Source organism: Colias philodice, chromosome 10 (assembly GCF_061535455.1).
Source record: "Colias philodice isolate Cphi_HAF_F1 chromosome 10, ilColPhil1 Martin Lab GWU primary, whole genome shotgun sequence".
Taxonomy (NCBI): domain Eukaryota; kingdom Metazoa; phylum Arthropoda; class Insecta; order Lepidoptera; family Pieridae; genus Colias; species Colias philodice.
Window position 1 is genome coordinate 64,450 of NC_143095.1, and position 72,089 is coordinate 136,538.

The 72,089-nt window shown below is 35.4% G+C and overlaps 3 protein-coding genes across 3 annotated transcripts; 2 read left to right on the top strand and 1 right to left on the bottom strand.

Moving 5' to 3' along the window:
• Positions 1–2,004: 2,004 nt before the first annotated feature.
• Positions 2,005–9,716, top strand: Cow (Proteoglycan Cow). The gene is made up of 11 exons (XM_089699690.1): positions 2,005–2,159; positions 3,143–3,191; positions 5,450–5,552; positions 5,821–5,952; positions 6,382–6,637; positions 6,871–6,946; positions 7,174–7,272; positions 8,057–8,155; positions 8,346–8,654; positions 8,963–9,069; positions 9,346–9,716. Exons 1-10 carry the CDS (start codon positions 2,070–2,072, stop codon positions 9,043–9,045), a joined length of 1,296 nt encoding a protein of 431 aa, XP_089555816.1. The 5' UTR covers positions 2,005–2,069; the 3' UTR covers positions 9,046–9,069; positions 9,346–9,716.
• A 7,009-nt stretch (positions 9,717–16,725) lies between these two features.
• LOC149484976 (cytochrome b-c1 complex subunit 10-like) lies at positions 16,726–17,089 on the bottom strand. The gene has a single exon (XM_089699576.1). The coding sequence runs from the start codon at positions 16,962–16,964 to the stop codon at positions 16,791–16,793; it is 174 nt and encodes a 57-aa protein (XP_089555702.1). The 5' UTR covers positions 16,965–17,089; the 3' UTR covers positions 16,726–16,790.
• Positions 17,090–27,723: 10,634 nt separating this feature from the next.
• On the top strand, positions 27,724–35,657 carry LOC149484977 (protein ST7 homolog). The gene is made up of 6 exons (XM_089699707.1): positions 27,724–28,080; positions 28,815–28,988; positions 29,659–29,844; positions 29,971–30,267; positions 34,062–34,169; positions 34,331–35,657. Exons 1-6 carry the CDS (start codon positions 27,937–27,939, stop codon positions 34,760–34,762), a joined length of 1,341 nt encoding a protein of 446 aa, XP_089555833.1. The 5' UTR covers positions 27,724–27,936; the 3' UTR covers positions 34,763–35,657.
• The last annotated feature ends 36,432 nt before the right edge of the window (positions 35,658–72,089 follow it).

Here is a 72,089-nt window from a genome sequence, read left to right on the forward strand (position 1 = left end):
TACTTTTTGATTTTAATTGTAGTTAAATAAGGTAACAACCTGTGGTAACAACATAATTATTTCAAATCAAATAAATTACATCGTATTTGGGACATAGAAAGTAAGCTTTCACCAGATTTCATGAAAAAACTGTTTGTAAAAGATAAAATTAAAAAACCAAAATCTTGTTTTTTTTTTTCATTTTTGAAAGAAGTGTCATCTCATCAAGTCATATAGATCTTTTCATCTGATCTACAACTTTGCCATTCGACTTTTTCATAGGACTTTTAGTTTTTCGGCGGATAATCTATTTTTTTACCGTTAATAACGTAAGGAGTAAACTGTACACTGCGGCTTAGATCATTAAGTAACACTGCGGTAATTAAATATTGGTGTCATTATTTTGTTTCAATAGTTAAGCATTTTAAATTAAAACTTAGGGTATCATTACATATTATGAACAAAGCGTTAATGCATCAGGTGTATAACATTTTACAGTACAACCCGCAGAATGAGGCATCGATCGCGAGCGGCCTGCGGGCGCCGGCGGGGCGCGCCGCCGCGTCTCCCGGCCACGACCCCGCGCCCCGCGACCCCGCACCCCGCACCTCTGCGCCCGTAAACACTAGTGATGGGCTGCTTGCAACAAATGTGTATATGTACACAATATATTCTACTATTACCAACCAAAAAAAAAACAGCATACATAACTAATTGAAAAATTGACATTTTTAATCTGACAAAAAAAAGACGTGTGGCACTCGGGGACTGCCGCGGTAAAGCTATTGCATGCTATGCCTTCAAACCACACCTACGTGCCTGTCGGAGTGGGGAGCGTGAGGTATTTTCATTACGGAATTTCTGGATTCTGTCCCCGCGCTCAAGGACCGTGATAGAAGCTATGCAATAGCTTAAAAAAATTCTCAAGTTGTTCGTTCATATTATGAATTATATTCAAACAATTGCGCTTTTATTAAAATTACATTCAAGATAAAAATAATATGATTCAGCTTTTAAGTGTACACTGTACATATTTTGAAATTTGATTGTATGTATGTATGTATAAACAAAAGCTGGTTCGTCGTAGAACGTCCCTAGTGAGGTCGGTGGCGGAGGTTCGCCGCGCGACTATTGCGACTCGCGAGAGGCTGGCGGGCCGGCGCGGGGATGCAGGATTGGGAGTGTGGATACGGGACATACCGGTCGAGCCTTCGCGACAAAGATTAATGATTCAGACGCGGCAAGTTTCAAGTGTCTAAAATGTGAACAACGAGTTTAAATTTTATTTTTGTTTATTTTCTAATTGTACACTAACTAGTTAGATGATGAAATTGATTCGTATTTTGTACACCTTTTAATTTACATGATTCTAATAATGTAGGCCATACACGCTACTGTCTACCGTACAGGTATTATATTATACATATTATATTAGTATATTCCTGCGCAGGTTGCCTGACGTGTTTGAGGACGTTCAGCAGGTATACGGTACGATGACATTCTAAATAATTGATTTTCGATCTTGCTACCTACTACCTAGGTACATTTGAAAATGAAAAGTAATAATAATTAATCGAGTCTATAATTCGTTAATAAAGTTTATAATTCATACCTATATTTTTTTGACGGTTTTGTTGGCAGGCATTTAATTACCTATTCACGCCATATTTATATATATGTACCAGGTACCTGTCTAATAGATCTTAATTAGTATAGCGCCCGGCAAACTTCTTGGCCAAAAAGTAGCGTGCTAGGAAGCTTGCGCATATAACAATGTACTAAAACTGGATGCGCAAACTTCCCCCACCACGCTACTTTTTGGCCAAGTAGTTTGCCGGGCGCTTTATCTAATTATGGTCCAAACAGTTTAGATAAAACTCCTTTTTTTGAAGTCGGTTAATAATCATATGTAACGGTAGGGTAGGTAGTAGGTACAATCGACTCGCCTCAGAGAGGTTGATTAGAAACGGGCATGAAGGTTGTGTAAATTGCGTATAGTTGAGTGGTAGAGGCTGGGGCGGCGGGCGCGGGCGGCGCGGCGGCGCGGCAGTGGCGCGGACACTGCGGCGCGAAGAACACCGCTAGACACGATGCGCGCTCCCGCCGTGCTGGCCCTGCTGGCGCTCGCCGCCGCGGCCGCCGCCAGGCCCGAACACGACTTCGAGTTCGATGATGCGCCGGTACTTTCTCATCCCTACCAGACTTGATAGGATTCAGAAGAAAACGCGTATCCCTTGAGTGTTTTAAGTATAATGATATCTGTCACCAAAAACTCATCGAGTCCCCAAATTAAATTCACAACATTTATTATTGAGATTCTATGGTCATTAAAATCTGAAATGAGAGCGGTGAAAGCCTTTCGACGAAAACCTTAACGATTCTCGTTCGTGCCCTGAGGGCCTATATGACTGCATTATTTCAGTTCCTTAACCTAGTCTCTCGAGTACTAAGTCGGTATATATTACGAATACAAAAGGAGAGTGACTCAAAGTTTTCAAAGCATTCGGTGCCTGCAGTGGTACTATAGATCAAAAGAAACGGCATAACCTTGACCCTTTTAAAAGTCTAGCTGCAAATGTATGAATTTGCAATTACGTAATTACTTTTTTGTATGTACCTAGTCTCTTCAGTTGATAAAGATAGTGTAAGTACTTCCCTTTTTTATATTTCAGATAGACTAGTGTAAAGAAATGCTTGCATTAAAAATGTATTGTGTTACAATAAAACGATGACTCAGATTTCTTATTATGACTTATTCTTTGAGTACACAATATACCTACGGCCGATCAATATACCTACATAAAATTACCAACTTCTCCGATCCTATAAACGGGCTTTGAGAATCATGTCATACCTGTAGTAGGTATTGTTTATAATTATGATGACATTCTAATGCAAGGACTCGAGATTTCTATTGTTCATATCCTGTTCCTGTATTCAACCTCCTCGAAGTGGGTTGAAAAATAAGGAAAATTAGCAGACCGCGTGGTTAATTCCTACCATCTAATTATAGAATTATCGCCCTTATTATTTGTAGATATGTTTAATGAATAGAAAAAAAAATCGATCCCCATACGGGATTTTTTAAAACGTTTCATTTCATTTGTAATGCATTCGATTGCAATAAAATTATACAATGTAATGTTTGTGATGCATATTCCAGGAGGCGCAGACGACGCGGCGCTCCCGCCGATACATCTACGATCCGCAAAGTGAGTATACTACAATATTATACAAGCACATAGGGTAATTGCGCTGGTTTGCCGTCCAGTTTCGGTTTTCGTCCATTTGACTGACCTGCTACAATCACGTGCGTAAAACTTGAATACAAACCTACCTTCCCGCGCAAGTTTGCACTTTTTACGGTCCTTAATGTGTAAGCAACAGTACTATCAACATCAAAATTTGATTTGACAAGAAGAGAGTTCAAAAAATTAACGTAAAAGTGGCCGCTTCCCATCCGTGCCTTGCAGATGTCATCGCGCGAGAGAAAAATTTGCCGGCGAGAAAAGTTCATGGTAAGTTAAATCACTGTTTTAGCTAGTTAACGTAATGTTTTTGGTACGTATGTTTAGTTAAATATAAGCCTATTAAACGCAATTAGAAGTGTTTATCATACTTTTTTTATAATACTCTTCGAAAAATTAAGTGGACGGATACTAGGTTACCAAATTCTCAAAATATTTGGTTTTCGTCCAAGTGGACGAAAACTCAAACAGCTACGTGAATATTTGTTAGGTTCTTTTTACTGTATCGGACCTTTAAAATACTGAATAGTTTCTCCCGAAGTGATCTTTATTGCTATTAGTTTAGATTTTTTGGTTTCCGTCCACTGCTTTGTCAGTGCTGCCAAAATAAAAAAATATTTAAAGAAGTGGACGAAAACTAAATTTAGCTTTAAACGTTTTAGTTTTCGTCCATGAATCAGTATTGGAGTGGACAAAAATTAAAAATGGCTATTCTTTTGCAGTACTTTTCGTCTTTTTTATGTATTGAAAAGTTTTCTATTCAGTATCTTCCTTATAAATAATTGGTGAGGGCCAGAGTGTTGTAGGTACCTAATATTGTCTTTCATTCAGTCATGTATCATTCTCCTTATGTGAAGTAGAGTCAATTATTCGTGGCATAAATGGGGGTAAGTCAGACATAATACACTGTATTTTTCTTGATTATCATTCACTTGAGTATCATCTTTTATTCTAGATCTGTTTTGCCAATGCAATATTTTTTTATTCTACTTACTCAACGTATCCTAAGAAAGATCTTATTGTTTTTAGATGGCCTCGAAGGAGTCTAAGAAAGCTAGAAAAAAAAAACGCTACGTACACTGAAGAATCTTTAATAAAGGCATCAGTAAGACAATAATGCATAGTTCAGTAAGGTATAGTATAGTTTATTTTAGTAGCTAAAACGTATTATTATGGCTGTGTTTAATATAGTACGTTTCATTTGATAAACAAAGTATTAGAATGAATATTTCTGTTTTTTGATGTAATTTCTCAGTCCTATAATTATTACTTTATTCATTTACATTGTAAGTAACGCATTCCTTTCTTTATTACGAATGATTAATCAGTCATCACTAACGCATATAAAGACTGCCAAGTGCTACATAGATCTCAGTGTTGACTAGTTATATTGATTATTATTAGTAAAACTAAACCTGTAAGGTAGTGAGAAATTGTGATGTTGATTAAATAAAAGTATATATTTACCTTTAATTGGTTTTTAACTTAATAGTTGACCTACCCTCCTTTTTCTACACGGTGGTCGAAAACTAGCTTACACTAGGACGAAAACCAGTTTTTTTGGACGAAAACTAGCATTTACCCTACTTTTGCAGAAAATAATTTAAATAAAAAGATACGTCAAAATGATTTATTTTCACTTAATATTATCTTAAAGAAGACTATATAAGGACTAAATAAAAATATTATATGTTTAAGGAAGGGTGCTCCAAAATATTTATTTCGCATCACAAAGTTGGCAACTCCCATAACTGGACGAAAACCAGCGCAATGACCCTACCAATAAAAAAGTGATTTATTAGTCTGTGCATGCAGTATGTTTAGCCAAGTACCTACCAGATATTTTCCTTATCATCCATTTGAATACTTTAATATTTTTGCGAAAAATTCCATTTCAGCATTTGAATTGAATTTCTTCATTTAATATGTGCCCGGCTTGGTCCAGGTTTTATCTTTTTTCTATTCATTAAATTTATAAGATGATTATTCTTTTAATAAAAAATTAAACAGCCTTCCGATTGTTAACTTAATTTATCCGGACAAAATTTAAGTTGTCTCCTCCAGAAGACAGAAGCATTCCAATAATAATTATCAAAATCGAAATATCGATCGATTTATCTCTATATTTTATTACCTAAACGGCATTTTTTTAAGTCGGTTAACGAGAAGTCGGGCGGAGGAGGGATTCGCTCTGAGTTAACATGATCAATTAATGATTGCAGATGAACTTTGCCACGCGCTTGTGTGCAAAAAGCGCGAGGTGTGTTTACTGCGGGATTCCTTCACCGCACTTTGCGCCAACAAAAAGGACGTTCTGCGACGAGGGTGGGTATAACTCATGTATTATGTGTAACTTTATGTTATATAGTTACCTATGATATCTATGTAATATATTATTTGGTCTTTATATTTCTTGAAAACCTTGGGAAGATTTTATTTGATCAAGGAAGAATGAAAAGTAACGTAAAGGTTGCGCAGAACTTCTTTAATTGAAACCTCCTTATGGGAAATTGATGATACGATATTGTTGTTTCATGTATAAATATGTCAAAAGAGCATAAGTAGTGTTCTAATGAGTGGGTGTACGCTTCAGGGACATAATAGTGACGGTAGCGAGCAGCCCGTGGGAGCGCGGCGCGGACGACGAGGACGTGTTCTACGAGTCGCCCGCACCCCCCGCGCCCCCCGTACCCCCTGCACACGCCTCCTCCCTTGATACTGACAGGTAAGGAAGATAAAGCTTTATAAAACCTACATAATTTATAATATAGTGTATATGCTGTAAATTGGATACGGACATACGATCACGATGCCGTATCGTATGTATAAATTGATAGTTGTAAAACTGTTTGAACAAAAAATTTTTCAACATCAGGTGGTTTTAGCATATTTATATGAAGATTTCTCTTTTCACCATGCATGGTTCTTGGGCTATTAGGAACCATGTCATAAATCATAATAAAAATAATGCGCAACGAAACTTATAATTTTGGGTCGCCGCGATACGATCGAGCGATGGGGCGCCGAAAGATAGCGCCGTTAGTGACGATTTATTTAAACGCACGGGTGGCAGCTAGTCATTCTACAGAATAATTTATTGATATTAGTTTATCACGTGTCACATTCTCCACGAGAACAACGTATCGTTCGGCAGGTGCGTGGGATGCGCGGGCGCGTCGCGCGCCATGTTCCTGTGCGGGTCGGACAACCGCACGTACTCGTCGCTGTGCCGCCTCGACCTGCACAACTGCGTGCACCGGCCGCGGCCGCCCGTGCGCCTCGCCTGCGCCGGCTTCTGCCCGTGCGAGCGGGCCGCCCCCGCCCCCGCGCCCCCCTCCCCGCCCGCCCCGCACCCGCACCGCGCGCTGCGCCTCTACAGGCCGCACCGAGCAAGGGCACGCTTCGATGAGGTATCACTGGACGTGCCCTACATGATAATATTATGTAACATACTTTTATAGAAGTTCGCAATACCTAGTAATTCATCCATTATTTTGCTGAACTAATGTCTATACCTGCAGGGTATAAAATTTTTAAAACGTGTTTAAATTTCGCTAGTAATACAGTGAGTGACTACCTACATAATATTATCATTTTATTTACTTTTTCGTAACCGTTATAACGCTACGTATTGTTTTTCCAGGATGGAAGGCGTCGAAGACTGGAGACGCACACCAACGAGGTATTGCCGGAGAGATCCTACCGTCGGCCTGACCAAGGTGAACCGTGAATATTTACTTAACTTCGCTTATTCAATAGCAGAAAGAAAAATTTTTCATAATATAATTTACAAACAAATAATATAAATCGACCAATAAAAAAAATTGAGAACCTTCTCCTTTTTTAATCGATTAAAAGTATCCTAGTTTAAAACTGGACGAAATATTTATCTTTGCTGCGTTACTGGCATTAAACTTAATATGAATTGTGATGTGTGTGGTTACAGAGGCGGAGGGGTGCGCGCTGGACAAGATGGCGAACCGCTTGCTGGACTGGTTCTCCGTGCTCATGGAGGACGCGGGCGGAGTGCCGCCGCCGGCGCACGGTGCGACTTCATTAGTGGTTCATGTTATATCACACGAGCGTGCAGAATATGTTGCTACTTTAATAAGTATTAGTACTACAAAATGAAAATGAAAAAAATGAAAAACGTTTATTTATACACACATTATAAAATAGTTACACAATAAATTAAAGACACGACGATGGACTAAACTAGGTACTAGACCTGTGCTATAGTCGATCGACGCTTTCCTCTCTTTAAGACATAGTGCCAGCATTATAACGTGTGTTAAAGTTTGTGTGTGTGTGTGTTTATGTGTGTGGTTGAGTTTATAGGTATAAGATTGTGCGTGAGTTTAAATGGATAAGTATGCGTGAAATGAGGGCTTTATATAGATTATCTTTTCAATACATTAGTCTCATTAAATTTCAATTCTTACACAATAATATAATCACCTGTTCATTTTATAAATTCTTCAGTTTCCACATATGATAAGGTGAGTAGCATGTTTGTGATTTTATATTTAAGGCTAAAAGACGTCAAGTTGTGGATATTCAAAATTTTATTAACTTTGACCCATACAGGCTTTACCCAAAGGACCCATATAGGCTTTACAACGTTTTGCTGCTACAGTATGAACTAAAGGGAAGATGTACATTTAAAAATCTGTTTAGGTATCTATTGTAAAGCAATGGTGGTATACCTAAAACTCAATTCCTGTAGTAGGAATAATTATCCGTCTTGTTTGGTATGGAATTGTGCGTTTATCAATTAATCGATTGATAAACGAGTTATTTTGTCAAATTATAATTTGCGTCACGTGTAGGCTTCGGGGCGGACTGCAAGCCGGAGGTGAGGTGGATGTTCGAGCACCTGGACACGGCGCGCGACGGCCTCCTGCAGCCCGCCGACCTCTACGCGCTCAGTGAGTTCCTTCAACGCTTATCGTTTCTGCGGTCGTAACGCTATCCGGCCTCTATTAAAAAAGAGCGACGCCGTCTCGAATACTATTCGACGACTTTAATTAAATATAAGAACGGACTGGGTCTCGATGTAGGTACTCATTTTAAATGCAGTACAAACATATCAGTCATCTATGTATAAACTCGTCCCAGGTCACGACGAGCGCGAGCGCTGCCTGCGGCCGTTCCTGCGGTCGTGCGGCGCGGCGGAGGGCGGCGCGGGGGGCGCGGGGGGCGTGTCGCGCGGCGCGTGGTGCGCGTGCCTCGGGCGCGCGGCGCGGCCGTGCGCGGCGCTGGCGCGCGCCAGCCGCGGGGCGCGCGGCGCCTACGTGCCGGCGTGCGACGCGCGCGGCTTCTACCGCCCGCGCCAGTGCCACGCCGCGCTGGCCGTGTGCTGGTGCGTGGACCCGCACGGCGTCGAGCGGCCCGGCTCCCGGACCAAGGGCGCGCCGCCCTGCCCCGGTATTTGACGCTTTGGCTATTGAGCGCACTGATGTCGCTCGATATCTACCTTTAAAATAATTTCGATACAGTAGTCGTAGTATCACAGTTGTCTATAGTGAAGATCTTAGCCCACGTCTTAGCCTAACATCAGGCGAGGTTGTGTTCCAGCGCTTCCCTATTCACAAAAACAAAGTATAGATCGTAAAAAAATATTTGCATTCGAATGGGATTTCGATCGACAATCTGTGTAATTTGTTTTAAAAAAATCAATATAATGACTTTTTAATTAATAGAAAGGAGGCTTAGATTCGTATAATGGCATGCAGGTGAGACGGAAGACGAAGGCGTGCCGGCGGACGACGAGGACGCGGGCGGCAGCGGCGACCGCGACCTCGACCTGCGGTTCTAATTTGTCGCACCGCGCTCGCCTAGAGTACGTCAAACCAATTTAAGTTTTTATTAATACGATGAAAAAAAAATATTTACATTAAGATGCGATGTACCTTATCATGATGACCTATAAACAACGCCTGAATTTCAACCTCTGGTTCTTCTGCGCCAATAATATTTAGGCAAAAGTTAATAATCTAATTAATTTAAGCAAAAAGAAACTATAAATTGAACTTAATGAGTATTCCTAGGAATTAAACAAACATTAGAATTTCATTGTCTGTGTGTTTTATTCATAAAAATATTATTTTGTTTTCAGATAATTTACAAACAAGCGGCCGCCCGTAATGAGTTGCGTCCTTAGTGTCTTCTGAACAACCCCATACCTACTCGTTCCAATATGACAAGTTATTAATTCATGTTATTTTAATGTTGGTAGTTGATAGAAATTATAGCATAATTTAATTTAGACTTGTAGTCCTTGAATTTGAAGTTATACTTTCATACCATCTGCCGTTATTATTCGTATAGTTTTAGGCCTAATACATATTTAGTAAATAATAAATATACATTTTAAAAAGCTAGAGTTTTAAAGAATTTCGTTTTTCCATAAATACTCCACTTCGTTTTTCCACTCAACTCTCCCGAATTATATATTATTCATTTAATAATTCTGTTGTTTGATAGCTGTGTTTTACCTGAAAATAAAACACATATTAAATACTTACCTATATTTGAAGCTTACTTCATTGAGAAGGCACGTAGCTTTTTCCGCCTATTTTGCCCTCTCTTTCCGTTGTATATATGCTATCTCTCTCGCACACCTCTCCACCAGGTGGCGGGGCGCACGATAATGTGCGGGCGCTGGATGTTTTTTCATTGAGTCGAAATCCACAACAGGTGGACGTTAAGTGTAAGCTTCAAATATAGGTAAGTATTTAATATGTGTTTTATTTTCAGGTAAAACACAGCTATTAAACACTTGACCGTAATTTGAAGCTTACTTCATTGAGACCTGTTTGTTACCCACCTGGTGTACAATGTGACGCCAATGTGAATTTGAATACATAAGTAATTACTTATTTCTTTATTTGAAAGAGTAAGGTGTGCAGATAGTATACCTACTAATAAATCACACAAATTTTTATATTATATAATATATTAACAATCCCAGATGAAAAGTTAATCAAATAAGAACCAAAAAGTTAATCATAATGATTAAAAGTATTAGAACTTATGAGATTGGTTCAAGCGTACCTTAGTTAACCTTTTGGGCTTGAAAAGTAAAGTTACTACAATTTCCACTATCTTTAGCGTAAATCTGCGAAAGCGCCAGTAACGACTTTCAATTACGCATTTAGATGTTACTTACAAAATGAAGCAACAGCTGATCCCGACGAGGCAAAAATACCTCAAACTGAAACCTTTATTTATTCAATTAGAACTCTGCAGAAGCATCATTGAATCATCTTAACATAGAATTACCAAATGTCTCAACTCACACAGTTTTAACCCAACCTGCTACAAGCGGACAAGAAGAGACCTTGGTCCTTAGTCCTTACTTTTGGGGTCAGAAGTAAATTTAAAAGGTCACCCCTTGAATAAGGCGATAAAATAACAAAACAGGTAAATGGTTTAAATAATAATACAGATTTTTAACATCCTACTAAACCGTGCGGTATCTTTTAATGTTTAGAGCCAACGTCGCAATCATAATCTAAACATGGCTGGTACTTTCAGTACAATGCATGAATTATTTATTTAAAACTGATAGGTCATAAACTCTGTACTGGAAACAAATATACTGAACTCAAGAGACTAAAATGATAAAGAGCTTATCTGTGTCCCAAAACTGCAATTACTACAGCTAAGTACGTTACTTTTAATCAATTCAGTTTTAAGATATAATTATGATTTACATCAGAACTTATATACCGAAAGTCTCGGGACTACATAACGTGACTTATTTATAATAGTGTTTGTGCATAACACTAGGCAGTCAACAGCTATATGAACGTCAGATAGGAAAAGAGCCAAATTTATCCAGTCAGTAATAAAGGATTTTAACTATACTTATTATAATTCAACCAACTACTACTAGCTACTCCGTACGTCTTTTGGGTGGACGGAGGCAAATAGGATTTTTATTCCAACTATATCATTTGATATTTTGAAAATGTACTCCACATTTTCATACCGTCAGAGTCATTTTGCAGATTATAGTGGTGCAGCACTGAACACTGTCTATTAGGTGGCTGGTGCTGCTGACCGGGCCTTCAGTTCCGCTTTCCAGAATACCTTCACCCTTCTAGGTGCTACTACTACTGAAATAGCGGTACTCTATCGCGTCGTTCAGGTCTCTAACTGACAGGATTTCTCATATTATCGTAACAACCTCGCTCGTTCTAATGCTGGGGCCACACTAACGGGAAATGCCATTAATTAACGCTATAATGGACGTTAACTTTAGGTGTAGCCAGTATTATTTAACAACGGCATTAACATTGCCGTTTGGCGAGGCGATAGCTTTATCGCGAGAATTAACGCAATGAAGCGGTCACACTACGTCCATCTTGCTAGAATTTTAGTAAAATTAACGCCGTTTTTATCGCCAACAATCGGCATTCACGTTGACCGTTCAAGTGTAGCCACCCACTTAACGCCTTAAAAATTATCGGAATAATTATCGCGATAAAGGGCATTAGACGTTAGACGTTAGTGTGGCCCCAGCATCAAATTATCGCCAAGGAATTCTGCTGCAGGATAATGGCAAGAGAGATTATAAGCTTAACTATGCATTATTATGCTCAGGAATATGGTGGATTTTGAATACTATCGTCGTCTGAAAGTATCTCCTTTCGATTAACTTCATTAAGGATGCAGATCTGATCCCATCTTTGTTCCGTAGGAATGCTACGACAGTCTAAACGTTACACTGGACAAAGAAAATTGCCCTAAATATAGTCGGTTGTTCCAACATCCGTAATATGGCTAGCCTACCTTGCTAGCCCTTGATTGTAACTGCTACCAATGCAGGCATTGCTCTCGTGTTGTCCACAGTTGTGCGAGTGCAAAAATGAAGAACAGAGCTCGTGGGGAGCTATGTCCAATGAATCTGTGTTAAGATTATGACAGTATAGGACAGTTAGCTGTGGATGCGAAGACAGGACATTACTTTATTCATCCGTAAACACGCGAGGCAGCCACGGACAGCGATATAGCAAGAACTAAACTAGCAAAGTTTAGTTCGCTTACCAGACTTATATTTTAAAAGCCGTATAGTCTGTACCTACTGCATTTCATTTATTGCCCCCCCCCCCTCAAAGCCAAGAAATGAACAGTCATTTGGCAGAGCTTTCTCGTTAGGGTAGGGGTTCCAAGTAATATCTAATAATAAGAGGCTTTTGTTTGGATAGATTGACTTTCCGTTATATTTTATCCTCTATCCTATGTAACTCAACAGTCAGTATTCTCAGTATTCGTTGAGTACTTAAACGTTTTACGTAAATAGTTGTATATAACTTTATTATACAATATAATAATCCTGGTGGGATGACAAGAAACTTGTCTAACAAACGATTATCCTAATCCCTCAGCGATTTATTGTTTGAGCCCTGAAGAAAAATCTCATGGGTGCAATAATGAGGTCAAATGGGTTGAAAAACGAGTCAAATTGCCTACAAGACCGGGCAACTAAAATAGGCCTATGAGAGGTCAAATATACGTAATCAATCGTTTGAAATTTGAAATTTGATTTTGAATCAATCGTCATTTGTTACATTCAATCGCTTTGCGATTAAAAAATCTCTTCCGATGTTTTTATATGAAAATTGGTCGGCTAGTGCCATTGAATGACGATACCAAACATACCGTTGACACAAGGCTTGGTGACAATCCTCGAAACCACCGCCACAAATCATCTGCGAGATGATATTTGATCCGACTCGCCTTCCTTTGTTGTGAATAGGCTTTACATTGGTAAATACGATTTGTTCAATTCCAATTTCCATAATTGGTAAACCAATGGTGGTTTCCTGATTCCTGAAGCGTAAACTTTTAGGATACGAAGTATCAATTTCATGCGCCCATTATTTGACGTCTCTAACCTTTATTGTATTTATTAGGTCATATTACTATACTGCCCACTGTGAAGAAGATTTCAAAACCTTTTTCTACCTACCTTTAGAAGAGTGAAGATCCGATACGGTCATATCCAAAACTTCTTTCGTGGGTCCTCGTTGACGAAAGCAAATATCTATGATCATTTTAATGATCAATCCTTTGTATATTTGCAGCAATCGCCATCAAAGCCCCGCGAGGGCTGATATATATTTGCACCATGTCTCCGTGAGGTACTGTTGTAGTCAAAGCCCCGCGAGGGCTGATATATATTTGCACCATTTCTCCGTGAGGGACGGTTGTAATCAAAGCCCCGCGAGGGCTGATATATATTTGCACCATCTTTTCCGTGAGGGACGGTTGTAATCAAAGCCCCGCGAGGGCCGATATATATTTGCACCATTTCCCTGCGAGCGACAGCTGCGCGAGGGATGTTTGTAACTAGAAATAAGTAGGGCCTGCCAAAAAATGCTTAAGAGACACCCTGCGAGGGTGGATTTGACCTGGCTAACCCCTGCGAGGAGTAGTGGCCACATTTATGTATTCTGCTTCGAGCAAGGATACACCTTAGTGCTAATATAAAATTAGCAGTAAATAATCATTTAAATAATATAGCAATTAACAAGGTCCTTTAACTTATTTTCCAATGTTAGCGACAACTGTCCAGGATGAATTAATAAGAATTGATTTGACAATGGTAATTAATTATTATGTTTATATAAAAAAGAACTAACTATTTAATAAATTCATAATTCAAATCAATTCACTAAATTTTAAAATGAACTTCGATTCATATTTATTTTTGTTCATGCAATCGATGTAACATTTAGTTGCTTTATATCCGTTAACATTCCTTACGAACGCAACCATACCGTCGTAGGACGTTATATTTAATTGAACAAAATAATCTCCACTCACCCGCAATTTTTTACTTTTTGTCAAGGTGTACAAGTTTATAATATTATTCTAAAACGTTAGAAGTGAATTGTAAATCCTTTGAAATAAATGTATCTAAATCTAATTTATATTAAGGCATCTCGATAATTATTATACGATAACCCTTTCAGCACAAGTTCAGTAAACCAAAGAATTTAATTGTAAAATTTTGGTACTTACTCGTTTAAACAAAAAAGTTGCATCATTTGAAACATAGGAAACGTAATTTTCAATCAAATTAGCCGTGTGTAATATGTCTATTTTCACATAAAAACGGATCAGAATAATACTCATAAAAGGACACGTATAGACTTCGGATAGTTTTGAATGTGTGGTACATTCATGGTACGTATCTACTATACATGAGCGAATTCCATCATTATTCAGTTGAGCGGTAACTCCCGTACGATGTATAAAATAATATCACAACATGTTCTGACATGTCGTGACTTCTTGGAGCTGACTCATCTCGTTCGATAATTTTTAGTAATAAACTATTATAGGAATTCCGAACCGTTCCTAGCGATAACGACAATGTAATAAAGTCGTAGCAATGGATTGTATGCCTGTAAAGCTTTGAGTTGGCTCATATCCATACTAAGTAGGTATTAATTGTAATTTTTCCAAGAAAAATTCACTTGTAACCTTGTAATAAAAACACGTTATTAAAAATGAAATAAATAATTAAAAATATCTATATACAAGAGAGGGTATTTGATATATCTAGTAATATCAAATAATCACAAAAGTAATATTAACGATTCGAGTAAAGCCGAACGGTAACACCGTTAAAATAGCTTTACTCACAGTATTAAAAATTCAAATATTAATTAGTACATATTGCATAATGAAATATTTCAAAAGAAAAGTTACTATTTCAAGTAAAATGTAACGGTTGTATCGTTAATTTTAAATATCTTTATTCATGCTATTAAGTATTTAAGCATATTGAAAAATAAACTATTGCTGAAGGATTCATTAAAAACCTCAGCATTTTAAATAAAGTCCAACGATTATACCGTTGACTTTAAAGATTTTTACTCATTTTTAAGTAAAATATTATTAGAATAGATGTAAAAATAACTCACTGTACCGATCCGACGGGATACACTTTTTAACACTTTTAGCACTTGCTTTAAGCAATACTTAATAGCACCAAGGTTGTAGTCTTGTAGACAACCTTCTCGCGGCGGAAGCTAGACGCCAATGAAAAAACATCCAGCGCCCGCACATTATCGTGCGCCCCGCCACCTGGTGGAGAGGTGTGCGAGAGAGATAGCATATATACAACGGAAAGAGAGGGCAAAATAGGCGGAAAAAGCTACGTGCCTTCTCAATGAAGTAAGCTTCAAATTACGGTCAAGTGTTTAATTTTTGCTTTTTTGAAAGAAAAAAATTTCTACGTTTGAAATTCACAATATTTTCAATCATACAGTTACATGTTATAGCCCAAACAAGGGGATTCAAGTCCAAACATAAAATTAATTAATTACAAAATATAAAGGAACAAATATACAAAGTACTTAATAAAATTTGATATTATTAGATGTTAAATGAATTAGGATTAGTATTTAGTATGGTGATTAGTTGAACTTACATGAGCACTTATTATAAGAATATAAATTGAAATGATTTTAAATAGAAGAATATTGATAATTGTATCCATAATATTATAATAATATGTATTTAACATTTGATAATAGCCTGTATTTTGTAAGAATCCATTCAAGTGACCACTGTAAATTAAACAGTTATTTGCACTTTTTTAATTCTCCACAGTGTATTTGAAATAAATAAGTAAAAAAAATGGTTATTATTGTTTCCTTCATACCCTTCTTTTGCTCGCATAATATTAATACATATAAAGATTGTATGGTGCAATAAGCCTATGGTATTATAAATTATTGGTAATCAAAATACATTTGAAAACTTGTCCCATAAGAATGCTTTCAATACAGAGATAAATAATAAAAGCAATGTTCACCGTAGTACTTAGTAGACCTTAGAAAACTACAAATAAATAATATAGATAATGATAAATAAAAATATGGATGGTTTTGGTAATCAAACTAAATTAGGCAATAGGCTTCTGACTTTTGCAGTTCATCTGGCAGAGGTCACTGTTAATATCATAAAGTTTAGAATATAATAAATGTAGGCGCTCCTAGTGTTTTATTGTTCCATTTCATCAAATTATTTTCTTATCAATGTTGAGTCAAATAAAGATAGAAGCAAAGAAAATCATAACATATTGATTCATCTATAGTCTGAACTGATTTGGCTGAAAATTGATGGGTGGATGAGTTTTCAATGACACTTTTTTACCTAAAATGTTGAACAGCTTATTTATATGATAAATAATATTGTGTTCTATTTACTACTAGTCTAGAGAGTAGAGGTGTTAATAGATAAAATATAATATTTGAAAGCTAGTTTTATTTACATAACCATTAGAAAACTTCAGTCAATGAGTCTCTAAAATAGGTCACAAATTTGAAGGCGGATTTATTTATAAAACAGTAGGTAAGTACATTTATATATAAGTATTTGTTCATCAGTGCATAAAATATAATGTACTAGGTAACTAAGCTATGACATAGCCAAGGGTAAAGTACGGAGAAAAGGTTAAATTAAACACAGCCAATTTGTTTGAACTTATAATAATTACATGGTGACTAAGACATTAAATACAACTATAACACAAACACTTTATTCTTCCGTCTTCTGGCCTTCGTATTTGCCGTTGTAGAAGGGGATGTAGGCAGTGAATACCTTCCAGTCTGTAGCATACAGCAATCCCGTGAACGCGGCTCCTCCAAAAGCCACCATTGAAGGTACAAAGCTGGCCAACACTTGAGCCTGTTTTCTGCCCAAGGGGATCATTTTTACTTTAAAGTAAGGACTCTTTTCGTGTTAAACTTTACACAAATCGCTCCGTCTAGCTAGGTACGCAATTTTAAATTACGTAAAGGCTAATGACAGATTCACAAATTCACTCCGCTGTGAGTCAATGTGACGTAAATAGTGATGTCCTATGTAGGGATGTAATAAATAATCGATTATTATTTTTATCGATTATTTTTTTTCCATTGTCGATTTTTTATAATCGATTTTATTAATGGTAAAAATCGATTTTTAATAAATCGATTATAAGAATTACACAATTTAAATAGATTTTTGTAAATAGTGCTATCTGTGCGATGGATGACAAATTATGACACTAAAGTTGACAGACTAAAAATATTCATGATATTTGATGGCAATTAAATTATTATAAAAAAAATGTATGCATGTACACACGTAAGAAGTGAAACTTCTTTATGACCTTATTTTTCAAAAAATAATTTACTATATGCAACTTTACAGAAATACATCGAATCACGCGTGGTAGGGATAAGAAAAAGATGGCGCGTAACGGAAAAATATCATGCGTAACGAAAAAATGTTACACTACATTTTTTTCCAACCCCGATAAAGAAGTTTCACTTCAAAAAAAATGTGTGCGTGTACTAGTGTACACACGTAAGAAGTGAAACTTCTTTATGACCTTATTTTTCAAAAAATAATTTACTATATGCAACTTTACAGAAATACATCGAATCACGCGTGGTAGGGATAAGAAAAAGATGGCGCGTAACGGAAAAATGTCATGCGTAACGAAAAAATGTTACACTACTTTTTTTTCCAACCCCGATAAAGAAGTTTCACTTCAAAAAAAATGTGTGCGTGTACTAGTGTACACACGTAAGAAGTGAAACTTCTTTATGACCTTATTTTTCAAAAAATAATTTACTATATGCAACTTTACAGAAATACGTCAAATCACGCGTGGTAGGGATAAGAAAAATATGGCGCGTAACGGAAAAATGTCACGCGTAACGAAAAAATGTTACACTAAATTTTTTTTCCAACCCCGATAAAGAAGATTCACTTCAAAAAATTAATTCAAAAATTTCACGTGAAAATTAATAAAAATTACAAATGAAAATTTTTAGAAGTATTTTTTTACTGTAATTAATTTGTGATAAATTTTAAAATTTACACCTGACAGCTAACTTCAGTATTATGAAAAAATTGATAAGTTAGTTTACTGAACAAGTCGATAAAAAAATCAGCGCCATCTGTACTCCATGTATTTGTATATCTATATTCACAAATATATAGGTATATATATAAATGCATGGAGTGTTCTGGTACTGGTACATGGTCCGGTATTGGGGCTTTTACCTTACATCGAATAGGTTTTTTCGCATAAAAAGTCGAGGTGAAAACAAAAATCGATTATTTTAAAAAAAAAATCGATTTTTCACAAATAGATTTATTTCTAAACAAAAAAAATCGATTATTGAGTAATCGATTTTTCTGAATCGAGGTCACATCCCTAGTCCTATGTTCATAAAATCATTATTGTGATTATTCATATTATCTAAATGATTGTGATTTGATAATACATATGTAATTTTATTATATGATGAAAAATAGACCTAAACAAAAAAGGTAAGTATCGTTTTTTTTATAAGAATTTTTTAATTTAGTATGTTATATTAAATTCAGTTATAGTACGACATAAAAGAGATGAAATTAATTATTTTGGAACTAATTCGTTTTTCATTACCTGGCAACCCTGAATTGGCAATGTAGCTGTCAAGTTGAATAAAAATTTGTTGTTTTTTTCGTGAAGAGGAGAATTATTGAGATAAAATTGTTATTTAGAACAAGAAATTTAAATAAAAAAGGAGACATCATGAAAAAGGTTAAACGTAGCGGTGTCCGTGATGTGGTGTATAAAGTTTTTATTCGGTGTTTGTCCGAATTTCAAGCTGGAAATTTATTGACTGATTTGGAAAACGTTTACAAACGTACAGCAGAATATACCGGTGAGATTCCATTAATTTTTGCTCAGTACTACGTAAAATAGAATATTCCATTAGTAACGAGTGTTTAATGTATGTATGTATGGCGATTATTACGTTTTCGCAATTTAATTTGAGGTTATTTGTTTGTAAACAAAAACTAGTTTTTATAGTGCGACCAGCACAATTTGAGTCAAGAAGTTATATCCAATCCAACCAGCCTCAAATAAAGTACCTAGTTTAGATTTTACTACATAGTATAGTGATAACTGTTTTCATACAGCTATCTATCTATTAATCAATCAAACCATGAGAAAAAAAATCATATTTACTGTATCATATTTACAGATACTGAAGATGCCCCGTACCCTCTTGCCAGTACTTCGAAACAGAGTGATGATCAGTCCTTTGAAGGAGTAGAATATTTAGATTTTGATGAATTATATTAATGTACAAAATTTATCTACAAAAAAAATAAAAATATGTGGTTTTCAAATCGCCTTGTTTTTTTCTACCCGACGGACCCAGAAAGAGGGTAATGTGTTTGAGCTGCATGTATGCTTGTTTGTTTGTATGTTTGATTCTATGTGCGCCTCTGCAGTCTAAACACTTGACCGATTTTTATAAAATAACTAATTCCAAATACATTTAAGTAAAATTTGACCTAGGTAGGTCAATTAAAATACTAATGTATTTTTGTCTTAAATTACACTATTGCTACAATGAAAGAATTATAACGGTTTAAATCGCGGTATTTATTTTAGATTATATTATATAGATTTTTGGATTTTTATTCTATAGTATCAAGATCGCTTGCGTCGCAGTATCAGTGTTGCTATATGAGCGACGGTGGCGCCCTCATTTATTTTCATCTCTTTTGTGTCGCACTGTATGAACTATACTTTTAGGCGCTTCAAAAAAGGCAGTGTATTCATGTACCTGATAGTGTACAATCTGAGTCTACAAGTACAATTATTCATTCATTTATTAATAATTATTATCCAGGATAGGCCAGGGTCCAGTTGCAGTGTAACGCGGGTCTACTGTACCCTTAGATCATTAAGTAATGGATGGAGCACGCTGGCAAATGTTCTAACTAAACTTTCTGCCGGTTTTGGTGCGGGGAGGGTAACTCACACTTTGAAACACTATCACACATTCACAAAAATAATTTGTGTCTTTACAAACTCAAACTATTACAAAATGGACAGACTAGCATGTTTTTGCACACATACATCGATTACACAGAAAAATCTCTATACATATACGTAATAATACAATCGCTCTAAAGGGATGTAACCATATCGATATTACAAAAATAATAATTTTGTTGAAATTAGAAATAACATTAATATTATATTCATAAAAAATACTACACAGGTCATTTGTAACGTTTTCATCATTATTATATGCATACGAAAAAACAATAAAACGCCATTTTATTTGTATTTGAATATGTATTTATTCAACACATCACATATTATATTCCATAAAATAAATATCGGTCCAGAAATTTTTATTATTTCTGTACCGAGGTGTCCATTCTGATTTTCTCCCACAGCATTCAATCCACCTTAGCCTTAAAGCAGGATTTTTTGTAAATCTGAAATATACGCAATATTCGTACATACATGTGGGATTGAAATAAATAAATGGTTGTTTGCTTGTAAATACGTCTTTTAATAATTTAAATAATTCAACTATATTCCGCACACGCACTTCGTCTTCCATCCGCCGCCATAAGCCTTCCTTCCCTCTCGCACACCTCATACCTCTCTTTCATCCGTCACCGTTCCGTTTCCCACATTCGGCCGTCCTGCAACAATGTCTGTCCTCAGACATCCATCCTCATTCATTATGTTTCCTCATTCAAAATAATACGTCATCAGTCACACACCATACTTTTCCAATCACACTTAACAAACTTAAATCTTAAAACTATTACACATCTTAAAACATCTTAAAGTAAGTATCTATTACATAGCTAGGTTTCAATTAAACATCATGTTAAAAACATCAAAACAAAAGAAAAAGTTAATTTTATTCTTTGAGTTTACCAAAACAAAAGTTTATCCTCAGACATTCATCCTCGCTCATTATATTTCTTCATTCAAAACAATACATCATCTGTCATAACACATTTCTTAACACATTTTACAATCTGAAATCTTAAGTTAATACACATTACACACTGCTAAATAACCTTAATATTTAATAACCATAAACAAAAATAGGTATTTCTTATTAAATACTGCACTTCAAATAAACATCTACTTAGAAAACAAAACTTACAGCTTTATTCTATTTATGAAACTAATCTTACAGTTTTATATTTTAGCTACAACAACAAGTACTCAATAGTAACAATAGGTTAACCGTGAAAATAATAAATTCTGAACAGTACTTAACACAAATTTAACAATGACAATCATAAGTACTAAATGGTAAATAGTAACACACAAATACAAGTTTAACCGTCTTAATATAATCAACACATTAGGAAAATAAATCCATGATAATGGGCAAGTAAGACACAAGTAAAGTTATAACATAATCATTCATCATCTACCATCCTTCACCAAACAACACTTACCCATTGAGCTATTCTTCATTAGATAAAGGCCAACGCTTCATATTGTCAGCTGAGCTGGATGTACTTATAGACCCTTCAGTAGTACTATCAACCTTTTCCAAATCATAACGATCATTTCTCTTTACCTTAACCACCTTGTAGGGTCCTAGATATTTAGGTTTCAACTTGAGGCCTGAACCAAATTGGGTTCGCTTTATTGCCACTAAATCTCCAACTGTATACTGTGAGCTGATTTTCCTATTCTTATTAAAATATTTAGAATTCTCTTCTTGAACTTTAAATATTTGTTCCTTAGCCTTTTTTCTCAATTCATCTCTATCATTAAATGATTGTATGTATTCTTCCTGTAATAATTCTTGAATTTTAATATCCTCTTTCACTCGCATTCTTGTTCCTATCAAAAGATCAAAAGGAGTGCAATTAATACTCCGTTGATATGTACTATTAATCGCTCTTTGAACTCTACTGACATGTCTGTACCAAAGACCAGAATTTTCCATACACAACTTTGTAAGTAGAGGTATTATTATCTTGTGAATCCTTTCAACTTGACCGTTGCCTCTAGGAACGCCGGTTGTAATCTTCACATGTTCTATGTCTTCCTCCTTGCAATACTCTGTAAACTCGTGACTAGTAAAAGCTGTACCTCTGTCTGTTATTATTCGTCGTGGATTACCAAAAGTCTGCTGATGGATTTCTAACTTATTCAAAGTCTCTCTGCTTGATGTACTCTTTGTGGGGAACAACCATACAAATTTTGTAAATGCATCTACTATGGTGAGTATAGGATTGTACTGCTTCGTAGTTTGAGTCAAAGGTCCAACGTGATCTAGGTGTAGTGTATCTAATGGCATGATTCCTTTTTCCATGGGGTTGAGAAACCCTTCTTGCTTTCCCTCTTTCTTAGTAGCTAACAAACATGGGATACATGTCACTATAAAATCTTCTATCTTTCTGTCTACTTCCTTTATGTAATAATCTTGTTCAATTAACTGTTTCATCTTCTTCTTGGAGAAATGTCCATTACTGTGTACTCTCTTCAACACTTCTTTTTCCATATTCTTAGGTATAACAAGTAATTTCTTCTCGCCTTTAAATAAAATATCATTCTCAATCCAAAAATCCTTGTAATTATTATTATTCTTCAAAATTTCCTTTATAGCTTTGAGCCCTTCATCTTGATCTTGTGCTAGCTTCACTTGGTCATGTAATGATATAATTCCAACAAAAGGATAGCGACTTAAAGCATCAACATGATTCATCTTAGAGCCACTTCGATGTTCAACTTCAAAACTATAATCTGTAAGAAACAATACCCACCTGGCTACTTTAGCTGACAAATCTTTTTTCTTTAATGTTTGCTCAAATGCTTTACAATCAGTGACTATCTTAAAGTGAATTCCATGTAAATACTGATGAAACTTTTTTATACCTTCAATGACTGCAGTTGCTTCCAATTCATAGCTAGAATGTCTGCTCTGAATATCATTTGTCTTGCGACTCATGTAGTGAACTGGATGAAGTCCTGTATCTGGGTGATGTTGCATAAGTATAGCCGAGTACGCCACACTTGAAGCATCTGTATGCAACTCCGTCTTTAAGCTAGGATTGAAAATCTTTAACACAGGGGCATCTGCCAATTTTTCCTTCAAAGTTTGAAATGCTACTCTCTGTTCATCGTAAAATGTAAATTCTTTATCTTTTCTTAATAAATCTGTAAGCGGCTTTGCAATGAGCGCATAGTTTTCGATATACTTTCTAAAATAAGAAGTTAATCCAATGAAACTATGTAACTGTTTTAAATCTCTGGGTTCAGGGTACTTACGAACAGCTTCTGTTTTCTCTGGGCTAGGTCGTACTTCCCCGTCTTTCACAATATGGCCCAAATACTCAATTTCTCTCTTGATTAAGTTAGCCTTCTTCCAATTAATCTGTAAACCATATTCTGAAGCCACTTTCAACACAAGTTGAAGTCGTTCCACTGCCTGCTCCTGATTAGCTGCTGTAATTAAGATATCGTCTATAAAAATAATCATAATTCCTTGTGAAATCAGATCCCTGAAGATAATACTCACAAATCTCATGAAATATTTAGGACATATCGATAAACCAAAAGGAGCTCGGAGAAACTCATATTGGCCGTTATGTGTCACAAATGATGTATATGCGACTGACTCTTCGGAAACTCTCAAATGGAAAAATCCATTTTTTAAATCAAGGACACTGAATATCCTGGCTTCACACAGCTTATCGATCATATCATCAATTACTGGCAATGGGAATTCATCTTTTACTATCTTTTTATTCAAAAGTCTATAGTCTATGCATACTCTAACTGAACCATCTTTCTTTTTAACTAAAACAACTGGACTAGAATATTCTGAAAAACTCACCCGTATAATGCCATCGTCTAACCACTCTTTTACCTGATTTTCTACTATTTTTTGCTCAGTTAAGGACAATCGTCGTGCTCTTTGTGCAACAGGCACATCGTCTTTTAAAACTATCTTCAATTGAATAGGTGCTTCTTTAATTTTAACTGGATTATAACTTTCAACACACTGCAAAATCTTACTTCTTAATAAATGATCGGGAATATGACTGACGTCCACAGGGGAATCTGAAAAACAACACAAATTAGACAACCATTCTTCACTTTTAGACATAAACTTTACCTTGCACCCACTCATTATCATGGTTATTTTGTTTAATAATTCTTGGCCTAAAATCATAGGAAATGGTATAACGTCTTTGTTCACTATGTGGAATAACACGTTTTGAAAGTCTCTGCCGTCGATGGTGATGTTTACGAACACTTTTCCCAGCGAATTAACCTTCATTCTTCCGAGTCCCGTCAAGCTTAAGTTTTCGTCGTATTTCTTTGTTTGAAGCGCCGTAAAACAGTCGTATGTCATTAAGTTTACGTCGCTGCCGGAGTCGATCAGTGCATTCACATTCAAATCTTTAATTTTTACCATAATCATGGGCTTTGTGGTAGGAACTTCTTGTTTGTTTACAATTTTGTACTCGTTTGACGTTTGGCTGTCATGGCTGTCACGGCTGTCACTTGATCTCGTAACATTGACATTGGCAGTTCGATTCGCTGATGACGTCGCTTGACTAACAGCGCCACCTGCTGAATATCCACTGGAACCTCTCGAATGCTGATTTACCTTCGTGTTTGTTTTCTCGTATCATAGAAATCTAAATAACAAGACACTAGAAGTCGTAAGCGCGCGTGACCTTGTCGCCACTCAGGTGACTTTCACATCACCAGTGTGTTTGTCACAGTTCAGTTGCTATGGAGACGTATGTGTGTAAACATGGTGTGTTTCAGCATTTCCCATTGCGGAAATTCTTCCACAAGTTGTAATTATACTAATAAAGGAATAATATTTCATCGGTAAATATTTTTTTTTAGAAATAATGCCGTTTTTCCTTAAAATTATAGAATATTTACAAGTATTACGAGTGTCACCATAGTAATCGAAATAACAATGAATGACACAGTTTCAACCTTATTGGAGCAAAAAGAAACAAAACGTCTCATATACTTAGGGATGTTATTCTAAAATAAACCGTAAATTCGTGCGTTAGGATACATATTAAAAAGCTTAATTTGATATTTAAGTTAGTTTTCACTAAAATCAAGTTGTCCAATAAAAGACATAGTTTACTTGTGTGTATTGTTTAGCTATCGGTTTAAATGTGTTGATTTTGGCGACAGCGGTTTTCATACGAATTATGACATTATAGCACTTCTATGTGTCTTGTTATTTAGATTTCTATGTCTCGTATACTTCGGTACATTGATTTCCCTTATGACCAAACTTATTACAGCGAAAACATTTAATGCCACTGCGACACATACTTGCAACATGATTCAAATCGCCACAATTGTAACACCTTCGGGATGATTGAGGTCTACTTACACGTCGGTTGACATTATCTTTAAATTCTTGTACATTATTCTTCATCTTTGCTTTCATCTTTTCGTATAATGATAATTTTTCTTTTAACGTAGCGTAAGAGTTGGCGCCATACAATATCGATTTATTAGGTTCATGATCGCTAATACCGTCGATGATATATTGAACTGAAACGTAATCCGGGAATTTAGCTCTGCGACCCAACTCCTTCATAATTAACATGTATTCATAGTATGATTCATTCTTTTGTTTCTTACGCGACGACATAACTTCGTGCATTTCTTTGGTGTTGGCGGTGTCAGGGAATTCCTTTTGAAGCGCCGTCTTGAGTTCATCGTAACTTTTAAATGTTTTTTCGCTCTTCAACCATAATTCCGCCGTACCTACTAGTGATCGTCGGGCAAATATTAATTTTTGTTGCGGCGTCCAGTTGAAAATCTCGCTATTGTCTTCTAAATCCTGTGCCCATTTGGTTGATGACACCGACTTATCGTCCCCGCTGAATTTGGTTATGCCGTCGAGGAAAAGCGCGGACATCGTGGTTTGTTCAGCACCCGTCGTTTTTACTTCCGTCATCGTTATAATTACTTCTTAAAGCAAACAATGTATCGTCGTCGTCGTCGTCGTCGTCTTCTTGCCGTGTATACGTCGTAAAATAGTGCAAAACACACCGCGTCGTGTCGTCTTCTTACAATGGCGCGTGAGCACGTGGCCGGTACAATCGTAGTTCGTCTTTTTGCGGAATATAAGTCTTCTTCAACAATTTCAATCCCGGACGAGCTTCCAAAATTGTGGGATTGAAATAAATAAATGGTTGTTTGCTTGTAAATACGTCTTTTAATAATTTAAATAATTCAACTATATTCCGCACACGCACTTCGTCTTCCATCCGCCGCCATAAGCCTTCCTTCCCTCTCGCACACCTCATACCTCTCTTTCATCCGTCACCGTTCCGTTTCCCACATACATATAAATAAAGTAGCTGCTCCGCGCGGTTTCACCCCCGTGGCTCCACTCCTGTTGGTCGTAGCGTGATGATATATACCTTCCTCGATAAATAGGCTATCTAACACCGAAAGAATTTTTCAAATCGGACCAGTAGTTCCCGAGAATAGCGCGTTCAAACAAACAAACAAACTCTTCAGCTTTATAATATTAGTATAGATTACATAATAGAATAATTACAAGATTAACATTACAAAAAAAACGGCTAAATGCGAGTCGGACTCGCGCACGAAGGGTTCCGTACCATTAAAATGTTCTGCCAGTTAAAAGTAACCGAGCGTAAATTTTAATAAATATATACAAGACTTACAAAATAAACATTATACTCCTTTTTATGCAGTTGTGTAAAATTTTAATATAATAAAGATTAATTCTCATCTCATTTCAAATTATACTTAGAAAAATATTTTTTTATCGACGTTCAAGTTAAAAGCAGTCCGTCACTAAGAAAGTCGTAAAAATTAACGACCTTTTAAGCGACGGGTTTTTAAATTCAACTCTATCACTAAGTTCATAAAGATTAAATTTGAATTTCTCTTCAAGATAGTCTCGCTACATCACTTTATAGTCTCGTGGGGAGTGCGGTTCAATATCGCGTTCTAAATTCAACTTTATCGCTTAGTTCATAAAGATTAAATTTGTATATTTTCTCTTCAAGATAGTCTCGCTACATCACTTTATAGTCTCGTGGGGAGTGCGGTTCAATATCGCGTTCTAAATTCAACTTTATCGCTTAGTTAATAAAGATTAAATTTGTATATTTTCTTTCCATGATAGTCTCGTGAGGCCGCATCAATGATCGAGTACACACATGACTCGATTATTTGTCTTGATCATATCGCTAAACGATACATCGACGATTATTAGAAATTGCATTTAATTAGAAATGTACGTTAAAAAAATAAAAAAATATACACAAATGAAAGGTTATTCCATCTTTTTTAATATTCGACATGTTTTAATTGCTTCTGCAAGACTTGACAGTGCAAAACGGCATTTTTAGCGGAGCACTCGCAGACGTCCTTTCGATGTTTTACGAATACGCAGAGTGTTCGTAATCGATTACGCAAGTAGTTTTTATGAAAGCATAAGATTTTTCGATTCGAATAATCTTATACCTCGGCAAAAGGGGAAACGCCTGCGTGTGTTATCCATTACTAATGATCTAAGACTGTACCTGAGACCGAGAACGAAGCGTTATTGATTTGACACACGTTATATTTTGTCAAGATGACAAGAGTGAAGAAATCCAACATAACAGTAAACATTCCTCTGAGCAGTAAACAGTGACAAGTGACAACTGACAGCTCTTTGGAGCTTTGTATAATTGTATTGATTTGTTTTTGTTAACAATTCAGACAACAAGCTAGCGATTTAGGATGAAAATAAGAAGTTATTGAATTATTTAATTTATGATTCGCTTATAATTTATTTACTTTAGTTGTTTGCTTCAATTCTAACCAGGCAACTGCGTAATGTGGGATTCTTCGACGTTTTTGGGTGCTCTAACACCCAAATTTTATGTAGCTCTAACCGGCACATCATCTCTAATATCAGGTTTAATTCTGATTTTCGAGTGGTGGTATTTCAGAAAATACGGGACGTCGTTCATTGAACAGGTACTTACATGCATAGAATTCATAATATTTGGGAACAGATATGGAGGCCGTAGTATTTAATTTGGTATTTTGCTCTTTCAAATTTGAACTATATTTTATTCGTACATTTTCTTGGGTATAATAATTTTTTGAGTTTGTCTTTTAGACATATAGAAGCCTATCAGATATATAGAAGCTTTCCGAAAGTAATTGAGTAAGTCTTTTGATTAGGTTGGGTATAACATTCTTATTAGAAAGCTACGTCGCCATAGTCCCATTGTTACTGAAATGGTTTCCTTCATGTATATGAAATAGATCCCAGTTAGTAGATGCCGGTCTTTTGATCTGCGGCACACTTGCTTTTTTCAGGTTTAATAAATTATGATATACAAGCTTGCTGGCCACAATTTGGCCCGCATGCTCTGAAACTTAACAAATTATTTACTAATATCTACCTCATGAACCACACATTAGTGAAAACAGAATGTAAACAATGCAGTAGTTTTTGAGTTTATCGTGACCAACAGACAGATTTTAATGATCTGCAAAAGTTGACAAAAGTGACATCAGCACTGTTTTATTTTGGAATAACATTTATACTATGTCTTAAACATAAAAGTTTAAAAACTACTAAAACACACACACACTAAAAATATGAAATTTTCCTTGATTGGAATATATTTATTTGGCCTCATTTTGTGCTATATTTCAACTCTGAAGGCTTGACTTTGAATGTCCCAATGGAACTGGAACAGATGTCGCTGACGACGTTGGGCTCGTGGTCGGGCGGCGCGCGGGGCGACGCGGAAGGCGAGTGCAAGGTGTGGCGCAACCCCATGTCGCTGCTGCGCGGCGCCGAGTACGCGCGCCTCTGGACCGCCGCGCGACGTGCTCCACTCACATATTATGATATGAACCTTTCTGCACAGGTACAAAAGTAGTGATATACTGAAGCTGGGAGGTAGAGGACCTAGGGAGCTATCCGAATCACCCCCATGTATGTTATGCGATTTTTCGTATATTATTAACTTCTAAGACGTTTTTTTTTCAATTTTTCATCTATCACCGAGTATGATGAGATTTTTATTTATGCATTGTGGTAGATGCTTGATTTTTTTTGAATGCAAAGCTGATAGATAGGCCAATTCAGTATGATAACATTTACTATCGTTAGATCTTTGAATGGATAAAAAAAAAATAAAGATAAAATGTTCACAACTTCAAGGGCCCGTAAAAAATAAAATCACATAATAAAAATCCGTTTGGCTTTTATAACTCGCTCTATCTATCAGGTAGCTACCCTCAAAATTTCATTTTAATATTCATAAGGCTTCAATCGAAAAATTGAAATCTAAATGGGGAAAGTGCAAAATTTTAATGGGGATAGTCATCTAGGCCCTCTACCTCCCAGCTTAAGTATATCACTACTCGTTGGGACATCCTGTATATTAGTACATATTTTGTAATAAAGATTTCACCTACTGCTCATTGCGAAGACCTGAAGCGAGACATAATTAATTAAAAAGAACTCAATTATTCTCTATCGCAACTTTTGAAAGCGTAAGGCAAATTTAACGAGTGGGAGTGTGCTTGTCGCAGGAGCACCAGGCGTGGTTCGGCGGCAGCGGCGGGAGCTCGGGCGCGGACGAGGCGCTGTCGCGCGCGTGGCGCGAGCGCGAGCCGGCGGCGCGCGTGGCGTGCGCGCGCGCGGCGCTGGCGCAGCGCCCCGACTGCGCCGCCGCGCTGCTGCTGCTCGCCGAGGAGGACGCGCCCACCGTCGCCGAGGTGAGCGCCGAGCGCCGCCTCGTCGAATTTTTTCTATTGTTTTTGTTCGAAGTTTTGAAACCAAAAATATCAATTTCAAGAAATATACTGGGCAGGATAATCGTCGTTTCGGGCGTGTTTGTTCAGGCGGAGCGCGTGCTGCGGCGCGCGTGGCGTGCGGGCGAGGCGGCGTGGCGCGTGGCGGCGGGCGCGGGGGGGGGCGGCGCGGCGGCGGGCGGCGCGGCGGCGCGGCGCGAGGCGGCCGTGCTGGCGCACGTGAAGCGGCGCGCGGCCATGTGCGCGCGGCGCCTGGGCCGCCTGCGCGACGCCGCGCGCCTGTTCCGCGAGCTGAGCCGCGACGCGCCGCCCGCGCTGCACGCGCTGCAGATACACGACAACCTCATCGAGGTGCTGCTCGAGCAGCGCGCCTACGCCGACGTGCAGGTTCACTATTTATTGTACAATAATTTTATTTTATTTTATTTTATTTTATTTTGGTACAGTAACAGATTGCAGAACAATTCCTTATATCTAGCTCTTATCTAATAATACATATAAATTCTACAACCCAATAAATACCGTACACAGCTTTGAACCAAAAAACAAAAACCGTTTACATTATGACCATGTTTTTGTTCCTAATCCATATCTATACCAAGCTATAGCCAGGAACAAACATAAACCGAGAAAAAAAAATTCTAACAGAGAGAAAAAAAAAAGCTACTATTTAAAATACAAAAAAAAATAAAATACAATACGTTGTTACAGCAATTTATGAACATTACTTCTAAAAACATCCAAACTACCCAAGAATAAGTCACAATCCGGATCTAAATTATTATACAGGCGGCACATTCTGTGTACAGGATTGTTATGCGAAACATTGTTTCTGGTAGGTGGTATGCTGAATAGACGTGGGGTGCGTGAAGGGCGGGTAGGAGCTCTAAAGTTAAGGCTAGCCAAAAGCTCGTTCCCTAATAACCCATTGGCTATTTTATGCAGATTGCACAAATCAGTCAGGGTCCTACGGCTTTCTAAATTCATTAGGTGGAATTTACGCAAACGCTGATCATATTCAGGTATTTTACGCCGTAAACCTAATTTACCACATAATGTACGTAAGAAACGCCTCTGCACAGCTTCAATGCGGTCTTTGTGATTATTGTATATTGGAAGCCACACCGATGAACAATATTCCAATTTGGGTTGTTGAGGAAGTGATTATGAGGAAGAGGAGGAGGAAGAGGAATTTTCACACACAAATTTAGGGGATGCGGATGAGAAAGAGGATATTTTTTTTGAGGAAGAGGATGCGGATGAGGAAGCGGAAGAGGAAGCGGATGAGGATGAGGATGATAGGAAATTATAATCATAATTAAAAAACAAAAACTTTTAAAATTAAAAATTAAAACAAAAGCCATTCTCCTGTCTGTACATATTGATGTTTAAGGTTAGGGCAGGTTAGCTCGCCCGATCGCGAATTTTCAAAGCGTCTAAGTACTATACTATTTGAGTCACGAGCCGGACTCAGATGAGCTTTTGTTTATGCATATTACTGGAAAAAACCTAATCTATCTTAGTGCCAGAAGCGACATTAATAGGCGATTTCCACAAAAAAAAACTAACTGGTAGATATTATGTAAGCTTAAACAACTTGTTTGTTTTTAATTTAAAATGACTTTTGACACACATTATTTGGTAAAATATGTTTCTTCTGAGTATGAGAGACAATGATAAATTATGTATGATGTTTAGAGATAAGTGTTAGGCGCTGATATAAATATGGCGGTAAGACTCTACTCTTGTTCGTTAATAGAGTCCGACTCGTGTTAGTCTAAATAGGCTTTGTAAATTCGCCGCCCGATCGGATCAGCATCCTCATAAATTTCCTCTAAATATTGAGGAAGCGATAGCGGAAGAGGATTTTTTTATTTTCATTTTTGAGGATGCGGTAACGGTAGAGGAACCCAAAATATTGCGGAACTTCCGCATTATGAGGAAGCGGAAGAGGAATCCTCAACAACCCTAATTCCAATATACTTCTTACTAGGGTTAAATATAATATTATCCACGACTTCGGATTTTTGAATGGTGAGGCAGTACGTAAAACAAAGCTCAAACTTTTATTGGCCTTACTGACAATGTAATCGTAGTGCGGTCTAAATGATAGTGAAGAGTCGAACATCACACCTAAGTCTCTAACGACCTTGACTCGTTCCAGTGTTACATGACTAATGTTATAATTAAAAATGATCGGCCTTTTACTTTTAGTAAAACACATTACTTGGCATTTTTTAACATTGAGGGTCATACGATTGGTATTGCACCATTCACTGACGACATCTAAATCCCTTTGTAAGGTCTGACAGTCACTATAATCTTGTATTCTGTGGAAAATTTTGACGTCATCCGCGTACGCAAGAGTATTACATGAGATTAATTCAAGAAGATCGTTAATATATATCAAGAATAGCAGTGGCCCCAAATTGGAACCCTGCGGTACACCGGAAGGGGATAAGAATGGAACAGAGTCATAGCCATACAATGCAACCAATTGTGATCTATTAGCTAAATATGAACTCATCCACCTATACAGACTACCATGTATGCCAAGATGATTGAGTTTTGAAAGAAGGATAGTGTGATTTACAGTATCAAATGCTTTGGAAAAGTCTGTATAAACCGAATCCACCTGTAATTTACTATCAAATGATTCTGTCAGATAATTAGTATAAATGAGTAAGTTTGAATTTGTTGAGCGACCAGCTACAAACCCATGTTGTTTGTCGTTTAATCTATGTTTGATATGACTATACATATGTTCGTATATAATGCTTTCAAATACTTTAGCAAAGCAGTTCAAAATACTAATTGGTCGATAATTTTCGACATTTCTCTTATCACCGGATTTGAAAATTGGTGTCACTTTGGCTTGCTTCCATAAATACGGAAATGTTCCTTCGATTAAAGACTTGTTAAATAACAGAGTTAACGGTTTAACGAGAGATGAGGAACATAAACGTATAAAGACTGGTGGTATGCCATCGGGCCCAGTGCTCTTGGTTAAGTCGATTTTCTTTAGATAAGATAATACTACGCTCTCAGATATGTGTATGTTGTTTAGTGTGTAGTTTGATGAAGCAAATTTGGGAATGTAGGCAACTTTGCAATTTGTCTTATAAACCGAAGAAAAGTATGTAGCGAACAAATTGGCTATATCATGTCCTGTGTCAGCAACTTGATTTTTGTAGTACATACTGCGAGGAATGTCGTTTGTAATTTTCTTGTTTTTTGTATATCGCCAGAAAGACTTCAAATCTTTAGTGAGACTGGATTCGATATTACCAATATACGACCTGAAACAAGAATCTATTAATTTTTTCGATCTAGATCTTAGAATTGAAAAAGTATCATAATCACGAGGATTGGAGTACTTTTTGTAACGGTGATGAAATTTCTCTTTAGATTTAAGTATTCTTTTTAAGTCCTTCGAGAACCATATAGGATAGTGATTCCGGTGGCGTTTTATTCGTGGTGTATATTTTTCGATAATAGTATGAATATTATTATAAAATAGTTGGACAAATTCATCTATCGGTAAGCTCAAAGCAAGTTGTTGCCAGTTTATTTTTTGGATATGGTCGTTACAACTATTGAAATCGGTTTTGTAAAAACACAGCTTGTCAAAAGAATTATTATGATTCAGAGATGCGAGCATGTAATTGAATGTGATTTCCAAAGGAGGATGATGATTGTCAAGGCGGCTTAAAGGAGCGCCGTTAGTAATTTTGTATAAATCTGGCGTATTTGTGATTACAAAATCTAAGAACCTACCGTTTGTGTTGGCTATGTTGTTAATTTGGGATAATGACGTGCACTGTAAAAATTCGTAAAGTAATTTTGTTTTTGGACATGAGTAACTATTGAGGCCGCCATTATCTGACCATATTAAATTGGGAAAGTTAAAATCACCTAATATAAGAGTACTACAATCAGATGAAGTACCTAAAAAATGGGAACATTTTTCCATATATTCAGATACCACACTCGTTATAATTAATATTATCATAGTCATTTTTTTTTTTATTATAGATGTTAATAAATTTACTAAGAAATACTCTTATAATAATTTTTTTTTAAATATTTGTATGTTATTAATTTAAAAAATAATAATATAAGGTTTACTTGTAATTTTTTGTACAATAAAGCATTATAAATAAATAAACGCAACGGTTCAGGCGGTGCTGGCGCGCTGCGAGGACACGGGCGTGCCGCAGTCGGCGTGCGCGCTCTACACCGCCGCGCTGCTGCGCGCCCGCGTCGCGCCCGAGCACCGCGCGCTGGAGGTGCACATTACACATTACACTGCACGTTACCCGTACACATTTGCCAATCATTCTCATTCGGCATCTTTAGCGTACACTATAAACTAAAAACATAACATTGGAAACAATTTTGTGCAAATCAATCGACCCCCTCGTCTAAGAGTCGTCGTCTCGCGTCGCAGGCGATCCACGCGGCCATCGAGTTCAACCCGTACGTGCCGGCGTACCTGCTGGAGCTGCGCGCGCTGAGCCTGCCGCCCGAGCACGTGGTGCGGCGCGGCGACAGCGAGGCGCTCGCCTACGCGTTCTGGCACCTGCGGCACTGGCGGCACCACGAGGGGGCGCGCCGCCTGCTGGCCGCGGGCTGGGCCGGCCGCGCGCCGCCCGCGCCGCCGCCGCGCGCCGACCGCGAGCTGCTGGCGCCGCACCACGCGCCCGCGCCCGGCCCGCGCCGCGCGCCGCTGCTGCCGCTGGCCGCCGCGCTCACCGCGCTCACGGCGCTCACGGCGCTGGCCGCGCTGCCGCTCCCCGCGCTCCCCGCGCTCCCCGCCCTCCCCGCGCACCGCTGGACGCTCGACCCCTCCGCGCTGCTGCGCCTGCTGCCCGTCTACTGAACGCGAGACACGTGCTACTGCTTCGTGCTATGAAGCGCAACATGCTGCGTGATCCGTGGTTATGACGTGTAATTCCATTTTTCCCTTTCCATTTCCATTTTAATATAGGTGTAACTTCCGAACCGCCATTAAATTTGAATCGAACTGTACCTTAAGCAATTACTCACATCACATAACCGCGGATAACGCAGCGAGTTGCGTCTCATAGCACGAACGCACGTACGCGCGTTTGTCTCAAACTCGCATACACGTGCTACCCTGCGTGGTGACGTGTGTCTTTAGTTATTTCATGACATTTTATGCATGTCGTATTATGTACTAAGTAGCCACACCAATATGTAATACAAATGTGCACAACATACGCATATGCATTGTTTATGGATTTTATTGATCGTGTTTATTGAATATTGGCCAAAATAATATTGTATTCTATAATATTTAATGTTTACAAATTGGAGTATTAATCTGCATTATACTTAGGCATAAGATATTCCGAAATAATATTGCAGTGTTTTGCATTGGCAATGAAGTCTACACATATTTATTTTTTATCAGAATATGACCCGGACGAGGTACTTTAGTCAATATTTTTTATTTTATTATTTTTTTATAATACTATGTAAAAAAATATGTGATATATTTTAAAAGAAATACATTAATGTATCAGTATTTGAAATATCGAACATGTAAAATGTTGAATTGACTTATTATTATATTTAATCGTTTTTTTTTAGTTAACAATCTGATGTATGACATTCGTTAATAAATTCTTATTTATGATTTTATCTAGTTGTGAATTGTGATCTCTGTATTTGTATGTTGAAAGTCTGATTTTTTTTATTTATTCTCTGTGTGGAAATGATGTATCTTAGAAATAAATTAACCGTAAGTCTGATATGGGTAGTTTTATTAACCAGTGTCCTAAATAACTGAGAATAGTTCCATTTTGGAAAGTGGTGGGATAATATTTTGAGTCAACCATTAAATTGTTGATAGAATTATCTATAAATATTAATTTAAAAAATGAAAATGAAACCATAAAATTATAAGAAGAAAGGTATGTAGATTCTTAATTGACAGCGTTATAAACTACAAAATCAATATTTGGTGTAAAATGTGCGGAACCTTCGAATTTTATTGGCTATATTTTTATTTTTTTCTTTTTTTCCTTTTGAACCTTTATTCACCCATAGTTTTTGATTCACACTCATGTTTTGTTCACGTTTTGCTATGTGGCTTAGAAAAATGTATAGGAGAATTAGTTGGAACGAAAGAACGTTAATCCATACTAATATTATAAATGCGAAAGTAATTCTGTCTGTCTTTCTATAACTCAATCACGCCTAAACTACTGAACCAATTTGCATGAAATTTGGTATGGAGATATTTTGATACCCGAGAAAGGACATAGGCTAACTTTTATTGCGAAATATGTGCCACGGGCGAAGCCGGGGCGGACCTCTAGCATAATATTATAAATGCGAAAGTGTGTTTATTCGTTTTAATGTGACATGGCCATGGGTAACTTTTGACAGCGGTGAAACGACTCATACTAATGCATCAGGGGAATTCGCGGGCAAAGAAAAATATATGAATACATATTTTAATTATCTATAATATAAAAATGAATCCCAAAATGTGTTGGTAAGCGCATAACTTGAGAACGGCTGAACCGATTTCGTTAATTCTTTTTTTATTATGTTCCTTGAAGTACTTACGAAGATGAAAACGTAAATATGTATCACGGGCGAAGCCGGGGCGGACTGCTAGTTTTCAATAAAAATGATGATGATATTGTTCATGAACGCCCAACGACCAGGCGAGTTTATACGTTCGCTAGCTATGCAGATACTGAACCATCTGCGCACGCGCGACCTGTGGATAGAGAGCATAGCGTACGGGATGTGGGTGGTTTACTTTATTCAGTCGTTAAAATTTCCAATTTTAGGAAGATTAGAAAAATGATTTAATCAATATTTAGGAAAATTTCGATTGACAGAAAAATTACGATAAGTCAGGAAAAATTTCTATAAGTCAGGAATATTTCCATAAGTCGGGAAAATTTCTATACGTCAGGAAAATTTATATAGATAAGGAAAAATTGTAAAAGTCAGGAACATGTTTATAAGCCAGGAAAATTTCTATACGCCAGGAAAATTTCTATACACCAGGAAAATTTCTTTACGTCAGGAAAAATTCTATAAGCCAGGAAAATTTCTATATGTAAGGAAAATTTCTATACGTCAGGAAAATTTATATAGATAAGGAAAATTTTTATAAGTCAGGAAAATTTCTATAAGCCAGGAAAATTTCTATAAACAAGGAAAATATCTATACGTGAGGAACATTTCTCTTTCTCTGAAATTTCTATAAGCCAGGAAAATTTCTATTCGTGAGGAAAATTTCTCTTGGCCGCAAAATTATGTAGATAAGTAAAAATTGTATAAGTCAGGAAAATGTTTATAAACCAGGAAAATTTTTATACACCAGGAAAATTTCTATACGTCGGGAAAATTTCTATAAGCCAGGGAAATTTCTATACGTCGAGAAAATTTATATAAGCCGGGAAAATTTCTATACGTCAGGAAAATTTGTATTAGTCAGGTAAAATTATATACGCCAGAAATATTTATTTACGTCAGGAAAAATTCTATAAGCCAGGAAAATTTCTATATGTGAGGAAAATTTCTCTTTGCCGCAAAAATTTCTATAAGTCAGGAAAAATCCATAAATCGGGAAAATTTCGCTAAGACAGGAGAATTTCTATACGTCAGAAAAATTTGTATAAGTCAGGAAAAATTATATACGCCAGGAAAATTTCTTTACGTCAGGAAAAATTCTATAAGACTATAAATTTATATTTAAACATGGTATGCATAATAAATAACCTTATATTTCGTGTTTCTCAGAAATAATTCAGAAGAGATCTTAATAATATGTACAAAGGTTCGTTGAGATGGGAGAGGATGCGGAAGATTGCTCTAAAGTCTATAACCGTTGTTAGGCGATTGTGAAGGTAATATTATTAATTATTTAATTAAGTACCTATTTAATTTGATAGATAAATTAAAAAATTTAATCAGAGAGATAATGTAAAAAGCAGTTTTAATCCTATTTATATTTGTATACGTAGTATATTATTATTAGTCTGTGCTTATATTATAAATGCGAAAGTTTGTGAGGATGTGTGTGTGTGTGTGTTTGTTACTCTTTCACTCAAATACTACTGAACCGATTACAATAAAATTTAGCATACATATTATAGAAGGTAACTTGGGTTAACACATAGGGTAGGTTGATAAAACCTGGAAATCCCACGGGAACGGGAACTATGCGGGTTTTCCTTTGAAAACGCGGGCGACGCGCCGACGCCGCGGGTGGAAATCTAGTTTTATTATATAGATGTACAGAAAGAAAACTGTGTTGTCTTTTCAATAATGCAATTGGACATTGAGTGATACTTGTTTAATCAAGGAACACCGAACACACATTGATTTCTCTCTCTCTGCTCAAGAGATGTAAGCTTAATATTACTTACTTAATATATGATACATGAGCGCTACCACTGTTACGAGTCATCAGCCATTAATACCGAGCAACAGGCTTCACCAATGTCTCCTGCAATTTGCATTCTGGTATAGCAATATATACGTCGTGTAGTAATGTTCCAGTATTCAGTATGAAGTGCCTGTAGGACGCAATACGCATTGAGGTTTCAGTCAGGCGCCGGGCTCTGACGGGAGCGAACGTTCCCCGTACTAGTTGCCAGTTCGCCGCGGGAAACTTTTGTAAACTTCACACGAACTTGCGGTTCAATTTTGTGCAGTGTCGCTTTCGTTCCGATATTGAACTTAGTTACATGTATGAATAATTGTTGAAGATTTTTTGTATTACCTAAGAGATAGAACTCATCTGAAAAATTAAATTCAGGCGTATCCATACTAATATTATAAATGCGAAAGTAACTCTATCTGTCTGTCTGTTACTCAATCACGCCTAAACAACTGAACCAATTTGCACGAAATTTGGTATGGAGATATTTTGATACCCGAGAAAGGACATAGGCTACCTTTTATTGCGAAATATGTACCACGGGCGAAGCCGGGGCGAACCTCTAGCTTACTATAAATTAGGTATGATTTATTAAAAATATAATACACAGGTAGGAAATGAATTTTATTTTATTTTCTTAATAACAAAATAAAAAATAATATTGACTCTCCAGAGATTATAGTTTCCGAATAAACCAATGCATTTTTACGTATCGAATTGATCAAACAGGCATAATATAGGTTTATAATAAAAAAAACCTAGTTTATATATTAATTCAAGAATAATTATTTATTTTAGCGTAATATACAAACCTATATGAATGAACAAACTGAAAATCTTTTTTATCCCTAATTGCAAGCTGTTAGCTCAGCCCGACTGCCCGACTCCTCGCGTTTATTTCCAATCTTTTGTATTGCTAATGAAAGCCAGATCTTGAGTGAATTAGAAGCCTCGTAATAATATAAGTCTAAGCTTGAATAAGATTACTCCCTGTCTCTATACCACCCCACCACAGAAGATTTATGCCGCTGGTAGCGTATTTGTTGTGTACGGCGCGTTTAATAATTGATTATTATTATCATCCGTAACTTTCCTTTTCTAAACAAAGCTTATAAAATAAATTCGTAATATTTGCATTTATATATATAAGCAATGATCCTCTTTATTCAGTATAATAAGTTCAATCAATCTTGGAATATTTTTCCATTTCTATTAAACAGTGCTCTATCTCACTCATCCTGCATTTACTTTTTTAAATTATTTCAAACTTTTAATTACCAATTAATTTACACGATAAATTTACTTTTCAATTGCTTTATAAACAAAAATAAATATTTTCTACGTACTTTTATATGAAGTAGAGTCAATTCCACATAAATAGAGTTACCAACTGATAGATATCTTGTATTAGTGACAGTTCAATTAAGAATTTCATTGTATAAAACTACTACTTTTAAATTTAGTTTTTTTGCATATTTCACAATACAGTTAAAAGTCAATTGAACCTATCAGTGTACATAAATTATGTTATATGTATTAAATATTAATACCTCGGTAATCATATTATCGACTCATGCAAAGTACATCTTTCCAGTTTTTTATTATCTTAACTTATATTGTATGAATTTAAACTAAATATAGAAAGTGAAAAGTATCGCAATAAAACAAAGTGCCATATTTTTTAACTGTTTTATTTGTAAGCAGAAACCTTTGAGCCATTTGCTGGTAGAGCTCGTTGTTCCATTTTCAGCGTTTCCCTACCGTGTCTGATTATTGAAAATGGTAGAATTATAAATATGAAATAGGTACTTATATATTAAAACGTATAGGTACTTATATATATAAAAAAACGTATGTAATGTATTCTATTCGATGTCGTAGGCGCAGCTAATAGACAAACTTTTGTGAACCAGTGAAAACAACGCGAAAGTTTTATATTTTTGGTGGACAATTCTAAAGAAATAATAAAGTTTTTATCTAAAAATTTCAAAGTAACTGGTGTAGACTGTAGGGCGTAATGTGTGTAAAGTGTGTGAGTGAGCGGGTAGCGGCGCGCGCGCAGTGACGGCCGGATGCGACGCTCGTGGCGGTATGGCGGGGCGCCGCCTCGTGCTGAACGGTCTGACGGCGGAGGTGGCGGGCGGTGCGGGGGAGCGGGGCGCGGGGGGCGCGGGGGGCACGGGGACCGGCGCCACGCCCGAGCGCGGGCCTTCGCCGGAGTTCTACCACGAGCTGGAGCTGTACCGCCAACTGCTGGCGCTGGCGCCGCCGGAGCGCCGCGCGCGCACTCCCGATCCGCCCCACTCCCGGTCTACTCACGGTAAGCTCATACCTTGTCAACAATCGGGAACATTCTTATCAGAATAGTAGATACACAAATAGTACTGAATCGATTACAATGAAATTTGGCACACACAGATAGTAACTTGGTTAAACACATAGGTTTTATCCCGTAAATCCCACAGGAACGGGATGCAGGATTTTCTTGAAAAATTTTTTACTTTTCCGTTTTTGGAGTCGGTTTTTTTAACGTAGTTATTTTTATTTAGATAATAGGTACCTACTTTTTAGTGTATTTTTCAACACGAATCAAACGAGCCCAAACTCGATAAAGTTCAGTCATTTAATTATCGAGTTCCTATGGCCACCTTCCAATTCCAACATCAAATCAGGTCTATGTCATGATAAATTTTCATCGGTATCCAATTTACATACGTATACAAAATTTCAGCTCAATCGGTAGCCGGGAAATGAATCAAAGTTACTTGCTAGATTTTAAATTAAGTACTCGAGATCGGACAAAAATGCTCATAAAATAAAAACTACTGGGCCTACCCGAATGAAATTTTGATGGGACCAATTCGAAACCATGCCGTATCAAAAAAAAAAAAAAATCACGTAAATCAGTTCAGAAACCACGGCGTAATCGGTGTACATACATAAAAAAAATACCGGCCGATTTGATAACTTCTTCCTTTTTTTGAAGTCGGTTAAAAAATAAAAGTTGATTAAAATTGTGTACAGATGAGGGAGCCCGGTGCCGCACCCCGGCGCCGCGCAGCGCGTCCGCGGGCCCGCACAGCCCCGCCCCGCCCCCCGCCCCGCACCCCGCCGCAGCCCCCGTGCCACTGGTCACTTCGCCGTGCTCACGCGCCGCCTCCTCCCCGGCACCACTATGTCCACTGCAGCTCGTTGCGAAACCAGCCCGGGTAAGTTTTATTTTTAAATTATGTTTATTTTTATTAAAAATTCTTAGATATATATTTTTAAGGCCGAGTATGCGACGATAAATTCTGCAGTTCTGCAATGTAGAGCGTGCTTGAAACATCACATTTTCTGAAAGGCTCTTTCTATCTCGCGACTGAAAAATTTAAATGTAAGGATTGTAGGGGTCCATAAGCTCGCTTATTACGCGGTAATTATGCGGGATCCTTTCCACGAAGACTATTACAATATTATAATGGAGACTTAAGTGTGACTTAAATGGGGCTACAATGCAGACCTACATTATCATTAAATAATTTTTGCTCCATCTACGTACGAGACACAACTGTTTACTTGTATAGTGTAAGTATTTCAGTCACGTAACTCAGTTACTTGTGAATCTATTATTTTTATATGATATTATAATCTTCTTATATATAAAAATGAATCGCAAAATGTGTTGGTAAGCGCATAACTCGAGAACGGCTGAACCGATTTCGATAATTCTTTTTTTATTATATTCCTTGAAGTACGAGGATGGTTTTTATGTAGAGAAAACGTAAATATGTACCACGGGCGAAGCCGGGACGAACCGCTAGTCTTCTTGTATAAAAATGAATCGCAAAATGTGTTGGTAAGCGCATAACTCGAGAACGGCTGAACCGATTTCGTTAATTCTTTTTTTATTATATTCCTTGAAGTACGAGGATGGTTTTTATGTAGAGAAAACGTAAATATAATGTACCACGGGCGAAGCCGGAGCGGACCGCTAGTGTTCAATATAATTATAACCCGAAATAAACTTCATGAAGTTATATTTATTTATATTCTTTATTTTGTCAATGAAATACCTATTTCACGCTCACTTTGCAATAAATGCTCTTTTTAATACACTATAATTGAGTTTTTGCTAATTATATTTGAAATAAACCTCCGTATTTCAAGAATACACATTATGACTACAGAGATAATCCCAATGAGTTCGAGCTCAAGTACAATAATTGCGAGAGCATAATAATCAAGTGTAATGTGCGATAAGTTTGCGCAGTTTGGCGCCGCGCCAGCGGGCGCGCTGCGCGGCGTATTTCCAAACTATACATAGCCAGAACGCAACCATAGGAAACTGCTCGTGTATACTTTGTAATGCTGTTTTTAAGTTTGTTATTACAATATATACACGAATTTTGCGTACTGATCGTGTATACTTTGTAACGCGGATGCTTGCTTCTTCGTTCCAAACTATACACGATCAGTACGCAAAATATGTATAACTAAATATAGCTACTACACCACTTACGCTTGAGCGAAATAATAAATATATAGGCAATCAAAGACTTGTACAGCTATATCTATCTACTTTTATTCTTCTTGATTGATTCAGTAAAATATGGAATAAAATATTATTAGGTAAGCTTAGAAAAATAAATAGGTAACAGATATAAGGGTTACCTATGGGTTAGGTTAGGTTCGTGTTTTTTTTAACTACACACAAAAAGGAGCCCCGCGAAGCGGGGCTCCGACGCCTTGCAACCGTCTTCTTCTGGACTTATTAGATTCTTACATTTTAGCACTATTGTCAATTGTAAGTCGTGCAGTATAGTCGGGAACGAAGACACAAGCATCCTCGATACAAAAAATATACGATCAGTACGCAACATTATATACACAACACACATGCATTTTAATAATAGATTTCAAAACAGCAACACAATAATATAAAAGCGAGCAATGGAAAGACGCCGCGCTTACTTCGAAACATACACGATTAGTCCGCATGCGTACTGGCGCTGTATATTTTGGAGCGCTATTCTTACTTACTTCACTACAAAGTATACGCGAGTATTTGCATACTGCTGTTGTATAGATTGGAAGAACTTTGTAAAAAAGTTATTTCCAAACTATACGTGATTAGTTTCACACCGTTGCGTACTGGCCTTGTATAGTTTGGAAAGACGCCGCTGCGCGCTGCGAGCTGCGAACTGCCGACCTTCCTGCTTTCCCACGAATTATTGCAGCTTCTCCTCGATCACCATTATATACATTTAATACAAATTACCTCAACAATTTTAGCAAAAAGTATTTAGTTCTTAATTAAAACTGTACTTTATACACATTATTATCGCATCACATTTTACAGGTAGAAACTTCCCGCAGTGGAATATTACGCAAAATTTGGTATAAATGCAATAATAATTTTGAAAGCATTTCCATTTTACTCTGTATTTTCCGAGTGCGCGATAAGAACTCTGTAATATATTAGAATGGAGTTAAACACAATATACTTAAGCGTAAAGACTCCGTGTAACGTTTCGGAAAAGATATCTGTGCAAATCAGCGTCCCGCGGGAGTTGCTAAGCGCTCGTACAATCGGACGGCCCGCCCTCCGCAGCTCTCCGCGGCGCTTTCAGGCGCTTTCTCTCGCGGAAATTGTCGCACGAATCATATTGTATTTACTCAATCGAACTTATAATAATATATGCGCGTATAAGAATTTTAACCAAAATTTTTTAAGAATTTATTCTACAGATTTAAGTGTAGTTCACAAACTGCTCTCTAATAAAGTTTTAAAATGAATTGCACAACTTAGATCAAATGTCCCCGATTCATGAAGCTGATTGGTGCTTAGTTATACAGTCCATATCGATGACTTGAACCACCTGCTCCTCCCCCCGGAAATTATTCCAGCAGATATCTTCCATCTCCGGTTAGCGTAATGTAATGATGTTACAGATAAATGTTCCGAACAGGTTTTGTTCAATTTAACGCGGAGAATTTATTCGTCCTCATTTATTTCACGAGAAATGGCTCGAAGCTGGTACGTGCATTTAATTGCATGGACTCCTGTATGAACGGATGTTACGTACTTACAACTTGGTGACAGTAACGATTGTGGGACGTTCTGCACTGCATAAAAGAATTTTGTAACAAAGTAACATATCGTTTCTCGTTAAATTAATTAATACGAATTTCACGTTTAGGTATTTGTTAGCCAAAATAATTTCAACTCATCATAGTTCTTCATAGTAGCGTGGATGTCTAGTTATAGATAAGTAATGCTAGACGTATGTTATGGGTATTCTGAAATGTCCTGGAATATTTCTAGAAATTTCTTCGGAAAATCTATGAGACGTTTGTACTCTTTGAATATTCACTGCTGATAATATTGAAAATCCTTTGAATTCGTCGGACAAACTACGCGAATACTCCCCACAACGGATTCCATTCATTCTATAATGTTTATGATTTACTTTACTACAATAATTGTTGTATCTGACACTGTTACAATATGGAATCTGTTTTATTCTCTTTCAAAATGCGTAGGTACAAGAAACGTTGGCTACATCATCATAGAACCACTTAAATTATTTGTTGATGAATAAGTTAACAGAAAATATAAATGAAATAAAATTAAAAGAACTACGAATTCCAATTTTGAAAGTACCTACATTTGATATCTAATTGCAGACGACTCTCGCAACTTGCTTCTAAGGGTGACGCTTACCCGTAAATTATATTCCTTAATGTTAGTGAAAAACTAGATTGTATACCTCGCTCTAAAATGTATTGCATATTATTTTGTACATTGGTTTTGTAAAATAATTTATATACTTTTGGCCGGCGGCCGTTAATCCGTAATGAGACGCAGTCGCGCAGCAAATGATCGACAGATTATACCGATTGACCTATCCCAACAATTTTGTAGCAAATATTGTGAACAGTTTGAGTCGTAGTGTTCCACACATTTTAAAATTGCTGAATTATTATAGAAAAGATACAAATGAAAAACACTTTAATAAAATTCATAATGCTGAACTCATTTAAACTTAAACGAATTAACAGCCATAAGTGTGGGTTTTCCTTATCCGTTCGAAGCCGTGTGTCGAGCCACGTGTCAAATATTAAACTTTTTCCTCGTTCACAAATCATCGCTAGTTCCCGAGTGACCCTCTTATATTATTAATAGGAAGCCAATATCTGCGATGGCGGACGGTTTTTGTTTAAGGACCACCCATCTCAACTTATTCACTATCTTTACTTATATTAAATGTAGATCTATTTCCTATTCTATTATATTTCTGGAAAATAATAGTAATGGTCGAATCTCCTAACTTAATACTTTTTAAATTCTACTTTTTAAATTAAAGTCCATTTTGTTTAGAGAAGGAAAGAACTTAACAAGGAATGTATGACCGTTTAATTTGCATAAATCAAGATTTTTATTAGCGATGCAATAATATTTAAAAAATTCACCTGGAAAGTTCGTCAAGCCCCGCTAGCGCAGGTCGAGCCACGTACGTGAGCCGTGTTTTAATCAAACGAAGATTAAACCCGGAGCCGTGCGATACACATTCACGATCAAATATAGGAATGATACGATTTTTTGTGAAGTCCACTCGATAAAACTCAGTGAAATCTTTGTGAGTTTTATCCGTACAAAATCATGATAAATATTTAATTAGATGCAAGTTTAAGTTTTATGAATTTTCTATATATATCATACTGTAATTTTATCATGTTCAAAATCCTATTCGAATCGCCGATTAACGTGGATATGTTTCAGGATACTATTTACAAATCTTCAGCAAACTTTGTAAAGTGGTTTTCATGTGAATGAGTAATATCTTCTTATTTCAATAAATTTTTCTTACAATAAATCGGAAATATATTGTATGTGTATTAAGCGCTCCTTCATCATCAACTATATAAATTCAATAAACTACTCAAAGAAAAAATCATCAGCTTATTTACTCACGCCTCACGGCTCACATTGTACAATAAGTACTGACAATTTATCAAGTGATACTATACAGTCTACCTGAAGGTCCAATAAATTAAGCCACTCCCTGATCCACTGAAGCCATTTCCTTAATATTATTTTTCATTTTACTAAATATATCCTGTCCCTCTCCCTTTACCAGTAGGCAACACCCGTAACCCAGTTACGGTAGTCTATGGGCGGCGCACTTAGCTTACCATCAGGCAAGGCGTCGGCTCGTTTGCCTTCTTCTACCATAAAAAAATCTTTATAAACTAATGTATCATTACGTAATAAATAACCGTGAAATAGGTAATCGTGTTCTGTTTTATCTGTATAATTTCAAGAAACATGTTTAAGTGGCGTGCGGCGGCGTTAGCCTATTTAGCTGTCGGCGCGAAAGGGCGGCTCTACGCTGCAGCTGTACACTTTAGTGCACGACCAACGGACCTGAGTCCACACTCCACACTACAAATGCCATCTTATATCTCCACTCTCTAAAGACATGACAGATTTCTAGATAAGTTTTTTTATACTAGAAATAAAGGACATAATATTATATTATGGTAAAAAAAAAATGTTGCTAAAGAGATTATTAGTTATTAGATATATTTAGGTTCTACAATTTCCTGCGAAATCCAGTATTTGACATCCTTCTGTATTAATTATAGTCAACGGAATTTCATATATATTCTCTTCCACTGTGTATTCATTTTTAATTTCGTAAACATTATCTTGCTCCCTTTTCACAATTTAACGTTATGTGGGTTCCTAAAAATCAAACAAAATGATGATCCAATATTGATAAAAATTGTCGCCCCATCATTTAGATAATTGCAAAGGTAATATGTAAATTTATGACCATATTTAAATTAAAATAACAACGTGTTAACTGAAAATATGATAGAAGAGGGTAGAGCAGCGGCCGCCCAACACGGAGTAGCAAAACGTTTGAACGTGTATTAACTATGATGATATACCGGATACCCGATCAACGTCCCATATACAATTTCTGTTAAATAAATGTAATGTACATAAATATTAACAAATAATGTACAATTAAATACACTGTAAGCTATTTTTATCCATTTTCATGCGATGCGTCACGCAGTGACAAAAAACTTTGTTAAATGTAAATCTGAGACCGTCAAAAAGTTGTCAGAAAGTTTTAGCTGATCTGGAATGTTCCGAATTTTAGCAGGCGTCGCTTGGATTATAAATCGTTTCAGTGGATCTCATCGCAGTGTCAGACACTGATTTCCCAGAGCGGCTGTCGGCTGCCGCGTGATCAGCTCGGGATCGAATTATAATTGTGCCATAGCTAACTAATGGAGCCGCAGCATGTGTGCGGTGCCCTGGGGGAGCTTTTGCGATACAATTGTCTCAATTTATTTTAATTATATAGAAGTACTAGCAGAAGCACTATTAGGTATTTGTTTTCATTTACTTATAGAAAAATAATTTTGTCACAATTTTCAAGTGTATATAATTTTATCAAATTCGACTTGATTTGTCTGTCTAAAATTTTCCTCTCTCCCTTACTCCTTAACTGTTTCTTAAAATTAGACAGTGAAACTAAATGCGTAGAGTTAGAAACTTGGGATTTAGTATAGCTTTCAACTTGACAGAGTCGAGTCTAGTCTAGAAAGCATAGATTCAAAGTTTGAACGTAATATTATCCGAGAGTAACGAGCGACATAAGCAGACGTAATCAAGCCGTTTGTTAAATACATAATTCAAGATGTAAGACGGATTGTTAAATTACGTTAGCCGCAGAGTCAACACGCGTGAAGCTTCGCGGCCATCGGCACGCGCGCGTCACGTCGTGACACGAGAAGCGTTATCTTAACCAGGAGTAAATGGTGTAATATTTACTGCTAGTCAATATTGGATAATGCTTTGTAGCGTATAATCTTGATTAATTATTGAGTTTCAACTCTATCTGATTGAATAAATCTTAATTCACTAGTCTGCGGAGAGCGTGGTTCCGCAGAAATTGAGTCTTGTTTACCCTGATAAGCATTAACATAAATAATTATAGCAATTTATTCATCTAATTTGTATCTTTAGCATGTTGGCTGAACCAGGGTTGAAACTGTACTTATTTAATTGCATCGAATTTAAACGCCGCTCAAATTTGATTTTAGCTGACGATAGCTGTAGTTCAGCGTGGACGTCATCGTTGTCACATCTCTTATAGTCATGAAACGCTATAAAATTAACTGTATTTTACAGAGTTAGTGACGTAAATATGTAGTAGATGTTAATGATCTATTTAAACAGGGATTGAATGTGATTTTAGTTTGATAACGACTGAACAATCGGTGGTTTGCGACTGTTTCGGCACATTGTGTCGTAATGTATAGATTACCCTGCGCTCATTAGTATAATGCTTAATGCTCATCACAAAGGTTCGGTTACTTGTATCTAATGGAATGATCTCTTTATACTTCAATTATTGTGATTTCTCAATTAATTTAATAACCCCTTATATATTATTGACGACAATTTCTGTGTGCACATAAGTAATTGGCTAAGTATATCTTGATTTGTGTTCAAATAACAAATAAATATTAGGTAATTATTACTTTATATAATTATTCACTTTGGCATGGCATTGGCTATATGTATAGAAAGAATTTGCCACAAGTTTCAAAAACTTGTAATTGTTACCGACTTCATTTTACACGTAAACACTAGTTGATAATTTTCTTACTTTAATATATCTGATGTGGATGCGTGCAGGTCTTATAAATGTACAGCGTAGGTGTAATGTATCGGGTTGTGACGGGAGCCAATATAAATTCCTGCCGCTCGCAGCGCGGCGCGTGACCTCCGCGCTCGTACATCAGCTGACACTACCTTCAGTAGAGTCACATGTTTTTATCATACTTGTATATTTATTTTTGGATACAGATTTAAGTAAGTAATTAGGACCGTAAGACCTTTCCGTTCTTATTTATGCAAAATAGCATCTTTAGCTTTTTATGTAATTTGTTTAGTAGCTACAAACATTTATTTTAAAAAGGTTTTCTCATAGCTACCATTCACAGTTTTAATACGCTTTTAACAGATAAGATCATTGAGTTAATATGCACTACGTACTACATAGTACCCCAATGGATAAGATACCCTTTTTTAAATTGAGTCATGTATTATATTTATTATTTTATTTGTTTAACAATTTAGTATACCACACAAAATTAAAAATATTTACAATATATATATATTTTATACAGTAAATGGATTGATACAGTACATAAGGCGGATTTTACTCGTTTATCTCTTGCCTGGTTTATGGTGGCCAAATTTAATGTTTCCAACACATTTTGATGTTTTTCACATTACGCAAGGAATATCTATGATGATTTTGATGATAATACATAATATGATGATGTGAAAAAAATATAACGTAATAAAGTAAAATGCAGCTATCTACAATAATAACATGAAAGTATCTATCTCCCAAAATCTACACGTCATAAAGCGTCTAACACTTTAACTTGTCTATATATTTTGTGAAACCCATATTCCGCAATGAAACGAGATCCCTACCCAAAAGTTTTGTGTACCCGTGGCAGGCCTAACGCAGTTAGCAGTAACTAGACAAGCAACACAATACAATTGGCGGGTGTAAGCCACGTCTGACGTCGCTCTGACGGCTCCTGCGCGGGCCAGGCAGGGGTGGTGGGGCGGGAGGGTGCAACCTTTGGTCTCGTTGGTGTATAGTTCTATGCTTTAATAACAATGTAACAGTTGGATAAATTTGATAAATTTGTTCTTAAAAAAGTTTTATCATCCTTAATTGTTCGTAATGTAGAACAGTGACAAAAATTGTTATATTTTACATGCTAAAGAAAAATACCGTCTTGATATAATAATTGATGTTTAATTATTCATTTTATAAATTAATTAAAAAAGTAAGTACACTGGTACACATAGTGTCATAGCCCTTTCCTGAAATTGGTGTTACAGTGGTAAATAAGATGCAGGTGTGTGTGTGTGTGTGTGGGTTTGTTTATCGGGTGTTTATTGCCGGCTACGGCCCTTACTCGCGAGGGAAAAGGTATTCAAAACTATACTTTTGTTTAAACTGTTGCCTTCAACTGTTATGTCCTGTACTAACATTTTCATTGCGTATTTAAATTTTAATGTGCGAGGAGAAAATCCTTTGTATGAGATAGTTGGATTATGTGGCGGATTTTAGTTTGTTGTCGTGTTGTATTTTCTGCTTCTTTAATGTTATTATTGTTCACATTATTCAGTTTCTAATTTTAATAAAAGAGACAATATTAAAAAAAAATATATACATACAGGAATTTATTACGTATATATTAAAGGGTTTCATCTGCAAACAATTTAATTATTTATTATTTCAAACATTTTTTTATAAAAAAAAATAACAAGCAACAAATATGATTTGCATTTATAGTCTGATATTTATATTAAATTTATAGTCTGATATATAGCTTGGGTTCTTTATTTCCACAATCTTATAAATTCAAATTACTTATGAAACATAATAACATATTACAAAAGTTTGCATAACTGGTGTTATGCGCATAAGAAATTATGCACGGCGTATGTTGTAGGGCGGCAGGGCGGTAGGACAAATACATTTTTCAACGTTTTAATATCACATATTCCGCGAATCTCACAAATCCGCATGTTGTTTATGAGCACAAATGTTATTCGGAGACAAATGTTCCAAGATATCCCACCGCCATAGAAATAGAGCAAGGTACATACAGGCACTAGGTCCTAGCGTGACACTAAGTTCGCTCTAATATTTAATTTCTTATTATAGAGATACTAATATCATTTTATTTAATATAACGTTCCAGTCTATACATGTTTATTTTAACGGTATTAATTTTGTATAATACCATAGTATATCATAAAAAACAATAATATATGTAGTAGATTATACATTCTAATTATATCTATCAAAATATTCAAAGTAACGTTTATTTATACGTTTGTTCGAAATTTGGCGAAGAATATTATGTACTTGCCACTATAAGAATCAAATTAAATTATTAAACATTTAATTGAAGAAAACTCGCGTCATCTAGTCAGCTCTATATCTGTGACGCCTGTTGGATGGCCGCGGATTCCGGCCGGTTGGTCCGACCGTATCGTGCCTTCTTCCCTTAAACTATTTTTCTTTGTTAAGCCAATGTGTATTGAAATGACATTCTGCTGAAATGAACAATGGGAATGAAAAAGTATTGTCTCTACTTTTTTCTGACGAAGTGAATCCGAAAGAGGTATAAAATTTATATTCAAGCTAATTAATAAAAACTGTTAACATAACTTTCATCTTTACTTGCGAAATTTCTATTATACGAAATAGTTATGAATTCATCTGATAATAATTTATAAAATGCTTAAGGAAGCATTTAAGAATTTAAATTCTCATTATTGGACAACACTACAACTACAACAATAACTTGTTTTTCATCACAATTATTTGGAGAAAATAAGCTATTTTTGTTATTTTCACAATAATATTAAAAACAACGTTATTTATGCCTGTTTAAGACGCCCACGCGTTTTATTACACAAACAAAGGGCACAGGAACGCTTATGTGAGTCATGGGAGTATCGCTAGACATTATAGGAATTAAGGTATTGGGCGGAATTGTGGGAACAAGGTAGCAGTTGCGTTAGTTAAATATTTTTTGTGATAAATGATTCAACGAAGACAATAAAATATATTTGACATGAAAATAAATAACTTATAATGGTAATCGAAAAAACGCCGTGTTCGTATGCTGTTTTCAAATTCCATTTCGAGGAGCCATTGATATTTACTAGGTATTATAGTAGTCTAATAAATGAGGGATTCGAAATCTTAACAATCCGTCTTTTCTAATTAAATTATACTCTATACGAGAGTTTTATAGTAGAAGATTCGAACATAGGTCGACCTTCACCAGCGTGATACATAAAAACCATCCTCGTATTCAAGGAATATAATAAAAAAAGAATTATCGAAATCGGTTCAGCCGTTCTCGAGTTATGCGCTTACCAACACATTTTGCGATTCATTTTTATATATAAGATGTAGTCGATTAAAAAATCTATTAAAGATGGGTTTGCTGAAAAAATCCTGGACAGGATATTTTTAGTTAATCATTAAAAAAAAAATTTTTAAGTGTTGAGACAATAAACAATTTTGTTATAAAACAGCGTTCATGCTGATATATATGTATATTTTTGAAGTGAAACTTCTTTATCGGGGGTGGACAAAAATTTTGTGTAACATTTTTGCGTTACGCCGCGCGCGTGACATTTTTGCGTTACGCCGTACTCGTGACATTTTTGCGTTACGCCGTACTCGTGACTATATACATTATACATGTTATATTAAAGTGATCAGCAAAATCAAAGGGTTTGTTTTAATTCTAATTCCAGTGAATTTCTAAAAAAAGTAAATAAGTAATTACATCTATTTTTCTAAATCTTAGGTGTAATAATGGTATTTATTTTTCTAAGTTATTTATGATTAACCTCACTTTTTGATTGTATTTTTCAATACACTAACACGTGGGTGGAATTATGGTATCAATTTTTTCTAATACTTGAATGTTGATTGTGGTATTTATTTTTCTAAAATTGTATTTAAAGTTAACCTCAGTTTTTGATTGAATTTTTTAAAACACCAACACGTGGGCGAGATCATGTTATTTATTTTTCAAGTTATTTAAGCTTAACCTCTGTCATAATATGTATATACTATGTGCGTCATTAATTTCTGACTGTTTCGAGATTTCGACATTAGGAATTTATATTTATTACCTCTATTGTTCGAACAAAAATAAGTTACCGCCTTTAAGAACTTGCCGACAATGTAAGTACAGTATTGTTTCTTAGAAAACATTTTAGGAGTATACGATAATAAATCTACGACTCACGTTAACACGTGTTTGCTTGATTGGTGTTCAATTATGATTTTGTGAATTCAATATTTATAAGAATAAACCTCAAACTCTTTATGTCCAATCAAAATCCGCCTAAGTCGAAATCCTTTATAAGTTGAAAACTCTATATAACTCGAATTTTTGGCGTCTCCCTTGGTCTTTTGAACTACCGCACGAGCTGAGCGAGCGAAGCGAGCGAGTCGCGGCAGTGGCCGGCGTAAATATTCAAATAGGTAGCGAGGAGCGAAGCGAAGAGCATCTTAGGTTAACTTTTGAACTACCGCACGAGCCGAGCGAGCGAAGCGAGCGAGTTGCAGTAGCGGCCGGTGTAAATATTTAAATAGGTAGCGAGGAGCAAAGCGACGAGCATCTTAGGTTAACTTTTGATTTTTGAACTACCGCACGAGCCGAGCGAGCGAAGCGAGCGAGTTGCAGCAGCGGCTGGTGTAAATATTTAAATAGGTAGCAAGGAGCGAAACGACGAGCGTGTTAGACTAACGTATTTCTGTAATATTGTATACAAGCTGTGCCGCGCGGTTTCACCCGCGTGGCTATGCTCCTGTTGGTCTTAGCGTGATAATATATAGCCTATATTACTCGTGGATAATGTAGCTTTCGAATGGTGAAAGAATTTTTAAAATCGGTCCAGTAGTTTATGAGCCTATTCATTACAATCAATCAAACAAACAAACAAACAAAGTTTTCCTCTTTATAATATTACTGTAGATAGTAAATTATTTTTTGAAAAATAAGGTCATAAAGAAGTTTCACTTCTTACGTGTGTACTCTAGTACACGCACACATTTTTTTTTTCTATCATCCCATCAAGTGAAAGTAAAAAAAACGCCACGGACATGTCTGTATATACCTGCCAACCTAGCAGTTTGTCAAGGTATATAGTTATATTAGAAAACCCTATGACTGCACATTCTGTAGGTTTCATACTTCAAGTCTATTTTTTATTAATTATCTTGATAAGTACTGCAATTAATTAAAAAAATTTTTTTTTTTTAATTAATTAAAATGTCCTGTCCAGGATTTTTCCAGCAAACCCATTTTTAATACATTTTTTAATAGACTAAATTTATTATATAATTAGGCTCATTTTATTATCACGCCGGTGAAGGTCGACCTATATTCGGATCTTAGACCATTATTTTTCGGGAATTTTCTCATTCAATTGATATTAATATTTTAAACTTACGTTAAATATTGCGATAGTTTGAATATATCAGGGAAATTCTGAACTACCAAAAATATGTACCATATACTCACATAACTAATAAACAAGTGAGCATGTGCAATAGTTTTCTGATGCGTGATATTGATACTGAAGAATTCAAATCGACTCCCAATAAAGGCTCTCGTAGAACGTTCGATGTGCTCTCGTAGCGCATAAGCTAAAAGCAGCTACGACACGCTACGGCAGGCTACGCCACGCTACGCCCCGCTGACTCGAGCGCGTTTGCCCACACGACAAGACGACAAGCACTATTATAAAATATGTATAACGTAACATCCATATTCGGTGAGAATGCATTAAGTTGGAGTCCTATATAATATTTTCCAGTCCGTAACCTGGTTTCCTAAAATTTTACTTGTATTTGTGAATTTCTGTATGTATGTTATTGTTTATTTGACGAATAAAAAGCTCTCTTGCGAACTGATTGCAAGAGGCTGTTTTAATAATAATAGTATTAAATTAATCAATGGATTGCAACGAGATTTTCAAGTGAAGATATTAATGTTTATATTTGCAACAACTTATAATATTTGATAATTTCCATAGTCCCAATGTCTATATCGTAAATAATTACATTAAAAATCAGTTGAAATTATCATAAATCTACTCACAAAATTATGGTAAAATTAAAAGTTATACGTCTTGCATAATTTGTAAGTTAGGGTGAAACTTACTCGCTCCTCGAATTTCGCTACTACGAGCATAACGAGACTTCAATTTTCTTCGGAAAGGGGCCTTCCATTTAAGCCTAAGTACTTACAAAATTTTTAATACTATACTTTTGTTTTTGCATGTAATATTAATTTGCAGAAATATTTAGTAGTAAACGATAAAAATTTACATAAAACTTTGATTCGTTAGTATGTAGACATTTCATCTGTTTCCGTGTATATAATGTTCCACTATATTCAAGTAACACTCACTGATATTATTTTTCAGCGAAATACCAAACAGATGTTATTAAGTATTTATAATAATTTTATTCATAATCTTATATCATTGGTGTAGGCCATATGTCTGCATACTGTTTTGAAAAAAATCTCTATGTAAGTAGTGTTATGCAGTGTTTCTTCGAAATCTCTTCAAGGACTTCTATCGCTGGTGGATTCCTGTGGGGAATTTATCGTTATATTAATGTAACTGAGAGCTTCCAGATGTTAACATATAACTAGAATCTTCATGCAAGTGAGACGCTTTAATAGTCTGCGCAAATATGATGTAGATGCTACTGTTTTTAGAGCTAGAAGTACAGTAAAGTACCTTCGTTTACCACAGACTGAAAATATTGTTTTATGTAGAAAGCTTGTAATGCTTCTTTTAAAAAAATATTCAATAAAATTTATAAACAGATATTCTATTACCGAAATTATGAAACATTTTTGATCCTAATTTATTTAAAAATTGGTTGTCTGTAAAGTCGGTTTACTGACGATAGTTGAACGTGACAACGTCCGATTGTGCTTCTTTGTCGCTCGTTCCGCGCTCTCGCTTGCACTTCAAGCCTTACATGGAACGCCTCAGAGCGAGGTAACGCCGCAAGAGTCATCTTTTTTCGTGCGTGCATCCGGCTCTATCGAATTATAAGACGTTGTCACGTCAAAAATATTGCAGGTACAAACGCTTTAAACCATTTTAAACAATTATGATTTTTAAGACATAGTTACATAACTGTATGCCTATATCATACACAATATTATTTACAACAAAAAGCTCGAAACCATTATAAATTCAAGTTTGCCCTTTACAAAATATCGAAATAAACTCAATTTTAAACAAACTCTACTCAATTTCTTTCTATGGCGATTGGAACAATAAGCTTTTATACAATTTTTCGAAGTTTCAAAAAAAAACGTGATTGGCATTTTTTGGATAGCCATTATAACAAAGCGGTGGGTCGGGTCACGGGTTCAAATCCCGGGAGAAATTAAAACAAGCACCGATTTCAGATTGTCACACTGATGTCGAACGAATCGATTGCTCTATTTGGATATCAAATTTAAAACTGGGACTTTAATAGTTACGAAACGGACAACATTAGAGATATTTCATGTTTAACGAAGTAGTTATCATTGCTTATTATTGACTTGTATTTTATCGCTTGATTACTAAACTATTGTAAATATGTAATTAGAATCAAATTGATTTTAGCCTAAAGTGATTTTTTAAAACAATTTGAATAGTTGACATTTTTTAAAGAAACACAATTCACTAGTTCCATTTTATAGATAATAGACATTTTATAGAATTTGAATAGATTTTGCAGCAGGATATGATTCCGGGGGAATATTTCCTTGGGGCTCGTGCGTCGTGTGTGTGGCGTCTCATTACTGTGTTGTGGAGCTGAAGGGTGTGTAATTGCGAACACTAATTATAAACGAAAATCACTTACCATCTGCTTCGCTCGAAATATCTGCAACTGCGGAAACTGTTTACTGAAGGCAACGTATTGCGATATAAAGCTATAAATTCTATGCATTTTTTATTATATTATGTGTGTGTGAAAATTTATGAACAACTATTAGAAGACATACATGCCTCATCAACTTTATTTTCAATACTTACCTGGGTGTATGGGTTATTTGTTTGTATCTAATTGTAATATGTAATCATTATGTGATAAAATGCTGTAATATAAATGAATTAGTTTACAATTTAATTTAATTTATATTTATGTAAAAAATGTATCGGAGAATTATCATGCGTCACTAACAGCATTTATTGTTTCATCATAACTTCTATCCTGTATGGGTTTCCGACCATAAGCGAATGTTTATCGTGGTGTCTTTCATCAACCGTAACTGGCGAGCTCATTCCATATATTTTCAGTTTATCCTACATCCATTAGAGCAGTTGTTTGCCGATATTGGCCATAATACGGGGTGTAATGAGATTTCGATAATAGCCGCATCGTGCCGAATTTGAATAAACCTAATAAATTAATTAGTATAATGGGCTCGTAACACCGGAACTAATTGTTATTGGAGACGGCGCCTAACTGCCGCAGCGGAGCCTTCTTTGAGTTCATAAAATAAGATAAGTATCCTAATATCCACGAGGTGTTATAAGAGCAATCTCTAATAGCATTCATTGCGTTATCTTCTTCGTTAATATTTTAAGTTGATCGAAACAACTGCTGGGTCGACAAAACTTTTTAAGGCTAACAAATCAAAAGAAAAATATGTCCTTACTAATAAATTATTTATCGTAAGTTTATTAAAAAAAGGAAGATCAGAGAGTCGGTAGCAAATATTTCATCTATACTAATATTATAAAGAGGAAAAGTTTGTAATTATGTAAGTATGTATGGTTTTCACGCATAAAGAATTTTTGAAATCGGTCCAGTAGGACCGATTTCAAAAATTCTTTCACCATTAGAAAGCTGCATCTTCACTGAGCAACATAGGCTATATTGCATTTTCAAAAAAATTAGAGATCCTTGCCAAAAATGCAATAATGTAACCCATGGTGTAAAAAATTCCTTAATAAAAATGCTGTCATCGCGTGCGCTGCGGAATCTATTGAAGATAGAACAAAAAAATGTTCTACGGTATTATAGAATGGATCAATATCTACAAGAAAGTCCGCGATACCATATGTCCATCTTCAGTAGTTATGTTACTACAACAACTTTTTTACGTTTTCAAAGTAAATAGAAGTGCCGACAGTAATCAAACCATGTTATCCATACACATATATTAATCCTTATCCCATTAAATGATGTTTTATTATAGACTGTTTCAATACCAGCAAAATACTTAATATATTATGAAAAGAATTGGATATTCCATTCAAAAGATATAACGAATTTTTAAAAGTGTCAATCTACAGAAAATAGTAGGTATAATGAGCAGGCGTAGTGCGGGACGGGGTGAAGGTGATTTTCATGTGATTAAAAATTAAACCTATAGTCCGACCTATAGTAGACTTTTCACTGTCACGATATCGCTATCTATGCGGGTGAAACCGCAGGGCATTGCTAGTAAACCATACAACTTTAAGATATATTTTGTTCAATCACGCAACGACTAACGAGATTTGGATAAAACTCGGCACAACTGAAGTTTTTAACCCAGATTAACACCTGGTTTTTATCCCAGATTAATCTGGGTCAAACGGCTTGTAGTTAAGATGTTCTAATGAATGTTTTCTGTTCTGGTCTTTATAAAGAGTATTCATATACTTACTCAATAAAAAGTCTTCAAAACTTAAAGAACCTGGTTACATCACTATATTTCTGGAGTTAGACAATTTGTCTTCCGTTGAACCCTCGTCAAAAAGTAAGAATGAAATCGCGAAGGACTATATAAAATTGCAGATGAACTGTCTGTACGTTGAGGATTTACAAAAGTGTGCATTATGAGGAAATTTGAAATAAATGCTGAATATGAAAATGATTTTTGAAGTATTTACTCACAGCTTTTTTATTATATTTTATATTATTCGGATTTCTGTATTTTGGCACATGTAACACATATTCCAAAGTTGGGAGAATATAGCAGCTTGTCAACGGGCAGAGCTTGCTTTTCTAGTCACATATAAAGAGCTGTTTTTGTATAGCTAAAGTGACTTACAGGATGGCCAGTTCGTCCAAGTTCGCTTGTTGTTGCGAAGTCCCGACCGCTCTGGAGACGCTCCCATTTATCAAACTTTCACACACACGCTGTCTGCAAAAACTTTCAGGAATTCTATCCTTGCAACATTCACGGTTCGTGTTATGGTACTTTTAAGACATTTTTACGTTACACAACTTACGCACGACAATACGGCTGCAAGAAAAACAACGTCACATTTACTTTTTTACTTTTGTTAAATTTATAATTTTTGCAAAATATATCGGCCAATGTCGTCTAAGGTTCTTATTGTGTAAATTGTGGAAAAAATAATGAACCCAAAATGTAAGCTGTTGAAATATATTTAGAGACACCAAAATCCTCTGCCTGCTCTATTTTCGTAGACAGAGGTTTTGCTTCACGTGTTTAATATAGTTATCTCTGCTTCTTACTTTCTTGGTTATGTGTATAGTATTATATTAACTGTGGTGTACCTATGTTAAAAAAAAATATTGTGTACATAACCAACCAACATAAGTTGAAACACGCGTATTCAGTCCCTCCCACGTCAACTATACTTGAATCGTTTTCAATATAAAATAATATTTGAATTGAGAGCACAATAAGTTTCTCATAACATTTCTATCGCACGGATTATTGATTCATCAAATTCGACTGAACGCTGTTATCGAAGTATTAGAAAATAGAGATTATCTGGCACAACAGATACAGAGGCAGGTAAGCCGAAAGCGAGTAGCTTGTAGACATAGTATGTGAGCGATATAATGTGTACTGAAGGCCAATTTGCTTGCGACCAGCTCGCCCGCGGCGCACTCCTGCTCAATGCAAATGCAAATGGAAACGGATACTGAATCGGTTAAAATTTAGAATACATTTATCGATACTGAAGGAATTGAAAATTTGTTAGTGAATATGCAAAATTCAATTTTAAAACAGCGTGCAACCTCGTCGTGATTTTGTAAAACAACTACGTGTTATATAAACAATACATAATTCCTTCTAATTAAGTTTATTAAATTTATCTAGATGATATTATAATATATGTTTGTGCCTCACTCTTCTTTCATTTTATTGAATTAAGGGTTCGTCACAGAATAATAACTAGTTGCTAGTTTTATGTAGGTAGATTGTGAGACCTTAGACTTCAATAAATCATTTGAAGAAATGTAAAAAGATAATCTCAATGAAATATTTGACGCGTAAAATGGAAACTCGCTGTCTCAGTATTATTGAACCAATTATGATTCACCTGAACCAGTTTAAACTGTTAGAGGACAAAATTAATAAATTGTTCTCCGGCCTCATAAATTTACTTTAGCGTTAGTTGGTGCTGCGTACTTAAAGTATCTTAATTAAATAAAGCAGTTACTTAAGTCGCCATCTAAAGGTAATGGTTAGGTTGTCTGTATACGAGAGAGATAAGAAATGTGAGTCATTTGAACTTGACTAAAAAAAATTCTTTCGCAACTCTATCAATGGACAAACTGACAGTTTTCTATCTCATGAAATTACCACCATATATTTTTTCCTTATATTTATTTTATTTTGCGATTACATTGTTAATATAATTTATAGTTTTTATTCAGCTGTTTTTGCTATTGGGCGAATCGCAGACATTTTTAACGTGAATAAATTTATAGTTGAATGTTTCAAACTAATGTTTTGCTACAGTAACTGATACGTATAGATACTTGGATATACATTGGATTCTATATGAATTGAAAACGACTTAAGGAATAATTCTTCATTGTTAGAATGATACTGATTTTTTTTTATTACGACATCACGTAATATATGTCTACATTTTTTTTATAAAAATTTGTACACAGAATGTATTGTTTGTTTATATAATATATCTTTGCAAATTTGTATGAAATTCTGATTTAAAAATCGCAGTATTTTTCTCACTTGTGGATACAGAACCTTAAAAATTTAATTAAAAGAAGGTGACATTGAGTTGAGCTCAGTTTAAAGCATTAGCATACTCGGGAGATACTTTATGACAAGTTATTTACTTTAGAATCAATTCTCCTTCTCTACTTATAAATATTTCAAGCAAGTTGGGGAATAATTGACTGTCAGATCACGGACAGAACACAATTTTGTGTAATCTTCGTCAATTTATCTTCAACATTTATATTTTATTCTGTAACGAAAATATGTTGAAACATTTTCATAGCTTCAGTCCGTCGGTCCGTATGTCGCGGCTATTTATTTTATTTGGCGAAGACTGGATAGAAAGGAAAGGAGCTGTATAAGATAGTTGCTTTAAAAAGTAATAGCCATAGACAGGCGCGTTCTACCTTATGTCAATTGCTTTGACGAAAAATGAATCAGTAATACGCATTTATCTTTTATGACATTATCTTTAATTATTTCATAAAATTGGCAATAAGTAATGAGTTTCTTTGAAACCGCTGATTTTCGTGAATAACCCAATAACAATGAAGAATACATTCAAACACACATATAAAACTTAGAGACTGCGTAACAGGGTATGATTATGCAAGATGTGTAAATACCTATGTTTTATTCGAAAACATAAATATTTTTACATCGAAACGATTTTAATATACCTATCTGCAAAGTTATTTGCTTAATAAAAATTGACTTATATTTGCTGTCGGGTTGCATCGATGCAAGCTTTCACTAATTGAAGTAAACATAATGTGTATTGGGAAATGAGGAACTTTTATATAATTATTTAAATTCACATTAAGGGCAGGTCAGCGCGCACTCACTCGTCCATTACTTAATTTCATATAACTCGTTATCAGTTTATTGTAACTCAATCATTTGCTCTTGTATTTCCATACTTAATTATACCCTCAATTTAAATATTTTATGGATTATACTTTGCTCTTTGATATTCGTTCTTATTGTAACTGGTATCCATAAATATGGATCTTTTTTACTATGTTTGAAATTGAGATATTCTGTTCTTGTTTTATATACTTCTGTCAGTTGATTGAGTTAAAAAAATGATAAGTGATAAAAAATGTAACGTTTAATTAAATAAGATACTCGAGGAAGCTGGGAACTACTCTTACTATTGGGGATTTAATAACAATTCCCTCTTGCGGAAAATCCTTTTTTTTAATCTTATTTGTTGGACAGTTTTTATTTATCTCATAAACTTATGATTATAAACTTTCCGCTTATTTGATTCGCAAAAACTTGTGATTTTAAATTTTGTTTGCGGTTCGCGGAACTTGGTGTTTTCTTTCGTAAGTAGTTTGTTTCATAAATATTCGATATGGATATCTGAGATTGCAACTTGTTTTTTTATCAATTACTGAGAAATGTTGTTCCTGGTAATAATGAAATAAAAAGTTCATATGCATAGTTAAATCACTTTTCACCTTACACACAAGAAAGAATACAACAACATAATATTATATTTACTGCGAATTGAAAACCTTTCGAGGTTTATTGCGGTAAACAATAATGTTCAATTACGGTTTGGTATTTTTCTCTTGGACCAAAGGTAAGCAAGGAAGGGTAACTACTAGGGAGTATTTGATAGAAGGGATATTGTTTTAAAAGATTAAACAAGGAACATGGGAGGCGCTGGAGCGGCGGGACGAGGGTCGAACAGGGGAATTCAATCAGGGCGCGTCTTTTGACCCTCAATTATTTAATTTTACTGAACTATTCTGTCGATCGGACCCTTTGCTTTGTTCGATGGACCTTACAATTTATGTTGGGCGCTCGCAGAATTTGCAATATTTTATAGTAATGGTTGAAGAGAGCAATTGAACGTAAGTGGATTATTTGTAAATTATATTTGGTTAGGATTTCCGATATTTTATTTTAGCTTCATGGCATAGAGTATATCTTATTTAGAAAGTAGATTAAGCCTCATTATATTATGAATTAATGAATATTAATGTTTATTCTCTGGGTGAAATTAACAATGTATTTTCTATTATCCTTGATTATATCATATTATAACGGTTTTGTACAAAACGATACATTTACTTTACTACTTTACATACTAAGTATATTTTCCTATAATCACTCGCTATCGCACGAAGGTTCAAAGGAGGCAGTCTAAATCCCGTCTCCCGATCCGCAGTCGACAGCTAATTGAAAACTTATCCTGGAGTTCAAATCCGAGTATACGTCACATTCATAACTGTCTTTCGCTTTCTTTCAACAGCTTTCTGACTATTAAAATTCAACTAAAACTTCTTAAGTTCATCCATGATGAGAAGGGATGGATTGTAATTATAATAAGAGATATGTAGGAAACTAGGCAATTAATCTGTAAAACTATTCTAAAATATACATATTTTTATATACGTTATAATTTACTAAACAAAATACATTTTCCTTCTGTTAAATCCAAGATAAAATAGCCGTACTAGCAATCATACAAAATAAATCACAGAAATGCATTTTCATGAAAATATCCACATAATTTTATGTACGTAACATATATAAAGTTCTAAGATCAAGTATCAAATGTCTGTGAGAGTGCGTTCCGATGTAATTCCCGCGTCAGTCAGTCCGGAGCGCGAGGATCCTTCCTAGGAGGAGCCATACTAAGATCCTTTAGATAGACTAGTCTATCTGGGATTTAACTGCTTGTTTTCAATTTAAATTCGACTATCTGTTATAGAAAAGCTAAGGAAGTGGGATTGAAGCTTCGTATAGAGTTACGATTTGGATGAAAATCTACGGGATCGATTTAATTTTTTTACAATTACCTTGAGTCTAGAAAGTTGCGTCTGGTTTTTCTTTGCAGTTATTGACCTTGGCTTATTAACAACATCGGTTAAACATCTTAACATCGGTTTGAAGTCGATCTTGGATCCGACTTGATTTTTCATTTCATTTCACATATATTTGTAAGCCGTTTTTAATTTAGAGTTGTTGAATTTTATTGAATATTTTAACTCATCAACGTTCTGGCGGCCATGTTTATTCAACGGACGATACACGCTTGTATGCAACAATATGTGAAAATATAAATATCAGTGTGACGATATTCTTCAGAAATCTTGTTATTTAATTATTCATTTTCCTTCTGATTTTATTTATAAATTTAAATTTTAATAAAGTTAAATTTAAAGCGTGAATATAGCCGACGGAGTTAATAATTTTACGTAAATATTGTACCTATCGGTTAAGGCTACTAAATAATTATGATAAACAATATCATGAGAATGAAATATAGATAGTGAAATGTAGACAAAAGATAAAAAATATAAATAAAGAAATATCGTAAAGGTATGAAACACTTACATTATTTTCAAATTTACCATGGCAACAATTTACTTAAATATATTTATGTATAGTACACAAGAAAGATAAAAGGTACCATCTGTTGTCTAACTGAGTTGTGTTTATGTGCTGACTCAGCAAAAATGCACTGAATTGGATTTGGTGGAATAAAAACAGTGCAACGGGCACCAATGCACCATGTGCTCCAAAGTGGCCGTTTTATTGAAAATTTCGTAGCTTCAGAAGCGTTGTTGCTTAATTGCACGCTATCTACTGCTGACTGCGAGCCGTGTATTTATTTGTTTTGTGCACAATCTGCGCAATGTATTAGGTACGTTAAATATTGTGGTCATATCGAGCACGTGCTGTAGCGATGCCTTATTGAAGTCTTGGTTGCGTTTGTAAATCGCAATTTTGTAACAGCTCTCATTTATATTATACGAAAGTTACGCTTTTGTTAAAATTTTATTCGAGATATACTTTTTGTGTATGTTAGTTGTGTATGTAAAAAGTGTTATTTAACCTGGTAAGACCTGATTAAAAAATTTCAGTATTATTTAACAATTCAGTTGGATAAATTAAATTTTATGTAGAAATGTATTAAAAACACCCGAGTCTCTCGCGTTTCACTTTCTCCAAATAAATTAGTAAAATGCAATCAATAGTCTGCAGTTGAATGCAGCACATTCGAACCAGATCTGACTGAATTTAATTCCAATTATTATCACTTCTCTGTGAACTTTGAAATCTGCTGAATCAATGTTATTTAACTGTGTCATCAGCAGATTCCAGTGATTGTTTTATAAAAATAAATTATATCTTAAATGATCATGCTCCTAGACTCAGAATCAAAAAATAGCTTTCAAACGAATAAATCAAAAAGTGTAGCCATTAGCAGTTTGAAATGTTAAAAACCTTTCTCTGCATCCAGGGGATTAGTTTGTCTGACTGGCTGTATGTCCGTTTTCGGTTAATGTTTTAACAAATCTTCCGATTTTGAGGATGTTCCCACAAATTACTTACCCATAAATTTTCTAAGATAGGCTTTTAATAATTATAATGCAATAATTGGGTTAGGCTCATGTTGTACATTCACAGGAAGCTAAAATTTGCTCTATCATTTTATGATAGAGCATCATTTTATGAGATAGCATATCAATATTACTATATAATATCAAAGAATCTGTATGACAATGTTCATAAGTAGATTAATGTTGACGTTAAACTGACAGTAAAGTGGAGTGACACGCGTCATGCGTCACGCGTCACGCGTCACGTAGCGATACACACGCCATGTGACGTGACGCGACGTGTTCTGAATCGATCATAATTATTTAATATTATAAGATTTGAGCGCAGTTTCCGGATATACGAATACGCAATTAACTCTTTTACTCGTATTGCTTGTTTTGTGTGTGTAGGAACGATTTCAGATTGTGTCATTTTCTTAAAATCGACAGGAATGCTACAGGCTACCAATTTATATGGTGAAAAAAATAAATTTATTCATACCTCTTAAGAATTTGTCTGCAATGTTACGATAAATAAGTAGTGTATTACACAATTCTTATTTCCCCAATAACAACAATACAAAGTTAGTGGAAAGTTTGTGGAATTGATTGTTTAAGTTTAATTGCGAAGGCTTCGAGCGCGAGACCAGACGAGGCCGCTCGAACTAACTGTTGCTCTCTTTATATAGCACTTTTATTGAACATTCTTTTAGAGAAAACTTGCTTTCAGAACTAATTTATTTAAAACTAAGTTTCTGCTAAATTTGTTCTTTTACAAATATTAGGTATGTATTCAAGAAAAGTTATTAAATTACAATAGTTTTGCCTAGAGTTTTGCATTCATATTTTCAAGACATGACTTATGTAAATGTAACATTAAAAGACCTCAAGTTTATTTGTTAATAGAGCTGTCACTGCTTCAACAATATGCATTTTTGTTGAATAATAAATTATTCTATGATCGTTAACTTAATCGTTCGTATTTTCTTGTATCTTGTCTGTGTCTTCGTATTTCTAGTATGTATTCTTAAAATACTTTTAATATAAATATTTCTTTTAAAAGCTTATTATTTCAAAAGATATTTTTCCTTTAACAAAATATAAAAAGCGTTTGGCCCGATATGTCTCACTCAAGACTTTTCTTTCAACTCAAAGCAAAGGGTTCTTCAAACTCAAGTCATTGTAAAGCTACAGATGTCTGACTTGACAATCCAATTGATGTAAAGGTTAGTGACCTTACTCGGGGAAGATCGGTAAATTGTGGAATGAAAGGAAAAATTATCGTTTGTTTGGTTAAAATAAATAATTGAAGAATAATAACGTCATCGTTAAGTAGCAAGACACGTTTAACGGATAAATATATAAAAGATATCTTGTACGTGACTATAAAATGGTTTAACTAGATTTTTAAAATCACCTGCTCTTTATTGAAATGTATATTATTTGTATATTTCATATATTTTATTATTTAAATCTACAAAATGATTTGACAGTATTTTAAAAGTTAGTATTGTTTGACACAAGTTTATTCATCAAGTAGAAAATCAACAGCGCATCCCAAAGAATATTTAATTAATTATCAGCGTTTCATCTGCTACTCTCGAATAACGACGTCAGTTGAAACTTGCAGCCGGCAACCACGATTACTCACTCGACGCATGGCTGCAGCTCCGCTTGGCTCACACGGCACTGTTTACACAACACACAAACCCTGTTGGAACAAGTTTCTGGGAAATATTGATATATTTGTACGTTATTGTCAGCTGACCGGTGCAATTGTACGATATATGGACCATATTTTCCTTGCACGATGTATTTGTTGTTCGCAATACAATGTCGAGAATGAAATAAGATGCGATACAATTATCAGTGTGTTTGTGAGCATTGTTTGTAGAAAAGTTAAATTTTTTTAGACTTTCATGTGTGCCACGTTAAGTTTAAGATAATCTAAAGTGTTTAATATTTTCTGTTTTTCGTATTTACGTTTAATCGCCCAGAGCACTCATACTTTTGATTAATTATCGCTCTAGCTGTGTTGTTTGTTTTCTAATTTATTCGATTGACAACTTTTCCACCTTGTTGGTCCTGAAAACACGGTTATAATATAAGAAAAATTCAAGGATACGTAGCTGTATGTAGTACGTACTCATGTGTCGGACGGGATAATACGCCCCAAGTCACGCAAGGCGCCGCCGCAGGAATTTATATTAGCTCACAAAGCCTTACTTACAACTTGCACATCACTCTTACGCCAATATTATTAAACGTCACGATGTACTACGGCTACGCTCCACGAAGTCAAATACGCTTTTCCTATAAATAAATCTTGTTAAAGTTCAGTCTTTACTGTATACTTTCAATATACCTATATAGCTATTTAAACTTGTGTTATTTTTCTTGAAATATCCGCTCTGGTTTCTCATGGGTAAACTGTATGTGAACTGTGATGGTATAGCTAAAACAGTTTTTTTTTTAATAGTAACGATTATTAATGAAATCGACTAGAAGAGATAATAGCACAGCAAATATGCATTACAATCAAACAAATAGAACAAGAACCACTGGCTGTAAACGATTAGCAATATTTTATTTGAAATGTCAATAAATGTGTTTGTATTCGGATACGGATTATTACTGTGCGTTATTAAATGAATCTAATATTAAATGGATTGGTTTAGCACCGTTTAAATAAACATGGAGAAGACTTGGCAAGTGTTAAATTCTCGGATATGAAATGCTTATCTATATAAACTTCATGGCATGAAGCTTGTGATCACAAATTGTAGCATTCATGGCGTGCAGGCAGCAACGTGTCGTGTCTGCATCGGCAATGCCAGTTACATGTAACGTGTAAACTAGATAAGATTATCAGGATGAGCTGCAGCTGCTGTTCCTAATACTAATTGACCACATGTATCGAAACATAATGGGATTTTAAATATAAAATAATGACAACTAATCTTTTTCTCCAAATAATTAACTAGTAAGTAGATTTAAGTTAAATTACATTTTCGTTCCATAACCTTACTCACTAGCTAGTGGGAATAAAACAATTTTGAAGTCAAAATTTAAAGATATTCGAAATAAGTGAATACTTAATTCATATCCAGATAAAGATTGCGTATCCAATCAGCCTTTCTGACGTGTTTGCATATCAAACATGTACCTATCCAAAAGTTTCAAAACTTTCGTCAGAATTTCGTCAGGTCGCTTCATTTTCTATTTGGAGCAAATGTTGCCAAGTACTAGTATGTGGTCTGTGACCAGTGAGGAGTGAGCAGCAGATGCCGGCTTTGCGTTACGGTGTGTGACGGGGGACAAACAAACGTAAACATGCATTCTGCTGTACTATGTGTAGCTTGTGAGGCGAGAAATGGAAGTCCGAATATTAACTGTTGCTGGGTATTATTCTTCATAAGTAAATGAAGTGTTTCAATTCAAATGTTTTTGCTAGAATATGGTTCAGAAGGTTGTATGTTTAAATAGCGGTATATTATAACCACTATAACTTGGATTTAGAAAATAAGTACTCAAATGGTTTGTGCTTGAAAAATAATAACGATTATTATGACGGAATAAACTATATTTCTTTTAAATTAATTATTTGATATAGATATGATTTGGAGCACACGAAATATAAAATACGAAAAGATGCGAATTTTTTATCGAAAACACAACCAATACCAGCATCTAAACCAAAGCGTCAACCAGAATCCCCCGATTAAGATAACGCCAACAATAGGTGGGATCATATCGGGAGTCTGATCTGAATATTCATGCACTTCGCGTGTTGGGATTAGCGCGTACGTGTGTCGTGTCGGGTGTCGTGTGTCTTGTGTCGTGTCGTGTGTCGTGTGCTCGCCTGAGGTGTCACATGCTGTCAGCTTCTCACTTCGCAGAGCTTCTTTTAGTTTTACTTGTACGTTTGTGTGATCTCCTTGGTGTAACGACATAGAAAGCAACAGGAAATTATATGTGTACAAAAGGGATAAATACATAAAAGTGTTATTTTAAAATACCTCGTTAGAATAAATATATTTAAGGAGTATTGATAACAAAACATAAAATGAAACTAGAAACTCCAGTCCCAAAATTCAATCAACCGAAAAAATTCAACTGATTTTTGTCTGTATAAACAGAAAAACCTTTCCTGTCGGAAACGTGCGACCCTTTTGGTCTTTAAAAATATTCACCACAGTCGCAAAAGATTAGTTTTGCAAAGTGAGATTTTTTAAATACGTAATATGAAATAAGTTTTACTTCTGACTAATGTTCAAATCTTTATATTGTGTGTTATCGAGCCCCAAATAATACGATATTTCCATATTTTTAAACGCGAAGTAAGTTTAAGTTCTTATATGTATTTATTACATAGTACAATGCTATCCAACTATTCAGTAATCTGTGCTATTAACCTTAGTAGTGGTTAATCATTATATTATGTCGTATTATGTTATTGCCAAAACAAGGAGCAAGACAATGCACAATGATATATGCTCGCGTGTTTCTAACGCTGATTGTTGTCTTGTCTATTACCACAGTCTAACATCATTTTCTATATACTGTGCTATTACTTGATTTCTAAGCACATTGGTTCAACGTGAGTTAAAAATATAGTGGTTCCATCGCTCGGTTTTTTAACTTGCAAATAAAAAAAAAAAGTTTGATTTTAAAAATAAACAAGCAAATAAGCAGGAATAATTGAATTGTTGTGAACAGACTTCACGGAAGGTTAACCGCGATGGTATCAACTTCCGCGCCCGCCCCGGTCGCCCATCGCGCTTATCAATTAATGACCCCGCTCACCGCAGTATTCACACTAAATAATACATTACCTACATATACTTTAAATATTTATATATATATATATATATATATATATATATTTATTTATATTTAAATATTTGTTCAAAATGGACAGCTCTCAATCAATTTTTTTGTATAGAACGAATTAAGTTAACAACGACTCTGTCGATTTTAAAAACTATTTAACCACAGGAGTTGCATCTTTATTTACCGTACTTGCTCCCCTTCATATAGTTTAGTCATCTATTGAGTAACATTTTCTTAATTATAACTTACATATTTCTAACTACAAAGACCAATTTACAAGTATTAGACGGGAGTTACTCGATCTTTTTCAGTTACCCGCAAGGAAATTTCTTGATCATTAATGATTTTTATGTTTTGAAGAGAAGTAAAAAAAATACTTACTACTACTTTAAAATATTTTTAATGCGGAAATTCAAACTATAAATCTAGTTTAATGAAATGAATAATATGGAGGCGAAAATACGCAAATAAATTAATTTAAATACAAGATCCACACAATGAGCTACAAATCTATAAACAGCAACTGGAGAGTATTTCAAACACATCGCATTCAGGGCAAACAATTGGCAACATTTAAGCACGTTAACTATTTAGAGGTACCCCCGTAGGTACCGTGTACCGTGTACCGTGTTCGCTGCACTCACAAGCTCCACGTGCAAACTTGCGTCTAATCCTCTCCTACTACGAGACAAACTTTGCTCAAACTTCTATACTAGATTCTCAAGTCGTAACAATTATCTTAGGAGGGCTGCAATGATAAAATAACTTTTAGTACAGCCCAGTCACAGGTTGGGTCTGTTACTGTTCGTAGCAAACGTATAATTTAATATTCAAGTGGGTCAAAGAAATAACATATTCTGAGGCAATATTGCTTTTTATTATTATTATAAAATTGCGTATTGTCTTGTGGTTTATGGGCTAGACACTTTTTTAAACAGTTTTTGTTATTTTATAAAAGACCCGGAAAATTATAATTTTTATAAAAGGTTACGTTTAAAAGAAATGCTTGGAGAATCATATTATATGTATAGTTTACGCTATTGAGAGCAGTGCACACACACACAGGCTTACAAGCTCGTGTGCTATAATCCCCGGAGACTCAAAGTTTGCAGCAGTTAGAACTTCTACAATACAGGTGAAAATGAACCCACTTAATCGACTTTATTTCCAGTTCATGCTTTACTAATATCCTCAACGATATTGAGTGTATTAAAAGTTAGAGTCTTAACAGATGCTAAGTGTTGGGGAAATTATATTGCGACTCTGTTTATAGAAGCTACAAATATTACTCTCCTAATATTAAGGGATTATAATATATTATTCTGTTATGTGTGTTTGGATTTACAGTTTCAGAGCTTATATACTCAATTTTTGGCCGTAATGTTGTAACGATTACTGTGTACATCGCAAAGGTATTGTTATTTGCTTTTATTATTCGGGATTTTTCTAATTATTTTCCATATTATTTTTACCTGTCTATAGGTTCACTTTATTATGAACTTATCAGAATATTATGTATTAAAAATCTATATAAACTTTAACAAACCTTCAATCATATTTTAATTAAAAATGGCGTCGTATTCCATTAAAATAATGACCAAAATAGCGCGAAACAAGGTTTAATATTAGCATGAAAGCGGGTCAGGCGGCGGGCGGCGGGCTAGATAGTTAGATACTACGCTCGGTTGGACTTGCATATTCCGCGAGGCGCTAAGTGCCGCCCGGCGACTCGCTGCTGAATTATCACAGATTCATTGTAATCATGATATATTGTTAATTCATTATGAAGATACAGTGGAAATAAGATGCAGTATCAGAGTAAAAGCGGGTCGCTGTGGAATTATAGAGTTAGATTTATGTAGAGCGAGTGATTTACGTCTATGCTTTTCGATTGGTATTTCACAATATAATTTTATTTGGACAGTGGGTAATGATGGTGGTTCAATTATTTAAACAACACAAGAAGAGTACTTTTTGTGTGGTTAATTATTAAGTAGTATAAG

Excerpts from the sequence above, each read along its gene's own strand:
- Cow (XM_089699690.1), top strand. The coding sequence starts at position 2,070 with ATGCGCGCTCCCGCCGTGCTGGCCCTGCTGGCGCTCGCCGCCGCGGCC. Across the intron at positions 5,553-5,820 it reads AAGGACGTTCTGCGACGAGG|GGACATAATAGTGACGGTAG; the intron begins GTGGGTATAACT and ends TGTACGCTTCAG. Across the intron at positions 7,273-8,056 it reads AGTGCCGCCGCCGGCGCACG|GCTTCGGGGCGGACTGCAAG; the intron begins GTGCGACTTCAT and ends CGTCACGTGTAG.
- LOC149484976 (XM_089699576.1), bottom strand. The coding sequence starts at position 16,964 with ATGATCCCCTTGGGCAGAAAACAGGCTCAAGTGTTGGCCAGCTTTGTA.
- LOC149484977 (XM_089699707.1), top strand. The coding sequence starts at position 27,937 with ATGTGGGATTCTTCGACGTTTTTGGGTGCTCTAACACCCAAATTTTAT. Across the intron at positions 29,845-29,970 it reads ACGCGCCCACCGTCGCCGAG|GCGGAGCGCGTGCTGCGGCG; the intron begins GTGAGCGCCGAG and ends GTGTTTGTTCAG. Across the intron at positions 30,268-34,061 it reads GCGCCTACGCCGACGTGCAG|GCGGTGCTGGCGCGCTGCGA; the intron begins GTTCACTATTTA and ends GCAACGGTTCAG.